The sequence below is a fragment of the Leguminivora glycinivorella genome, chromosome 24 (assembly GCF_023078275.1).
Source record: "Leguminivora glycinivorella isolate SPB_JAAS2020 chromosome 24, LegGlyc_1.1, whole genome shotgun sequence".
NCBI lineage: Eukaryota > Metazoa > Arthropoda > Insecta > Lepidoptera > Tortricidae > Leguminivora > Leguminivora glycinivorella.
Genome location: NC_062994.1, coordinates 8,748,466 through 8,820,554, shown reverse-complemented (window position 1 = coordinate 8,820,554; position 72,089 = coordinate 8,748,466). Strand labels below are relative to the sequence as shown.

General features: G+C 38.8%; 5 protein-coding genes and 1 non-coding gene across 6 annotated transcripts in view; 1 reads left to right on the top strand and 5 right to left on the bottom strand.

Annotated features, from left to right (window-relative positions):
- Window positions 1-1,846, bottom strand: part of LOC125238517 — a 7,140-nt gene extending 5,294 nt beyond the window's left edge. The window contains exons 1-2 of the mRNA XM_048145850.1: window positions 1,682-1,846; window positions 604-750 (exon numbers count right to left, since the gene is read on the bottom strand). Of these exons, the coding sequence (XP_048001807.1) occupies window positions 604-750; window positions 1,682-1,846 (312 nt within the window). The remainder of the gene's footprint in view (window positions 1-603; window positions 751-1,681) is intronic.
- A 5,102-nt stretch (window positions 1,847-6,948) lies between these two features.
- LOC125238681 (androgen-dependent TFPI-regulating protein-like) lies at window positions 6,949-17,376 on the bottom strand. Its single transcript, XM_048146077.1, has 5 exons — window positions 17,277-17,376; window positions 11,515-11,683; window positions 10,599-10,745; window positions 7,791-8,011; window positions 6,949-7,323 (listed from the first exon to the last, which is right to left on the bottom strand). Exons 2-5 carry the CDS (start codon window positions 11,677-11,679, stop codon window positions 7,140-7,142), a joined length of 717 nt encoding a protein of 238 aa, XP_048002034.1. The 5' UTR covers window positions 11,680-11,683; window positions 17,277-17,376; the 3' UTR covers window positions 6,949-7,139.
- Window positions 17,377-31,742: 14,366 nt separating this feature from the next.
- Window positions 31,743-36,903, top strand: LOC125238755 (all trans-polyprenyl-diphosphate synthase PDSS2-like). Its single transcript, XM_048146182.1, has 2 exons — window positions 31,743-32,034; window positions 35,463-36,903. The coding sequence occupies exons 1-2, from the start codon at window positions 31,795-31,797 to the stop codon at window positions 36,426-36,428; spliced, it is 1,206 nt and encodes a 401-aa protein (XP_048002139.1). The 5' UTR covers window positions 31,743-31,794; the 3' UTR covers window positions 36,429-36,903.
- A 1,100-nt stretch (window positions 36,904-38,003) lies between these two features.
- On the bottom strand, window positions 38,004-47,797 carry LOC125238702. Its single transcript, XM_048146104.1, has 6 exons — window positions 47,591-47,797; window positions 46,272-46,349; window positions 42,638-43,242; window positions 41,895-42,039; window positions 40,129-40,601; window positions 38,004-39,656 (listed from the first exon to the last, which is right to left on the bottom strand). Exons 1-5 carry the CDS (start codon window positions 47,688-47,690, stop codon window positions 40,537-40,539), a joined length of 993 nt encoding a protein of 330 aa, XP_048002061.1. The 5' UTR covers window positions 47,691-47,797; the 3' UTR covers window positions 38,004-39,656; window positions 40,129-40,536.
- A 5,728-nt stretch (window positions 47,798-53,525) lies between these two features.
- Window positions 53,526-67,496, bottom strand: LOC125238516 (UBX domain-containing protein 4-like). Its single transcript, XM_048145849.1, has 7 exons — window positions 67,230-67,496; window positions 65,278-65,394; window positions 61,245-61,386; window positions 58,429-58,556; window positions 56,434-56,524; window positions 55,553-55,730; window positions 53,526-53,577 (listed from the first exon to the last, which is right to left on the bottom strand). Exons 1-7 carry the CDS (start codon window positions 67,494-67,496, stop codon window positions 53,526-53,528), a joined length of 975 nt encoding a protein of 324 aa, XP_048001806.1.
- Window positions 55,284-55,358, bottom strand: Trnas-aga. Its single transcript has one exon. It is a non-coding gene; the product is annotated as a tRNA-Ser (tRNA).
- Window positions 67,497-72,089: the final 4,593 nt, after the last annotated feature.

The window sequence follows — 72,089 nt, the reverse complement described above, 5'->3', positions numbered from 1 at the left end:
ATTTTAAAGCAGTTCATTTGATTTTATTCAAGGTCAAATTACTTTACCCACTAGTGGATAAAATGCGTTTTTACCCGCTGGTATTAAAGAACAAAACACGTGTTTCCGAGCTAGTGAGAGGAAAAAGACTAATTACAACTTTGTTGCTTTTGGCGTCGAGACCTCAGGTCCGTGGGGCCCGGGCGCCCAGATTTTAAACAAGGACTTGGCGAAGCGGCTGACTGATACTACGGGGGACAAAGGAGCTGGCAGCTTCCTCGCTCAACGTATAAGTATTGCGATTCAGCGAGGAAATGCTGCCAGCATCTTGAGTACTATGCCTTATCCATTTTACATTTTACATTATCCATTATACATTATCCGATCCGATATCGGATGTCGGACCGATATCCCATACATTACAGGCGCCATCTTGGATTTTCTCCTTCCGACATCCGATATCGGATTGGATAGCGTGAAAACGGACTTAGACATGCTTAGACTTAGATTTTTAGTTTTCTTTTTTTTAATTGCCTAGTTTTATAATATTTATTGTATTAAATTTCTATTTAAGTGTTATTTATACATAATTTTATTTACTTATAAAAGTCAGAATTTACTTACAAAAGTTGCCGGCCAAATGATACCGGAATACAGGGTGTCCCTCATGTTGGTCAAGAAACTTGGCACTTTGTATTTCTTATTTGAGGAGTTCTTCAATGTCAACCAATCACACGTCAGTCCGATTAGGGCGTACACCATTTGAAATAGCTGAAAAAAAAAAGATTTTTGTTAAGAACATTTTTTTATGTCATAGCTAAATTAAAATTGTGGGCTTTTTCCATCACAAAGAAGCAGATTTGTTTGTTTCAATTATTTTTCTTAAGCCTCATTTAGATTTAAAATATTATATAGATTTTATTGAGTCAATTGAACATCTCAACTGCATAATTACTTCCAAAAACATTCAAAAATTGAATACTTAGTTACTTGTTTTACAAGGGGGCAAAGTATTACCTAGTGCTTTGAAACCCTTGCAACGCTTAAAATCTAACATTTGAACCACTCGCCTAACTCGCTACGCTCCGCATATTGAAATTGTTCGCTTGCTCGGGTATCAATATTGGCACGTGTCCAGTTAAACAAATTTTGCCACAGTGAAACACATAATTGAAACCAAAACGAACAAAATGCTAACTATAAAACATCAAACTACTTAAATCAAATCCATCAAATAAACAATTCGGAATCATCATTTAAGAAATTTAATTACCTAGTATGTACCTACATGAGGTTGAACAAACTTTGCAATCGGGTGAAACACAATTTTTTTCACCACACCAAACCAATGAACATCAAACTATAAATATATATCAAATTTATATATGTAGATGTGGCAATAGGCTAGTTTCCTATACTTCAAACAAAATATGTTATGCAGTTAACGAAATAAAGCACCACATTATATTTAAACATAATTTCTATTTAATAAGTCAAAGAGAAAGATATAAAGTAAATGAATTGACCGTGGCGTCACTCCTCAGTATTTCATAGTAATTCCGTATAAGCAAACCGTTTTGACAGTTCTTAAAAAGAAGCTGATTTGACTAGTAGGAAACTAGCCTATTCTGCTGTCCGTTTTCGAAGAATCAAGACAGCTTTTACCAGTTAGTATGGTGAAAATAACTATTTTCTAACTTACAAAAGTCCACGTAGTGATGTATCTCCACTGGACGCCGACAAAAGTGCGAATCTCCGGGTCCTCCAACAACTCTTTTGTATGGAAACTCCTCATATACAACCCGTTAGTTAGGTGCAGCGCTAGGGTGACCACGTAGCCACACATGCGCAGGTGGATCCGGGACATCGTCCTGAAAAATTACGCAAAACCAACACTCCCGACTAACTCAGCTTTCAAACAAAAAAAAAATCTAAATAGGTTCATCCGTTCGGGAGCTACGATGCCACAGACAGACACACACACAGACAGACAGACAAGCAGGCAGACAGACAGACAGACAGACAGACACGTCAAACTTATAACACCCCGTCGTTTTTGCGTCGGAGGTTAAAAAGTTTTTTTTTTCTTTTCCATACATAATAAATGAATTAATAAGTGTAAGAGGACCTTAATTATAATTTATAACACTAAAGTCAGTGTCAAGTGTCTGACGGCAAATGTCAAAGCAAATAGCATAAGGAAGTGGTAAGGGATGCCACGCACGTGTTCAGTAGTTAAATATTTTTTTTTAATTATTCGGTAACCGTAAGAGTGAGGACGCTAGTTTCTTAGAGAAATTAATTGTATTTGACCTAAAGAGCCACCCATGACTTAAAGTTAACGTAATTCAATAAAAACAGGGTGTATATTTAGAAGTATAGAAATATTTATACACACTGAAAGGCGTACCAACTTAACATAACTAACACTTACATGAAATTAAAAATCGAAATAAGATGTCATATATTAAAGAAAAAATGACGAGCACCACCAGTGGTGAAGGCCGGATTCGAACCGGCGTCTTTTAGCAATCCGGGCCAAACGCCATCACCCCTAGGCCACCTCGCCACAGCGGAAGCCGTCGAAATTTCTCTTCTATATGTCATCTTTGTAAGACTAGGCGTCTTAACACTTACATGATTTTGTCTTGATAACACAAATAACACTTTTCCATCCACTAGGTATTTCTCATACCTAAAAACGTATGTCGAGTCTCACTTTGTACGTTTTCTTGCAGTATTTTCCTTATAAGTTAGTAAAAACTTTCTTAACTAAGAGTTTCTACAGGGATAAAAAAAAAGAAATATTTTCGTAACTTCTGCACACACATAGACAAGCTTTATTTACGTATTTTGTTTTTGTGTGTTGTTACTTATTAACACGTTAATTTAACAGTTGACTCAAACAGTTAAAAGAGTGCGCGTGCGCCGGCGGTGTGACAGCGCGCCCAACTGGTTTGCCATTTGTATGGTAAAATATACAGTTACAAATAAATTAAATTCATATAAGTAGGTCGCATATGAATATCGAAGCTCAAATTATGACCGTTTTGGAAATTGACGACCGCCACCAATAGATTTTTTGTAATAGGCAAAGACGTATACTTATACTTTTCCAAAAACATTCATAAATTGAATACTTAGTTACTTGTTTTACAAGGGGGCAAAGTATTACCTAGTGCTTTGAAACCCTTGCATACTTACTGTACAACTCCGTATAAACACAAAAAGTCTAAGAAAAAAACCGTACCTCGGGATTATCAAGAAAAATGTACGGTCGCCTAGATGGTAGTGTATTATTTTGATTGATTTTCGGATTTTTCGGCTAGATGTGGTGCTAATAAATTTTGACAATTTTTTTTAAAGCTGTCCACCCCACTTTTTTAGGGTTCCGTAGTCAACTAGGAACCCTTATAGTTTCGCCATGTCTGTCTGTCCGTCCGTCCGTCCGCGGATAATCTCAGTAACCGTTAACACTAGAAAGCTGAAATTTGGTACCAATATGTATATCAATCACGCCGACAAAGTGTTAAAATAAAAAGTGGAAAAAAATGTTTTGTTAGGGTACCCCCCCTACATGTAAAGTGGGGACTGATTTTTTTTTCATTCCAACGCCAACGTGTGATATATTGTTGGATATGTATTTAAAAATGAATAAGGGTTTACTGAAATCGTTTTTTGATAATATTAATATTTTCGGAAATAATCGCTCCTAAAGGAAAAAAAAGTGCCCCCCCCCCCTCTAACTTTTGAACCATATGTTTAAAAATATGAAAAAAATCACAAAAGTAGAACTTTATAAAGACTTTCTAGGAAAATTGTTTTGAACTTGATGGGTTCAGTAGTTTTTGAGAAAAATACGGAAAACTACACACTGAGCGTGGCCCGACACGCTCTTGGCCGGTTTTTGTAACAATGGGTGTGTTTTACGCGATTCATACTCAGAATTGTCTTTCGATTCTGATAGGAGAAAATTAAATGTCATAAAATTTCCATACATTTTTCAAACCTTCCATTTCGTTACCGCCATACAAAATATATGAAACAATGGTAACGGAATGGGAAAGAAACCTTGGGTTACTTCTCTCTCCTATTAGGATTGAAAGAGCTCGCGTTTCTGAGTGGAAACCACGTAAAAATTTTCAAACGAAAAAAAATGGCGTGGAAAACTTCGAAAAAATGGCCCGAATACGGAGAAAATTGTCAAAAGTGATGACGGCCAAATTTTTTTCGTGATTTTTGCATTGGTCCCATAACAAAAGTTGTTCATTATGACCTCAGAAGTCACTATGTAAAGTTTGAATGGTCCTTTTTATCCCACCCTGTATATATCTCACCAATATTGAACCGCGAGCGTAGCGAGTGGTTCAAAAAGTGGAATCTTTCACTTTCTCGGGTATCACACACACAACGTGAGGTTAAACACACACACAACAAACAATTTACGAACTGTTTTAAGTCTGAGAAGTCGAACGATATGGGTACATAAAATTGCACATAACAGAGGTTTTTTTTTTTTTTTAATACTACGTCGGTGGCAAACAAGTATACGGTCCGCCTGATGTAAAGCGGTCACCGTAACCTATGGACGCCTGCAACTCAAACAGTGTCACATGCGCGTTGCCACCCCATTAGAAACTTGTACACTCCCTTTTGCTGTGTTAAGTACACATCAAAAAGGAGTGTACAAGTTCCAAGGAGGGTTCGGGTTGCCGACGACTCAAAGGACAATAGACGGAACAAGTTAGTTCCGTAAGTCCTCCCGTCATCAGCACACCGCACCCTCGTTGAGCGCTGGTGGCCTAGCGGTAAGAGCGTGCGACTTTCAATCCGGTGGTCGCGGGTTCGAACCCGGCTCGTACCAATGAGTTTTTCTGAACTTATGTGCGAAATGTCATTTGATATTTTCCAGTCGCTTTTCGGTGAAGGAAAACATCGTGAGTAAACCGGACTAATTCCAATAAGGCCTAGTTATCCTTCGGGTTTGAAGGTCAGATGGCAGTCGCTTTCGTAAAAACTAGTGCCTACGCCAAATCTTGGGATTAGTTGTCAAAGCGGACCCCAGGCTCCTATGATTCAGAGAACAGAGGTTTGTAATGTTTACTTTTCCGATATGCACTAATTAGTAGTCTCGTGCGGTAATTACCACATAAAAGTTATTAATGATAATTACAGTTCATTATCCTGACATTCCTGACAATGCAATAATATTTAATAAATAAAATAATTTTATTAGTATTACTTATCTGACGTGCCTGCTTATCTGAAGTGTGACTGGTCCTGGGTTCGAATTCAGGTAAGGGCATTTATTTGTATGATGAACACACAAAGCCCACATAGGCACCTATTTGTTCTTGAGTTATGAATGTTTTCCATGTAAGTATTGAGATATAAATATTTATTTGTACCCACAATATAGGTACTTTAGGTACTTTATAAAGTCCTAAGCTTTTAATATTTTAATTTGAATCTTATGAATTAGTATTTTTAACCCCCGACGCAACGCGACGTGTCTGTCTGTCTGTCTGTGTGTGTGTCTGTCTATGGCATCGTAGCTCCCGAACGGATGAACCGATTTAGGTTTAGTTTTTTTGTCTGAAAGCCGAGTTAGTCGGGAGTGTTCTTAACCATGTTTCATGAAAATCGGTCCACTAAGTCGCGGTCGGGGGTTTTTCTAAATTTTAATTTTGTGGTTAGGTTAGGTTAGTTTATTTAGGAATAAACACAGATGCAGTTTTCGTAAAAAAATCTTTATTAAAATTGCTATACCTCACCCGTAATATTTGTTTTAAATAATTAAACTTATTTATCTATTATTAATAATGTTATCATAGTCATTATTCATCACAGTATGGGGTATGATTTTATCTCACCCCGTTTTATAAGTAAATTAAAAATACTTATTAGGGCTGCTCATTTTGTACAATTTACACATCGATTTAAAATCGAGGAATTTACATTATTAAAAATATCATCATTCGGAGGTGAATAGGGATGGCTGGGGTGAATAGGGATAAAATAACGTAATTTACTTTACTTACAAATACCGACAAAAATGTACATAGGTATCACACAAAAATGTACTATTATTTTCTATCCAATGGTAAATCACATTTTAAAAATAACCTGTGGAATGAACAGTCGCCTGCGGTGTTCCCGGGCCGATATACGACCAAGAAACCTTCAAGACATGACTGTACACCCATCTTAATGGTCGACAATGCACCTCCAGCCCATCTCGTGTTTCGGGTGTCCATGCGAGGCAATGATCGCTTACCATCAGGCGACCTGTCTGCTCGTTTGCCTCCTTTCTCATAAAAATAACTAGGCATCTCTAGTCACCCGTTGACAGTATAAAAAAATCCGGCCATCCCTTTTTTTTTTTTTTACTACGTCGGTGGCAAACAAGTATACGGCCCGCCTGATGTAAAGCGGTCACCGTAACCTATGGACGCCTGCAACTCAAACAGTGTCACATGCGCGTTGCCACCCCATTAGAAACTTGTACATTCCCTTTTGCTGTGTTAAGTACACAGCAAAAAGGAGTGTACAAGTTCTAAGGAGGGTTCGGGTTGCCGACGACTCAAAGGACAATAAACGGAACAAGTTAGTTCCGTAAGTCCTCCCGTAATCAGCACACCGCACCCCCGTTGAGCTCTGGCAGCCTTACTCACCGACAGGAACACAACACTATGAGTAGGGTCTAGTGCTATTAGCCCAACTGGGCTAATATTATATATATAATATAGTGCTATTAATATTATATATATAATATAGTGCTATTAGCCCAACTGGGGTAGTACCTCCGCCTTACAGAAGACCACAGCCAAATGGCTGTGGTCTTCTGTAAGGCGGAGGTACTACCCCAGTTGGGCTCTGCTCTAGATTCGAGCGAGACGATATCCGCTGTGCTGTGCCCTACCACACAAAGCGGAATATCATTCGCTATGCCCTACCTCCTATATCCCTAGTCACCGGTTGACAGTATACAAAGACAGTATAAAAGACGTTATGGAATAATATGTACCCTATTCATATAGGTATCACAAATAAACTATCTAACTTTTTACAAAGTCGCCCCATTTTATCGCTTTCTCAGCACCTCTGCCAGCATCATGTTCAAAGTCACCCCGTTTTTAAGGTCTCAACATCTTATCGCGTTATTTTTTAATTTTCACCTGCGATCCCCATACTATCCTAGTCAAAAACCACTGCATGTGATAATATATGAATAGCATGACGCCTATGGCAGATATGATGAGTGGGAAACAGATGTGTTTGTTGTATGCTAAGCCGAATATGGGGTACATCCAGATGCCTTGCTCAATGTAGGTGTAGTACATTCTGAAAAGAAAAAATACTGTTATTATTAAAGTTATTTACTACAAACAAAACCATACGATAAGTTACTCTAAATATTATCGGCTCATTCTTTAACCAAATAAATTACATTACAAAAAGGGTATGTTTATTAACAACCGGTCTGGCCTAGCGCGTAGTGACCCTGCCTGCTACGTCGCGGGACGGATATTTGTTCCTGAGTAATGAGTTTTTTCTGTGTATTTGTTTATTACGTATGTCGTGGACGTCGTTGTATAAGTGAACCCTCACATCCTACATGAGCTTTGTGGGACTCAGTCAATCTGTGTAAGAATGTCCTATAATATTTATTTATTTATATAGAAATATAAATGACATTCAGTTTTATAATAAACGTCAAACTTCTATGAAATAATTACTTTTAAAACAACACTTTACACTCTGTTTACAAGCTTGACTTATATGTATAACGATATCTCAAAAATACTTACAAAAACAAATACGCAAACATATAAACAGTCAACATGGTCACATTAACCCCATGTTTCTTCGGCACACTTCGTGGTTGGAATATCACCTCCCACACCACCAGTGGTATGACAGCCGTGTGTAGGATATGGTTGGCGGTGCTGCTGAGAATCTTGTCGGCGAAGAGGGGGTAAATTAGACTTCTGTCGTAGTGGTAGAGCGACCAGAATAGACTTGAGACGAGCTAGAACAAAGGAGTAAAAACAGGGTTATTATAAACAAGGGGTTATTAGAGATAAAATTGAAGAGAGGGTAAATTAGACTTCTGTCGTAGTGGTAGACAGACCAGAATAGACTAGAGACGAGCCAGAATAAAAGAATAAAAACGGGGTTACTACAAACAATGATAATAGTGTAATCATTGTTAAAAATATTAAAAACGGGGTTATTTGAGATAAAACTGAAGATGGGTAGATCAGAGTTAGGTCGTAGTGGTAAAGCGACCAGTAGGCCTAGCACATGATGGCCGCGGGAGTATGTCGCCGCGAGATAGATGCCACGTCTTCTTCTAACTGTATTAATGACATAAGGACGGGTAGTCTATCTCGCGGCGATATACTCCCGCGGCCATCATGTGCTAGGCCTACTGAATAACATTGAGACTAGCTGGAATAAAGGAGTAAAAACGGGGTGACTAGAGACAAGGTTTACCGTGGCTAATTATTGTTCGATAACTAGAAAGCCCTATTAAAGGGGGTATTTTAGACTGCGGTCATAGTACTAGAGCGATCAGAATAAAGTGGAGCTACAGCAAAAGGGGGTTTAAAATGGGGTTATTGGATATAAGTGAGCAACGCCTTTGTTATACGCTATTTTTGCGTTTCAAAGAAAACTACGCACTATGAATTAATAAAATACGACGTAGACAAAATTTCAAATTTTCACGTTCCGTAACGTATTAGTTATCTTTCTCTCTCTCTCTCTGTCTCTCTCTCTCTCTGCCGCTCTTCCGTATTAGTGCGAAAAAGAGAGAGCACTATAATACGCCACAAAGCGTAAACTATTGGTACGTTGGCTATGCGCTTATGTCGTACATAACATAGCTGTCATTTCCCTTGTGTCTCTAATTATAGCTAGTTACGTAAATTATCTAACTACTATGTCTGTGTATAATTTGCTACTGCTAAGTCTTAATTGTCATGCACGTCAATATCTTTTTTTTAATACTGCGTCGGTGGCAAACAAGCATACGGTCCGCCTGATGGAAAGAGGTCACCGTAACCTATGGACGCCCTCAACTCAAGAAGTGTCACATGCGCGTTACCAAACCATTATAAACTTATACACTCCCCTACTATCTTTTAAATTTTTCTGCCCTCTAGCCTGCTATTATAAAATGTTAAAAATTGTGTGTGTGCACGGGAAAACGTCCCACTTTGTCGATTGCTATAAAGCCGCTTTGTCAGTTTATTCATATAAAGATACAAGTCAATCTCGCCTTAATGCTAACCGACAAAGTGGGACGTTTTACTAAACGCACTCACAATTAATGGCTGAGGCTCAAACTAGAGTGCTATGTTATAATCCTACTTGTATTTTCAATGAAATTTGTAAATCTAATCTACCAATGTATTCAAACACAACTGACATTGTTTTATAAATAAATATCTATCTATATCTATCTATCTATATGTATACGCGTAAAATACATACATACATACATATAATCACGCCTGTATCCCATAAAGGGGTAAGCAGAGCACATAAACTACTAAGTTTCAGTGCCACTTTTGGCAAAAAGGGGTTGAAAGGAATCCAAATTATGACATTGCAGTGACAGGTTGCCAGCCTCTCGCCTACGCCACAATTTAACTCATATCCCACAGTCGGCTTCTACGACACCCACGGGAAGAAAGGTGGTGGTGAAATTCTTAACCCGTCACCACACGTAAAACACATCAAAGATATATCGAATAATTGGTAAACCTTTTAGTGTGAGGCCTAAGTGGACGCTTGGTCGGCTCGGCTTGACTTAAAGCGGGATGAGTTTGCCCACGTGCACGCTATGCAGCGTCGACTCAAGCTCCGTAGCCAACGAAACGCCACCGAAACGCCGCAGAAACGTAATCTGAAACGTAGTCGCGCCAATACGCAAGAGCGATAGAGATAGATAGCTACGAAAGAGATATTATTACGAAAGAGATATAGGAGGTAGGGCATAGCGAATGATATTCCGCTTTGTGTGGTAGGGCACAGCACAGCGGATATCGTCTCGCTCGAATCTAGAGCAGAGCCCAACTGGGGTAGTACCTCCGCCTTACAGAAGACCGCAGCCAAATAGCACTAGATCCTACTCATAGTGTTGTGTTCCTGTCGGTGAGTAAGGCTGGATTACGGGACTGGATTAAGGAAGATTACGGAACTAACTTGTTCCGTCTATTGTTCTTTGAGTCGTCGGCAACCCGAACCCTCCTTAGAGCTTGTACACTCCTTTTTGCTGTGTACTTAACACAGCAAAAGGGAATGTACAAGTTTCTAATGGAGTGGCAACGCGCATGTGACACTGTTTGAGTTGCAGGCGTCCATAGGTTACGGTGACCGCTTTACATCAGGCGGGCCGTATGCTTGTTTGCCACCGACGTAGTATAAAAAATAATATATATATCGTTAGCATTTCGTGAGCGTTTGTGCATTTGGCTACGCGCACTGGATAATTGTATGAGCTTCAACTGTTTCCACACGCCGCGCACCCCGCTTCGCTGCACGCACAATATGAGCTTGCAGTCAGACTGCAACCTTACACGCAAAGCGAATACATTAAAATAACTTACAAAAACCGTAGGCCACAGGACAGCAGCGAAGATACGATTTTTGACGCTTCTCATAACGCCCAACCATTGCGGTTCCTTCTTGTTCCTATACTTCAGTGTGTAGTAGTCGGTCGTAAGACCGAGCGATGCCACAAAGAGTTGCAGGAACTGGAATGAAGTATAAACGGGGTGAGTTAGAACACGGGGTGAGACTGACCAATAAAAACTTGCCTTAAAAATCTATATTATTTGTGGTCATGGTTCGTTAATATTTCTTGTATGTGGGTAGCTTTTGCACATTGTAATTTTTTCTCAGTCACCCGTTGACCACGAACGCTGTAAAGAGTTCGAAACGTCGATGAATTTTAAATTAATTATACGCGATTTAATCCGTTTCCATAGTTTTATTTCAATAAAAACTGTTAAAATTAAGTTTTTCTCTAACTCTTCAGTCATTTCCTTTCGTTTGTTAATCAGTTAGTTAGAAATGTAGTGTTTTGCGGTGTGTAAGTCGAGTTGCGTGTTGTAGTTTGTTGGGAGTAGTTTATTTTATCATAGATGTATGATGGTTATCTGTTTTTTTACTGGAAACATTAACCATAGTCCACATAGTGTAGAATCTCTTATACATCGCTGTATCTTAGTATGGTGTCTGCATGGGGTTACTATAAAATATTAAATAATAAAGGGGACCCCTTATATAGATCAACCTATCCCCAAACTAAGCAAAGCTTGTACTATGGGTGCTTGGCGACGATATACATACTTATATAGATAAATACATACTTATATACATAGAAAAACCGGGGCTATTGTAAACTACTGAATACACCATTGTCCTTGCAATGAAGAACCGCATATACATCGCTGTATCTTAGTATAGTGTGTAACATGGGGTGAGTGTGAAGGCGGGGTTATTGTAAACTACTGCACTTACCATGGTCCACACAGTGAAGAACCGCTTATACATCGCGCTGAAGGTCCTGATATTAGGGTCCTCCATCACAGGGCCCTGGAGCAAGCTGTTCATCACCAGCATGTTGCCTCCATGCATTGCTAAGGTGACTAAGTAGCCTAGCATTCGCATGTGGATGGCCGCCATTCTGCTGAAATTTAAAAAAAATGATGGTTAATAGGTTATTAATTATTTTACTGTATATTATGAATATAATTCACTAACACCTCCCGTGAGTGTCGTAGAAGTCGACTGTGGGGTTTCATTGTGGTGTTAAATCATTTATTCATTTGCAAGAATGTAGTACATAAAACAAGTTCTTACAACTTGTTCGAAACTACTTATTCGAAAATCCATACTTAACATTATAAATGGGAAAATGTGTCTGTTTGTTGATACCTCTTTCACGGCTAAACGGAGCTACGAATTGTCGTGATTTTTTAATTGTGAAAGGATGGAGAGTGACATAGGCTACTTTTTGTCTCTTTCTAACCCCCCACTTCACTTTTCGAATTTAATGCTAGCGAAGCCGCGGGCAATAGCTAGTTGTCAATAAAGACTCCACGAGTAGAGTTGTGCCTGCTCGTTCACTGAAAAGATCGCTCCCAACTAGTACGATCTCCGAAGTGTACTAGTTCGTTCTTTTAGGACATTTAGGACAGTAGTACACCGAGAGAGCGAAAGACAAATTGTGCATATGACGTACAGTAACGCTCGCTCGTACTAGCCGAGAGCTGATCGGCCGTTTTCGCGCGCTCTCGGTCGGATCGCACGGATCGCTTTGCTGTCATTGTCACTCCTCGGCTCTTCGCTCCTTTCGCTCCCATTCTGTTGCGCGTGTGTGAGTGTACTAAATGTACTAGAGAGCAGAATCATTTGGGAGTAGTTCGGTCTAGTACAGTGCAGGGAATCGTGTCTTTTGTACTATTAGTACATGTCCTACACAAGCCTATCCACGAGTATCTTTTACTCGGTTAAACACAGTTGCATGCAATAATTTTGCTACGACCATTCACTTACTTTTTTAATAGTTTTTAACCCCCGACGCAAAAACGAAGGGGTGTTATAAGTTTGACGTGTCTGTCTGTCTATCTATTCGTCTGTATGTCTGTTTGTCTGTCTGTCTGTGTGTGTGTCTGTCTGTGGCATCGTAGCTCCCGAACGGATAAACCGATTTAGACTTAGTTTTCTTGTCTGAAAGCTGAGTTAGTCGGGAGTGTTCTTAGCCATGTTTCATGAAAATCGGTCTACTATGTCGCAATCGGGGGTTTTTTCAACATTTTAATTTTGTGGTTAAGTAGGTTATCTAGAATAACTTCCGTGAAATACACACTGTTTTCTGGATTTTGACGCAAAGGCCATCCCTCTTTTCCTCCACTCAACCCTGTCGCTTGCACTTTCCCAATCGCCCATAACACGGTGTATATGAAAATACAAATCTGTTTAGTGCTTCTTCAAACATCGAAAGGTCATTTCAATGTTTCATAAACACTTGTAATTTTTATCAATATAATACCGTGTTGAATGTTAATGAAAGAATATTAGATGTAGTGCTCACGGGTAGGGAGTTGAGAAGTGCGGTGTTTGTGCGTTCCGCTAGCTCACACGAGGTGCTATCAAAAATTGACCCTCACCATCCTCCTATCATAGTCGAATTAAACTATATCTTTGCATCCGATAAGGTTGTTATAGAACCCTCTAACATCGGAAGCTACAAAGATTGGAATTTTGGCAAGGGAGATTACTTAATGCTGTATTGTGAAATCAGGGATAAGAACTGGGATTCGCTGTATGAAATTTCTCATACCGATAATGCAGTAGAATACTTCAATGATAGACTCTATGAGATTTTTAACAAGTGTTTTCCACAAAAATGTAGAAAGCGAGTAAGTAGTAGAGCGTATCCAGTATTTTTCACTAGGGCCATAATCCGCGACATCGAATTAAAATCGCAACTCCACCGTCAGTGGAAGCAATCTGGAGACCGGTTAGTGTACGAACGTTTCAGTCTTCTCCGTACCAAAATTAAAACGAGCATAACCGAGGCGCATACCAACTATATGAGACAGATATCTAAGGAGATATCCTGTAAACCATCTCAATTTTGGTCATACGTGAACTCTCTCCGTTCCAAAGGTGGCGTAGAGCCAAAAGTAACTCGTGAAGATATAGAGTACTCAGGTCCTGCTGCTGCGACTGCTTTTGCAGATCACTTCAGTTCTGTTTTTTTGCCAGATACTCCAGCTCTAGATCCCCATGTGGCCAGCGCCAGCTTGCCAGCTGATGCTAGGCTCGTGGACGTTAAATGTCTTACTTCCTCTGATATAAGAAACGCCGTAAAAAAGTTAAAGTCTAGTGCCGCACCTGGGCCTGACGCGATACCGGCGTTTCTAGTCAAGGCTTGCATTGAGGACTTAGTCACTCCGATTAAGTTTATCTTTAAGCTTATCTTAGATTCAGGAGTCTATCCAGAAGTATGGAAGAGGTCTAGGGTAACACCCATTCCTAAGGCTGGCTCTAAAATAAAAGTAGAAAACTATCGTCCTATTGCCATCTTAAGTGTCTTAGCCAAAATTTTCGAGTCAGCTATTCAAGCAAGGCTGCTTCCTCAATGTATTGCTCATATCACCGATGCACAACACGCGTTCCTGCCCAAAAGATCTGTGGCAACTAATCTGCTAACCCTAACCCAGATCTTGTCACGTGAGTTAGATAGGAAGGCTCAAGTCGATGTCATCTACCTAGACTTCCAAAAAGCCTTCGACCGCGTGGACAACGACATTCTTCTTCGAAAGTTAGGAGAAATGGGATTTACTCCGAGACTCCTTAAGTTGTTCGCGAGCTATCTCTCCAGGAGGACGCAGTATGTCAAATACGGCCCCTATGTATCTGGTGATTATGGGACGCGTTCCGGTATTAGTCAGGGGTCTAATTTGGGCCCGTTCCTTTTTGTACTGCTCATAAACGACTTGCCGCTACGAGTACATCACTCTACACTATTGCTGTTTGCTGACGACGTAAAGATAATTAGATCTGTCGAAAGTCAGAAGGATTGTCAGGAGTTACAGATGGATGTAGATGCGGTCTATCGTTGGAGCCTCGAAAACAAATTATATTTTAATTCGAGTAAGTGTGAGGTGATGACTTTTTCACGATCGCTTAGTCCAGTTGAGTACGGGTATGCCATTGGCGATGTATGTATGACGCGGTCAACTCGCGTCCGCGATCTGGGTGTGCTCTTCGACGCTGCACTCACATTTAATGACCATATTCAGGCGGTGTCTGATGCGGCGTACAAGAGGCTAGGATTCGTTTTGCGTAATTCTGGGTCCTTGAGCGTGTGCGCCACTCGCGTGCTCTATGTTGCACTAGTCCGCAGTTTATTGGAGACGAATTCGGTAGTATGGGGTCCGCATGAACATAAATATAATTTAATGTTAGAGCAGGTCCAGAAAATGTACCTCAGGGCTTTGTACAAGAAAATGTATGTATTTTATCCCTATATGTATCCCACCTTATTTTTGCAGGGTCAACTCGGGTATGACTCTCTGCAATTACGAAGGTCGCTCTCTTTAGCCAAATTCGTTTTACAAATATTTAGAAATAAAATTGATAGCATAAAACTTGTTGAAGTCTGTGTGCGCTTGTTTGTACCTAATCAGTACACCCGCGCGCGACGGCACCCGCTGCTGGCGTGGGGCGCGGCGCGCACGCGCAGGCGCCCATCGCGCGCGCGCTCACGCTGCTCAACTCCGTGCTCGAGGCACAGCCCCAGTGCGATCTCTTTGATAGTGCGATGGGGCAAGTTATAACAGAATGCAAGAAGATGTTAGAAAGAGAGATGCCTCAGAGTACCATCCCATAGTTTTTTTTTTTTACCTGTGTGTTTTCTTGTTTTTTATCAGTGTATTGTTTTATAAATTATAATGTAACGTTGTAATGTATTCCAATTTGTGCCGCTTTGGCTTTAGCTGTAAGGTGCATTTTGTTATTTGAATAAATAAATTGAAATTAAATTGAAATTGAAATTGTATACTCCTATTAGTAGTATTTTTTTTGTCAAATTAGTTATTTTTCATACGTCATGTTTAACATAACGGCAAGGTTACATGACAATTTTCTTGTAGTAAATTAACATATTAAGTACACTTAACAATTAAAACTAACACAAAAAACGTGACTGTGTCAAAGGTATGTTTTTTGAATAATTTTAAAATAGGTACACATATTTAAACTACTCGTATTAGGAAAAAAACCGAACCTACCAACTTATTTTAGACTACTCTAGGCGACAGGTATTTGTGTAGTTTTAACTGTAAGCATAGATAACAAAATCATACCATCCAATACATTAAAATGCGACCGCCTAAGTGCGTTTTCACATTATCCGATCCGATATCCCATACATTACAGGCGCCATCTTGGATTTTTTCCATTGAAATCCTTCCGACATCCGATATCGGATCGGATAATGTGAAAACGGCCTAAGACCGCGCTTACACTCCACCACGCATAGATGGCGCCACAACAAAAATGTCTTGTACCTTTCGATAATACTTGTAGATGGTTTTAAGTGTCACTTTTGACATAGATTTACGGCTCGGAATTGACACTTAATGCAAATCTACAAATAATCGGTAGCAACAAGGCATTTTTTGTGGCGCCATCTATGTGTGGTGGAGTGTAAGCGCGTTCGTAGGCGGTCGCATTTTAATGTATGGGATGGTATGATCTTGTTATATTTAATTTATGCTGTAAGTACGATAAATATGTAATATTAAGGACGATATACGTACCGGGACTGGCAAAGCCCAAACAAAAAAGTGTACCCCTAAAATGTATGAGCCTTTTACGGATAATACTAATTGGCGTTGTTTCGCAGCCTGGAAGTGGCAAAAACCATCTATCTATCTATCTATACTATAGCAACCTTTTAAAGCGCCCGTCTTCGGACACAGGCTTTCTCTCCATTTTGAAAAAAAAAAATTGTAGGCATCATCAGTGTAGGATCACAGTATAATAAAGAGTACTATCGTACAGTATGGCCACTCCCTCTCCCCGCTGAAAGTGCCGCCCACCCCCTCTCGGTTACCTCACAGTTACCGCCTGTCAAAAACGCGAACAGTCGACCTGTCATATTTCACTCATACAAGCATAGTACGCGTTCACCTACACGAGCTTAGATTGTGTGCGAGGAACGCGCCACTTTCATATATTTGATCGCCAGTGTCCGAGGTGTGGTAGGATGTAAGAAGCAATAGTTATTTGTTTTACAAGGGGGCAAAGTTATTGTTTAACCGCACGTGCCAATATTGAAGCCCGAGCAAGCGAAAGATTCCAATATTGAACTGCGAGCGTAGCGAGTGGTTCAAAATGTGGAATCTTGAGCGTTGCGAGGGTTTCAAGGCACGAAGTTTTAACAAACTTTGCCGCCGAGTGAAACACAAAATTTTTCACCACACCAACACGAACAGAATACTGACTATACAACATCAAATTAAATCAAATCTATCAATTTGTTCAATATTTATAATTCAAAATCATCATTTATAGGTAATTTCTACCAGCCAGCTCAAGATATCAAGTTAAAATTTGTATGAAATTACTTTGCACTCTTGTGGATAAAATGATATTTTGTTATCTGTTTACGAATAGCAAAGTAAGCCTTTATCAGTTGGTGTGATGAAAAGGCACTTGCGCTGCGATTATGAATTGTTACGAGTATAAAGTATTTTGTTACTTACCTGTTACTAAAATACTTCGTATTTATACCCTTTCCACGATACTAAGTAAAAGTAACAGCGACGTCCATGCCGTTGGTGTAACGGTGAGCAACTGAGCCACTCACGCGCATCGTACGGTAAACAATAACCTGTATTGACGTTTTCGGTAAAAAGGCGCCATACCTACTCTCGGTTGTTAATAAGGCTGATTTTTAAATTGTAATTTTATGGATAATGGCGCAGACAATAAGTAATCTTTTAATTAAAAACGTCATATGTACACCGTGTTTCACTTAACACTAAAAACCTGAAAACTGTTTGTTCAGAATCGAGAGTAGAATCGATAGAGCTATATCTTGATGGGGGTAATATTTTTATTTAAATTGGTATGATTAGTTATTTTTTACGTGCCTATTCTATTGTATTCGTAATACAACATTGTGTATATCGCATTGCTAGAGGTTGTATACCTTTTTCCGTATTTAGGGGTATTAATACTGGCTGGTTACTTGGGCGATTATTTTTTCCGCTACGAGTTTGACGTTGTTTGTCAGTTAAATCTTAATGTTTATCATAAGTCATAACAAATTGAACTCGTACCTAATTACAACCTTGTCATTCTGAATATTGGGTTTAAATTTGCTTACTGCGATTACCTGTCCAATTTGAAGTTTACTGTGACAAAGCTTTAAAGTGTTTTACAATGACATCTTATTAGCCGTCTATTGGTAAACCTTATGTCGTTGCAGTAACGTACACAAATAAATAGTTTTATGGTTTATTATGGTAGTTAGCAATTATTTTATTGAGTGTAGAGCTAAAAGTCAAGTAGAGCTGTACAGAAATCTAAAAATTCAATTTAAAAAAAGTAACCATCAGATTAAAAGATGAATACTCTAGATGAATTTAAAAAAATAAAAATCTGTTGGGGTGTCTGAGGTTTTGAGTGATACCGGAAACACGTTCTATAATTCATGTGGTCAGCTGTACCTTCTTCTTATTTTTAAATTAAAGGAAAAATGGAAATATTCACACCTTGGGCAGAACTCGAACCTGCTACCCACGATTTTGCCTGGACGTATGCGAATTTATCCATGCCTTCCCTCATTTTTTAAACGCCTCAAGGTGGAGTGTAGCGACATCTACTGGAGTCTCAATTTACATTTATAAGTTTGACGTGTCTGTCCGTTTGTCTGTCTGTCTGTCTGTTTGTCTATCTGTCTGTGTTTGTGTCTGTCTGTGGCATCGTAGCTCCCGAACGGATGAACCGATTTAGATTTAGTTTTTTTGTCTGAAAGCTGAGTTAGTCGGGAGTGTTCTTAGTCATGTTTATTTATTTATTTATTTATTTATTTAATCTTTATTGCACAAAAGAAAATCTTGTAGTACAAAAGGCGGACTTAATGCTTTAAGGCATTCTCTACCAGTCAACCTCAAGGCTAAGCAGAGAGACTGTGAGCGGTGCTACAATTTCAACAGTAGAATCAAAACAAAGGAAATAAAAGAAAGCATACTAAATAAACTAAACATAAGTACACATATAATTTACAAATACATATACATACATATAACTATACATACCAAATAAATATATATATATATATATATATACGAAACATGTGAAACTAAGAGTTTTTCATTCTGCTAGCAAAGAATTTTTTGTAAGGATTTTTCTCGTAAGGATTTTTTGAAAGCGAACTTAGTTGGGGCGCTTTTAATTTTATAAGGAAGTACGTTCCAGAGACGAGCCGCTTGCACGGTGAACGAATGTGACATGAACCCAGTATGGTGAGGAGGGATGGACAGAGACATGTTGCCAGTAGAGCGAAGTTGACGGTCGCGAGAAACTCCATAATATTGGAAAAAGGATTTGAGGTAGACCGGAGAATGTGGGTCGTTGAGCACAGAATAAAGAGTGGAAAGCAAGCGACTATTGCGTCGTTGTCGAATGGGAAGCCAGCCAAGCTGAGAACGAAAAGAGGAAACGTGATCATATTTGCGGAGGCAAAATATGAAGCGGATGCAGTTGTTAAGCAGGCGATCCAACTTATCGAGAAGTTCCCCATTTAAATCCGGATAACACACATCACCATAATCAATAATGGGCAGTATGAGAGAGTTAATTAATGCAATTTTCGTTTTGATTGGTAGGAAGTGCTTCAGTTTATTAAGAGAATGGAGTGATCCCATGACCTTACGGCTGATTTCAGTAACCTCTGTGCCCTCCAACTCAAGGTATTATCTAGAAGAACACCAAGGTCTTTAACATTTTCGTTAAATGGTATAGGGGATCCATTAAAGTTTACAGGAACAAGTGTGTTCAAGTCTAATTTAGCAAGCTGTTTGGAACTACCTATAACTATTGCCTGGCACTTTAACGGATTTACAAAGAGGCCAAACCTCTCAGACCACTGCTGGATATGTAGAAGGTCCAGATTAAGTTTAGCAATGCAAGCTGGAAGGTCAGACACTAGACACTGGTCGTAGAGTTGCAGGTCATCAGCATACAGATGGTACGAACAGCCAAGGTCAGGAGTGATGAAATTTATAAAAGTCGAGAAAAGAAGAGGCGATAATATGCCTCCTTGAGGCACGCCAGTCTCTAGATCACACCAATCAGATAAAGACCGCTCAACTCGGACTGCCTGTTGACGGCCCCGCAAGTAGGCAGCAAACCAGTTCAGCGCTATCTCAGAAACACTAACATGTTTCAGCAAGGCAAGGAGAATGTCATGGTCAACGGTGTTAAACGCGTTAGAGAAATCAATTAGGATAAGAACCGTGACCATTTGACTCTCCATCCCCCGCCTGACATCCTCAGTGACCTTTAGAAGAGCAGTGCTGGTGCTATGGCTTGGGCGAAAACCGGACTGCAAAGGGCTTAAAAGGTTATGCGAGTAAACGAAAACCGAAAGTTGTTTGTGAACAACCGCTTCCGCGATTTTCGAAAGAAAAGGGAGAATTGAAATGGGCCTAAAGTTACTGAGAGCAGTGGGATTACTAATTTTGGGCAGCGGTATCACATATGCTTTACGCCAGAGAGAGGGGAATTCACCGTTGGCCAGTGAGGAGTTGATAATGTCAGTTATCACAGGAAGCACGCAGTCAAGGACAGACACGATCATGTGACGACTGACATCATCACAACCTACGGCTTTCGACTTGATGGCTTTAATTACGACCTTAATGTCAAATTCGGAGACAGGGCTGAAAGAGAATGAGTCAGTGATAGGGGAAGGCAAAGAAGAGATGTTAGAAATAGTAGTGGCCTTGATAGTGGTATCAATAGAAGGAGCAGAGGAAAAATGCCCGTTAAGATCGTTGAGAGAGAATGTGCTACTATTAAAACTGTTGGAGGGCTTTCCCAGGCCGATTGACCTCAGAAATTTCCAGACGTCGGCCATAGACGAAGAAGAAACATTGCGATGAATAAATCGTCGCTTGGCTGTACGTACCATCTGGTTGCAACGATTTCGAGCTGCTTTAAAAGCACTCCAGTTTACATCTGTGCGGTCACGCTTAAAGAGCCCGAAAGCTCTGTTCCTCTTCCGCATTGCCATTCGGACATCCTCAGTGATCCAAGGGGCGGGAGGACGCCTTACTCTAACTGTGTGAACAGGCGCATGCTTATCAAAAAGCCCCAAAATAGCATCGTTAAAAAGAGAAACCTTAACGTCAGTTAAAGAAGTGGAGAGCACAGGAGACCAATCGATAGCAGCGGCGTCTTTTAAAAGAGTCTCAGTATTGATCTTGGCGAAGCTACGCATATGAATTAGAGCTGGCTTACGTTTGGGAGCCTTGATTTTGTAGGAAGCATATATAAGGTCATGATGAGAGAAACCCGGCGCCATGAACTGACCATGCTTGGTGACAAGATTTGGCGATGAAGTGATAATGACATCGAGCCATGTGTCTGTTGATGCCGTGTGATGAGTCGGACCTAAGGGGATAAGAGAAAAACTGACCGATTGTAGTAGCGTCTTAAGTTTACGAGAGTGTGTCGAGTCTTTCATGAGATCGGTATTTAAATCCCCCATGATTAAGTGATGTGTGTAGTCAGAACTTAGGGATTCCAGAATACGTTCAAGATGAGAAAAGTAGTCAACGGTAGGAGGACTATAAACTACACCCAGCAATGCCTTGACCCCTTTGACGTTCACCTCGATAAATAGCCACTCCGCTGAACCAGAGTAGAGAGATGGAGTGGAATTTAACAATTTGTAAGGAATGGTACTCCGAAGGTAAATAGCTACGCCGCCACCACCCTTGCCAACACGGTCATGTTTCATGAAAATTGGTAAACTATATCGCGGTCGGGGGTTTTTTCAAAATTTTAATTTTGTGGTTAGGTTATTATTAGACTCACAGATGTCATATAAACCATAGATCAAGCAAACGTATCTACTTAGCGTGTCAAATGAACTCAGTGAAATCCACTGAGTTGTCCGTCTTTAATCGCAGCTTGCAGCTTTCGGGCGTCAATTTTTGTAAGTTGAAGTCAACAAAAACATTAAAAATGCCTCGTTACATGATATTTAATTGCAACAACATAAAACTTATCAACACTCAAGGGCCTGAGACATATTTAAAATCACAGGCAAGTAACAACTTCAGTACAAAATCTGACACGCTCGGCCGCCATACAAATAAATGAACTCGTTTCTTCTATCTAATTCTGTGATTAGACTTATATAGACCGTGATTACATTTTTAATTTATGTCGAGCTCCCGAAATATCGGGACTCTGCGTCGAAATATCGGGAGCTCGACAAAAATCAAAAAGGTAATCACGGTCTCTATATAACTCTAAAGATATAAATGACCTCAACAAATGGATACACGTGCGTGAGTTGCAAAATAAGTCTTCCAACACTCCCGACTAACTCAGCTTTCAGACAAAAAAAACTAAATCTAAATCGGTTCATCCGTTCGGGAGCTACGATGCCACAGACAGACACACACACAGACAGACAAACAGACAGACAGACAGACAGACGGACAGACAGACAGACAGATACGTCAAACTTATAACACCCCTTCGTTTTTGCGTCGGGGGTTAAAAATAGTACATTATTAACAACTAGCTTTTGCCCGCGGTTTCGCTCGCGTTAAATTCGAAAATTGCGGAATGCTCCATACAAACTCCCACCCCCCATTTTAGGGAAGTGGGGGGTTAGAAAGAGACAAAAAGTAGCCTATGTCACTCTCCATCCCTTCAACTATCTCCACTTAAAAAGTCACGTCAATTCATCGCTCGGTTTTGCCGTGAAAGACGGACAAACAAACAAACACACACACTTTCCCATTTATAATATTAGTATAGGAAATTCGGATATTACAAATTCACTCCTGGGGGCCGATTTTTGAGTCTCACTGCCACTAAAATACCGGTTGAAAACGGTGACGGGTGAATTGCCTATTATTTTCAGTGACAATTTTCTGAATTCGAACGCCGTGAGACTCAAAAATCGGCCCCCTGGCACATGTATCGTACGGAAATCGGAATTCGTAATTCCAGTCAATTTAAAACATTCCCTTCGGTCATGTTTTAATATATCTCTCCTCGCTTCGAATTACCACTTTCCCGCACTTGTATCGTAATGCACTTAATATTTTTCTGGTTTGAACTTATTTTTAAGTTATTAGATAGACTTTGTTCGACAAGAGAAAAGTCGTGAAATGTATGGGTCGTATTTTTAACCCCCGACGCAAAAACGACGGGGTGTTATAAGTTTGACGTGTCTGTCTGTTTGTCTGTGTGTGTGTCTGTCTGTGGCATCATAGCTCCTGAACTAATGAACCCATTTCGATTTAGATTTTTTTTGTTTGAAAGCTAAGTTAGTCTGGAGTGGCCTTAGCCATGTTTCATGAAAATCGGGGGTTTTTCAAAATTTTAATTTTTTGGTTAGGTTCGTTTTTATCTTATAAACTAAAACGCCTTCAATTGTTTAGTGAGCAATTTTGATATTCTACGCATGTCTGAGTAATTCACAAAATGACTTTTCTCAAACTTGCAATGAAATTTTGTCATTACGTACTTCAAATTAGGTCTGGGGGCCGATTTTTGAGTCTCACTTTCACTAAAATACCGGTTGAAAACGGTGAATTGCCTATTATTTTCAGTGACAATTTTCTGAATTCGAACGCCGTGAGACTCAAAAATCGGCCCCCAGGAAGTACTACGTATCTGGTTCGTTGGGTGAGGATGATATGTAATGGAATTTCATAGTAATTTCCTCACCTAGCAATGTTAGAGTCATTTGTTTTTAAACGTCAAATTCTGACACAATGCCACAGAATAAATAATACTTAGGACAACGTCATCATCAGAAAAAAAAACATGCACAGTACAGTCAGCTGCAGAGAAAAGTAGAACCCCCCGCATACAAATTTGTATGCAAGGGGGTCTACTTTTCTCTGCAGCTGACTTTACCTACTTAATAGCAGTCCTCATTGTCGAAATAATATATACTCTGTCAAACAAGTCTGTCAGTAAATAAGAACAAAGACTATAGATATCCTTTTCTCCTAAAGAAAAGGATGCATATAGTTTTCTTTGTTCTTATTTACTGACAGACTTGTTTGACAGAGATTACCGGATCCGGTCACTTAGGGCCAGTTTCATTTTTAGGCCAAGTTTTATGAACGGCCACTTCCCCGATAGGCCACTTCCTTTAAGGGCTACTTAGTGACAACGTTCCCCGAAGGGCCACATTTATCTAAAGGCCACTTCTTCTTATGGCCAATTCCTTTAACGGCCTGTTCCTCTTATGGCCACTTCCTCTCATGGCCTTTTCCTATGACGGCTACTTCCTCAAACGGCCTGTTACTCTAATGGCCACTTCCTCTCATGGCCTTTTCCTCTGATGGCCACTTCCTCAAACGGCCTGTTCCTCTTATGCCCACTTTCTCTAATAAGGACTGTATCGATAAGTATAAGGACAAAACAAACCTCGTCTAAATGTTGACATGTGCATAATTTTATATTATTATGTTCCGAGAGTATGATCTGAAGGTATTGGTAAGCACTATTTGATATAAGAAGGTCTAATTTTTTTTTATTTTAGAGACTTTATGGTACTTTCATTAAGGTCTAGCAAATAAATTTCGGACAACCCCTATCTGGCTTAATTTGAGAATATTTCAATGACTGTTTGTACGATTTCAACAAACAAAGGTGCTGCCAAAATATATTCTTTAAGAGTCCTCTTCATGGTTTTTCAATTGGGTACTTGCAGAATAAATGCGGTGAATTTATATAATTAAAAAAAACGCTATTTTGAGCAACGTTCCGGATTGTCGTAAATTTTTGATGCAAGCAGGATGAGAGAAACAGATAAAAAAATTAGCCATAGGCCAAAGTCTAACTGACATTCACGGTGTTTGAACAGTGCCTAAACCAAATCGATATAAACAGTGTATGATAGTTAAATTCGACATCAAAGTCGGAGTTAGAGGATGCACCATGCCACATTCTCTAAATGGCCGCCATACACAGATCCTGAACTTTATTTCTTAAAAATAACTATGGCTAGACTATGTCCAGATATTCTGCTTTGTGGATCATATGTCGTTGAGGTTCACACAGTACAATTTTTTTTCGCAATCGTATCGTTTTTTACGCACTTTGTGAATTTTCTAGTAGCATTTGTCCGGAATCGTAATTGTTACTCGGGAGGATTAAGTCAATACTGTCTAAACCACTTGCTTCACGTCGAGTTTCTAGGACAAAATGTGAACCTTATTATGTGCCTTATCATGCCTATGTCTTGTTTTAAGAAAAAAATATAATAGCAAATAAATACGGCTACTCAAAGTTGTCCTCATACTTAACGATACAGTCTTTAGGAACTTATGTATCTGACAACCTTCCTCGTAAACGCATTCTCAACAGGGTTTTTAATGACCACCACCACTAAAAACTCTTTATCATAAAAAAAATAAAACTGCCTTCCTGCCCATGGTTATCTGCATATGGTTGGGTGGGGCAAACAGGCAATAGCAAGGCGAGGAACAGGGCTAGTACCGACTACAAAAATAATTGATTTCTTTACAATTTGGATGTTTAGATTATTGCAATCGGATAAGAGTTCCGTTCTGACCATCATCAGCAGTTCCACTGCACCAAATGTCACTGTTCCGTACGTAAATGCATGCTGTTCCAAAACACAAAAATCACAATATGTTTTGTTTTAATGTTTATTTGGGCACAAACGGTACATGTTTCTTATAGCTAAAGTAAATACATAATTTATGAACCAATACAGTTGCCACCACTTAATATATCATTAAAGACTAACTAATACGGTATAACTAAATTTAAAATTAACAACAACAGTCAAATTAGGTCAATGGCTTCATTAATGAGAAAAAAAAAAAAAAGATAAGTAACTATTTCTACACACTACTTAATTACACAATAAAAGTTATAAAGGGGTTACAGCTCAAATTATAAAGGTGCAATCTTAAAATTATAATCTTATTTTATTTGTTCATTTAAAACCAAAAGCACATGATGTTTAAATTTAGTCAAGGAGTCGTTAAATACATCTATGTTTGAGAAAATATCATTATTAAATTTACATGTTCTTATTAAAAAGGAGTTCGATCTATATTTATTTTTGCTGAAGGGAATATGAAATAATTTATCTTTACGTCGTGTGTTCAGGCGGGGAGTTTTAAAGCTAAGTCTACTTAACAAATAAGGGGAGTCGATTAAACTTCTTAAAATTTTATACAAAAATATTTGATCTTTTAATGTGCGCCGGCTTTCGAGCGATACCAGATCCTTCAGGTTTATCGATTGAGTTGACCCAATGTTTTTGTATGTTAAATGTTTTATAAGTTTCTTTTGAATTTTTTCAATACTGTTAATATAACACTTGTAATTAGGGTTCCATACAGATGAACCATATTCCAGAATTGGTCGGACTAGCGAGTTGAAGAGTGTCAGCAATGTGACTGGTTCTTTGAAAGCTTTACAAGTTCTCAAGATGAACCCAAGTAAACCAAAGGCTCTATTTACTATGCTCGTAATATGGCTGCTGAACAATAGTTTGCTGTCCAGATGAATACCCAAGTCTTTAATAGTAGAGACTCTACATAATGGCGTGTTATTTATATGGTAGTCGTAGTAAATAACTTGTTTTTTTCTGGTGAATGTAATTATATTACATTTGTTAATATTTAAGTGCAAGTGATTTAATTGGCAGTATGTATGCAGTCGAGTTAAGTCTTCCTGTAACGCATGACAATCAGTTATACTCTTAACTAGTTTTAGTATCTTTTTGTCGTCGGCGTATAAAAGGCAAGTTGAAGATACCAGATGGGATGTCACATCATTTATAAAGACATTGAAAAATAGAGGCCCCAAATGCGATCCCTGAGGGACGCCTGAACTGACAGGGACAAAACTAGAACAGAAACCTTTGATAGCTACAGCCTGACAACGGTCCCGCAGATACGAAGTAACCCATCGCAAGAGATTGCCATGAATTCCGACTGACTCTAGCTTTTGTAAAAGTATAGAATGAGATATTTTGTCAAAGGCTTTAGAGTAATCGGTGTACACAACATCGATCTGGTAACCATCATTCATGCCCGACAAGATTCTATCGACATATTCGCAAAGATTAGTTTCTGTAGATTTTTTATCGATAAATCCATGTTGCTCTTGAACTAACAGTGGTCTGAGAATAGGGAATATTTGATCATAAATTATTTTTTCGAACAATTTAGGTATTGTGTTAAGTTTAGAAATAGGCCTATAGTTCTGTACGTCATGTTTATTTCCGGATTTAAAAACAGGGGTCACAAATGACCGCTTCCACAGTTTAGGCATAACACCTGAATGCAAGGACATGTTGAAAAGCGCAGCTATGGGCGCAGATAGCTGGCTCCGACAGAGTCGCCAAAAGATTGGAGGGATTCCATCAGGACCCGCTCCTTTCCTAGTATCGAGTTTCCTCAGGTACTTACAAACTACATCATGGGTTATGTCAACATTACTTAAATTTACCACGCTGTTATCGACAGAGGAGGTTGACTGAGAGTTAACTAATGGTGAAGTAGGGGGTTCGAAGACCGATTGAAAGTATTGATTGAATAGATTACAAATACTATTCCCCGTGGTAGCAGCTGAACATCCAGTTCCAAGTTGCATTGTGTTTGGTATACTCGAGTGGTTCGTCTTTGATTTAACAAAGCGCCAAAAATATTTACTGTCAATTTTAATTTTTGATTCTGCCAATTTTAAATATTTCTCATAACACGACTGCTGTACTACTTTTTGTCTGTTACGAAGCATCGAGAACGTATCGTAATCATCCAGACGACCATAGATTTTCCATCTTTTATGGAATTTTAATTTTTCAGAAATAAGTTTTATTAAAGCTTTAGAATACCAAACCGGATATTTATTATTATAGTATACAGCTTTCAAAGGAACGTGATTAGATATGATACTTTCTACAATATCGTAAAACTTTTGTACACATTGGTCAATGTCATCCGAATCAAGGCAGCTGTTCCAATTGATTTCTGCCAGCGCAGAATTAACAGCTTCATAATCGGCAGCTTGGAAGAGGCGTACCTTCCGTGGAGGTGGCTTTAGTTCGGAAAAGCTTACGTTTTTAATTATTACTTGAAGGGCCGGATGGTGCTTATCTTCAGGAACCAAAGGTGACAAACATCGAGTAGTTTCACAAGTCATGTTCGCCATAACTAGGTCCAATACTTTACCATTTTCATTCAATATGCCATTGAACTGATGTATATCATTAAACGACAGAAAGGCACTAAGCATTTCAACAAGCGCGGTTACTTTGCCAGTGGGGCCGGTTACCAGTTTCATGTGAGGTTCATTGGCAGAGACGTTCATTGTCCAAAACGCTTGACTGACATTAAAGTCACCCACAATAAAAAAAGCGTCATCGGCATTTTCAATCATATAATCGGACACTGATTCAAAAAACTCCGCTTGTGAGTCTAACAAATCCGAACAGGGTGGAAAATAGCAACAATAAATATGACATCGAGCTTTCCGCATTCCTATGGTTGTAGAAACTGATAGCCTTAATAGATCGGCTGAAAAGTTGCGCGACGGCAGATATGTTATATTTTCAATCAATAAACCACCACGAACTGCTATGAGAACTCCTCCCCCCATGGTGTCACCTCTAGCCGAGTAATCCCGATCTTTTCTATATACAATATATCGTGGGTCAAAAAGCTCAGAGTCTAGAATACTAGGCAGTAACCAGGTCTCAGTTAGACAAATTATATCGGAATTAATATTAAATAAATTACTGAAGAAAACGTTCGTTTTTGTACGAAGCCCGCGCACATTTTGATAGTAAACTGTTAAGTTAATATTTTTCACTTTGTCTACAAAAAACTATACTATATATAAATAATACTTTAGTTAAATAAACTCCCATAATAAATTCATTGAAAAAATAAATACATATTAGTTGACTCAACCTGAACTCTACACGACTGAAAAATATGTAGCCCCTGGAAATAATATTTTGACTCTCCCTTAATCCACATAAGAGTAAAACAGTGACAGAACCAATGTTGTAAAAGTCCAGGTACACGACTCTTATTTGATCTTTTTTAAATCTTCATTACTTAAGATATTTATTACAGCACTAGTGTCATTTCGTCGCACCATGATACTGCAGTGTCTCACCCAAACCCACTTGTAACCGTTGTCATGAGCGGTCCTCTTAGCATCCTTCAGTAGTAGCTTATAAACCTTTGTGAGGTGGTCGTTAAAATAAATCGGTGAGTTATTTCCTGCAAATCCAACATCGCACGCCTTGAGGTCTCTAAGCTTTCTCAAGCGATTTAGACAATCGTCTTTTTTGTATCGTGCTAGAAATCGCACCACGATGGATTTAGGTTTTTTTGTATCCGAGGCCATGGGAGCTACACGAGTAATAAAATCAATATCGGAGTCAATGTTAATGGGGAAGCCTGCCGTCCCTGTTAGATTACTAAAGATGTCAAGAAGATTTTCATTTTTAACCTCAGGTATGCCCTGGATTTCAATATTAGAGCGCCTAGCCCATTGCTCTTTGGAGTTCAAATCCCAGTCAATTTTAGCAATTGTTGACTTGACTTCTTTTAAATCCGTTTTGGAAGATCCTAGATCGGCCAGCTTTTTCTCCAAGTCGTCCACCCTCTTGCTCAAGCTGTCACATTTAGCATCGACAAAGTCAATCGAACCTTTGACCTGTTCAACTTCCGCTCTAAGTGGGGCGAGTTCCATTTGAATCATGGCTGCGAAGTCTGCTCTCATCTTGTTTAACTCTGACTGAAAAAGCTCTTTGACGTCCTCAAGTGTAAAAGATGGGACACCCCCCTGGCTGCTGCAATCAGAGGCCTCGCTGGAGTTGCTTGCTACAGATTGAGGCTCCGCGGCGACCGTCTTGTTTTCAGAGGATGACTTTTGGTTTTTCCCCACGGGAGTATTTGTATTATCCCCGCCTTTAGGACGCGCTGCGACGCACGCCGGGCAGGTCCATTTGTTTCGCGCTGCCGGAGAGTCGTTACATTTCACGCATTCAAGATGATAAATATAAGTACAACCGCCGTTACAGCACTTGATGCGCTTTTGCGTGACAAGTACTGCCTCTTTGCAGCAGAAACAGTTCGCCATTGTTTCTTATTCCGCGATTGTATGCCTTTCAGATTTGAGGAGTTCCCTCGATTTCTCCAGGATCCCATCATGAGAACTGGGTCCTGAGAAAAATGGGACCAATCTGTATGCATATACATTCAATCAAAATTTTTTTTAAATCGGTCCAATAACGACGGAGATATCGTACAACAAACATTTAAAAAAAAACATAAAAAAAAACATACAGACGAATTGAGAACCGTCCTTCCTTGAGAGATTTGAGGCGGCGGTTAAAAAGTAGCCAATCGGGGAATAGGACAAACTAATAAATGTTGTAGTGGCCGATCGAGGAATTAGACAAACTGGTAATTTTAACGATGGTCGTTCCGGAAATGGGTGGCCCCACAAAGAATTTTCACAGTGGCTATTCGGAGAACTGGACGTAGAAAGAATTTCAACAGTGGTCTATCGGGGAAATGGTCGGACAAGGAAACGGCCGAACCAAGAAATGGCCCATATAGGAATTTGCATGGTGGTCGTTCGGGGAATGGGGCCAACAAAGAATTTTCACAGTGGCCGTTCGAAGAACTGGACGTAGAAAGAATTCCAACAGTGGTCTATCGGGGAAATGGTCGGACAAGGAAACGGCCGAACTAAGAAATGGCCCATATATGAATTTGCATGGTGGTCGTTCGGGGAAGTGGCCGTAGGTGACCGGATCCAGATTACCTACATAGGATACATATAAAAATATAATATGTTTCACTAGTAGCATAGATATTCCAAGTATTTTTTTTAATTCCGTGTTTTGACAAAAACAAGAATAAGTGGACGGAAACTAGCGCAACGACCCCGCTATAAAATGTCTAATCTACGTATAATATCCCCAAACTCGATTATTGACCTACCCATAAAACTGGTCTGTAGTGAAATGGTATCGCATCTTTAAAAAAAAGTAACTTTCGAAAAAGGAATCCGTTTGAATCACCACTACAAGATGACCTGTAACTCAAACGATTCTTTTTAAAAATGGAAGATCTTTCAAACTGGACAGTTGTACAAATTTTATGCGTTCGATTAAATATATGTTAAATCTTAACAGTATTGAATTAGAGTCGCGTTTTGAATTTTTTTGGTAAGTGGTAGGTGTATGTTTAAAATTGTTTTCTCTACAGTGCATCGGTCTGTCCACTAACGGCCTACTTTACACGGTCAAGCGCAGCTGTGTTGCCAGTGGAATGATGATTTACTGATATTATAGGACTTTTCAAATGTATTTAGACTTGTTTTCTATTCTAAAATTAAAAAGTAAAAGACGTGTATAGGTACTACATACTTACTTACATATTTCTCGACATCGATATTTAAAAATAGGTAGTACCTACAACTACCCTGGGGTACAAATATTTTAAAGTAAGTGACCAAAAAAGAAGTTACGATTATTATTTAGCAATACTAGTACAATATGTAAACACTAATAAATCGCAAAGAATGAAGCTGTGAAACATAACTAGAACACTTAAATTGTCCTATACTAACAGCAATTTTCTGAGGTATTTGTGACTTCAACTTAGTTTATGTCGCAAAATATAATTGGTACATAGACCACAGTAATAAATAATAACTACTTACAAATACTTAATACAAATGTACTAGCTACTGCACACAACATAAATATAATTAGGTAATTTTACACAATTTACACCAACCAAGTTGACAAAACCCTAATTGCTAAAACAATACAAACACCTATTGTTTATATAACCAACCTTGTCACAAATTATTATGTTCCACACAGTAACTTTTCAGGTCATCGATTTCAAGATGCTGGCAACCCAGCGTCTCACGCACATCACTTACCTGTCTGCCGCGGCGCGAAATCGTCGTCTCGAATTAAAAAGTAAAAATTCGAAAATGGCGCGCGTTTTCCGCGCTTTCCGCCGGCCGCCGTTCTTTTTTCAAAAAAGATATGAATCGACTATGGCGTCGTTGACCAAGGACGAGATTTTGATACTTTTACGCCCGCCTTTTACAAATTGGAGCAATATTATAAGAGATGCGGAGAAAGTTGTGGGGTATCCGACGTCGTTTATGAATCTGAGGTGCCTGTTGAGTGACGAGTTCGCCAATATGGCGCTGTATCTGAGGAAATTGGTGAGTTTTTATATTTTTCAGCTTCTAATTACGTCATTTGTGTTAGTGTCCCTCCAGCTCTAGTTTTTGTCCATTTGACGGTATTCAAACGTTATTTGCGAACATCGATATAGATTGTTTAGACAGATTACAAATAAGTGTAAATAAACCTTCATTGTCGTACTTTTTAGGGTTCCGTAGTCAACTAGGAACCCTTATAGTTTCGCCATGTCTGTCTGTCCGTCCGTCCGTCCGCGGATAATCTCAGTAACCGTTAGCACTAGAAAGCTGAAATTTGGTACAAATATGTATATCAATCACGCCGACAAAGTGCAAAAATAAAAAATGGAAAAAAATGTTTTATTAGGGTACCCCCCCTACATGTAAAGTGGGGACTGATATTTTTTTTATTCCAACCCCAACGTGTGATATATTGTTGGATAGGTATTTAAAAATTAATAAGGGTTTACTAAAATCGTTTTTTGATAATATTAACATTTTCGGAAATAATCGCTCCTAAAGGAAAAAAAAAGTGTGTCCCCCCCTCTAACTTTTGAACCATACAGTACCGGTCAAAAGTTTGAGTTCACCCTTTGATTTCGGTACAAATGAGTACTTTTGTACGATAATTATCTTCGGTTTGGTAGTCGAAATATGTTTTCAACTTATATTTATTGTTTTGTGGAGATTTGTTTTATTAGTTAGACACAATTCACGTACCTTTCTTTCACTAAAATCTAATAAACATGACGGCAAAATGCTAGTTATATTTATGGCCTTGCCTTTGCCACTAATTGAGACACATCTTTACACGAAACACAGTTTTAGCCAGATAATATAGGCCAAATAATTATTTAGCCTATAAGATTTGAGGGAAACAGATGTTAAAAAAATATAAATTGTTTACGAAACAAATTTTGACGTCTGAACTACAAAAAACTATCTCTCTAAAGCAGTCAATTGTACTGAAAACAAGGAGTGAACTTAAATTTTTGACCGGTACTGTATGTTTAAAAAATATGAAAAAAATTACAAAAGTAGAACTTTATAAAGACTTTCTAGGAAAATTGTTTTGAACTTGATAGGTTCAATAGTTTTTGAGAAAAATACAGAAAACTACGGAACCCTACACTGAGCGTGGCCCGACACGCTCTTGGCCGGTTTTTTATTTATATTTCGTCAAATCAGCACAAACTAGGGATTGATAGAAACTAGCACACTCACTAACCACTAATGTTATATCACAGACAAGAATCAGCTAGATTTCAAGCCTTCAAAAACTCCTATACATAGACAACTTCATCGAAATCGTTAAAGCCCTTATCGAGATCTATTTATTATATTCTAATACTGATTACACAATGGTAAAATGGTAATTCACAATTTGCAAGTACATTTTACCTCTTTGTATGCTAATTTAATAATTACTTAACAAGTTAGATAACTTCAAAGAAAAAATATGTTCTATTTTCTATTTACTTAGAAAAATATTGTTATTCTTGATTACGTAAGAGTCTTCAAAACAAAGATTTCTCGAGAAAAAATCAAAGGATTACGCTTCAATAACTTAAGTATTGATTAAATAAAATAAAAAAATGAAAACAAGTCATAAGTATAGCCAAAAAAATTGTTGAAAAGAATATTACTGGGATTAGTTCTCTAAGCGGACCCCAGGCTCCCATGAGCCATGGCAGATACCGATGCCGGGCTAACGCAAGGAGGATGATGATGATTTGTTAGAGTAGACTATGTAGGTGGACGAAATGTTAAATTTAAGCTTAAAGTAAACAATTAAGATAGTAAATATCTTCAGGCATTAAGTCCGCCTTTTGCACTGTATTTGTTATATTTTGCAATAAAGTTTAATGAAATAAATAAAAATAAAAATTTAATTCTTTAACGCAAAACATAAAAATACAAGGTGCTCGCGAGGAACCTAAATAACTTTAACAGCGTATTCTTGGTCACATTTTAAGACTAAAATGTCATATAAACTTTTCTAGATTTCGTCTAGTTTCAGAGGTACTTATTGCCAATTAAAAAAAAAAACATTTCCGTATTGTTACTCACTACAAAAGGTCTTCTTAACGGCGCTGATGTGCATTTGTGGAGCATAGTCTCACAGTCGTCATTGATAGATGTCAAAATGTGATAAGAAAAACTTCAAAAAAATTTGGTTTTTAGAAAAAGAAATTAAGAAACTCATTTTAATTGCCAATTTTATGGATAAAATTTATTTTTTATGTGAAAATACGTCCAAAAGAGTAAAAAAAACTAAATCTAAATCGGTTCATCCGTTCGGGAGCTACAACGCCACAGACAGACACACACACAGACAGATAGACAAACAGACAGACAGACATACAGGCAAACAGACAGACAGACACGTCAAACTTATATATAACACACCGTCGTTTTTGCGTCAGGGTTTAAAAACAAAAATTTTTTTTGGCGAAATTTTTTCAAATACATATAACATTTTTTCTTTCTTTTGGCCTCAAAAACGCGTGTTCCTCGTGAGCACCTTGTATACGTGAAGTTAAGTAAAGGCGTACGATAATATCGTCCAACTGATTAAGACTACTTTCACGATATGACAGCAGCAAGTAGGCGGTCGAGAAAGCGGTTTCCGCATAGGAACTGTTTACACGCTTATTAATAAGTAGTTTCGTTTTTTACGGGCTATTAATAGACATATTTATTGTATTCACGTATACAGAGTGGGGCCTGTAACAAAGGCGAAGAATTGAACTCTAGGCTATTCTCCTTATACTGATCAACATTTGTTCGGCGACTTTTAAAAATAACTTGTATTTTGATTTTTATCACCCTTGAAAGTTTTTTCTTTGACAACAATAATGGCGTACATTGAAGCTAATATTTATTTTGTATGAAAAATTAAAAATTTAAAGACTTCATAATTTTTAAAAGTCACTGAACAAATGTTGATCAGTATAAGGAGAATAGCCTACAGTTCAATTCTTCGCCTTTGTTACAGGCCCCACTCTGTATATTTGAGTATGACAATAAATACTGCTAACGTATAGACGGTCAAAGAAATCTTGGCGAAATTGTTCTAAGAATTAAATCACCACCAATCCACATTTTCAATCAATTTTTAAGTGTTATGTCTCGTCGATTTAGACAGGCACGCGTAAAGACTATTGGCCGGTAAGCCCTACATTTTTCAAATTTTGCCGCATTCTCTTAGTGCCAAGTTTCTTTTGACATCGTCTATAGATACACTACAAACATAAAACTATGACGCGCCATATTTAAAATAACTGTAACTTTTTAATGTTTCACTTAAGTACAAATTACCCGTCTAATTATATTAAAATATTTAAGTAACAAATGACTGCCTTAACCGACCCGCTTCGACTTAAATATGTAACCTGTAAAGCAGACATTTTAAATAACTCTCTAACTTTCTAATTTTCCCATTCCAGCTTGGCAGCAACCACCTCGTGATGCAAACAGCCAAGAACGTCCTCTACGGAGACTCCAAGAACCTCCAACCCTGGGGGCTGATCATCCTCCTCCTCTCCAAGTCTGTCAAACCCTCCACACACTCCATACAGTCCAAGCAAATAGAGGAGAAGCAACGACTTCTAGCGGAACTCACAGAAATGATGAGAACCGGTCATCTTATCCATAAAGGCATAGTCAATGTACCTTTTGCAAAACGCTCAAAGAACACAGAATCAGCTATATTTGGCAACAAAATAGCATTACTCCTTGGAGATTACATCTTAGTTACAGCTAATGACATGCTCGCTAAGCTAAGGAATTCTGAAGTTTCTTACATAATTTCTTCAGCGTTAAGAGATTTATCTGAAGGAGAATTTTTCGGTGAACGCGATGAGCAGAATCAACCGATACCAGGGAAACCTAAAGCTGTTGTTGATGATTTAGATATCACGTTTGATACAACTTCTATATCAGTTAATGATGTTCTGGGGAGACCTAGGAAAGAATGGACCATCAGGTCTGTTTACAATGGCGCCTCCTTACTTGGAAGAGGATGCCAGTCTGCAATGGTCTTAGGACAGCAGAGTAGAGAAACTATAAGCTATGCGTATCATTTTGGATGCCACGTTGGTTTAGCTTGGCAAGCTGCTGCCGAAAACCAGACACTAACATCGAATAGTAAAGATCAGTTCTGTTTAGCTAGTGCCCCTGTTTTGTTTGCTTTAGAAGAAAATCCAGGCTTATACCAGATAATAGATCAAGCGAAAGGTGATTTGAAAGACGTGGATTATGAAGATCTTAAATTTAATATTTTGAAGACTGACGCTATTAATAAAACTCAGAAATTGTATGAAGACCATGCGAAAAAAGCTACAGCTTATATTGAAACTATTGGACAGAACGAATCAGTTGAGATGATTAAGAAATTGATAAATACTTTTTAAGGACGTTATGAATTCAAAGTTATGCCTTTTGGTTTCACGAATGTATCTCTTAGACTTGAAAGACTTTATTTATTACTTAATTTGCTTATGAAATATTAGATACTAGCTTTTTCCCGCGGCTTCGCTCGCGTTAGAAAGAGACAAAAAGTAGCCTATGTCACTCTCCATCCCTTCAACTATCTCCACTTAAAAAATCACGTCAATTCGTCGCTCCATTTTGCCGTGAAAGACGGACAAACAAACAGACACACACACTTTCCCATTTATAATATTAGTATGGATATTGAAGACGGATCTTGCCAAAATTAAAGTGTATAAAAACAGGGACTTATTGACTTCAAAGTAATAGGGGACTTGACTGTACATAGTTAAAATAAAGCATCAGATAATTATAAGAAAAACATGGACAGAAGTAATTTTTAAATCCAATTTCTATTTATTAAGTCAAGTAGAAATATATAAACAAAGAGGATCGAGTATTATAGAGAGTTACTGTTGAAGTAAAAAGTGTAATCACAGTGCATAGACTGCCATCTCTCGACACAGGCGTAAAACTTTTGAACCTGAGTTTTGACAATTTGGCCCATATTCTTAGCTTGATAATGTGTTAAAATGTCAGATATTACGCCGTCTAGCTGAGCGTACCCCAAAGGTGTAATGCCATCTAGGCCACCGTACCTTTTTCTGTATGGTACTGAGGTACGTTTTTTTCTTAGACTTTATCTGTTATATGTATATGTCTTTGATATAAAGTAACTGAGTTATCCGTGACGTCACTCAATTCGATTTCATATAAATTCCAGCAAGTCGTGCAAAATCGCTTTGACAATTCTTAAAAAAAGCTGATTTGACTAGGAGGAAAGTAGCCTATTATTATAGTGTCGTCCCTTTCAAATCAATATGCGTGAGAAAACGGGACGACACTACCACTACTATGTTGCCACTTTTCAGTTTCTACTCTTTTTTGCAAAGCTGTAAGTTTTTTATAATAGAATGTCCTTTTCCTTAATAACGAAACACTATTAAATCTGATTTAGAGAAATAATATATTTCTTAAATAATTTTTTTTTTATTTTTTTTAAATACCTATGTTTTAATTTTGTGTGCTCAATTTATTAAGTTATTTACTTACATTATATTATAATTCGTACTTGTTAATAATAAAGAACTTATTTAAAACCGGTTTTATTTTATTTCCTGGTAAAGAAGGTATACGGCTGTTCAGTTAATACAGGGTGAATATTTCACATGCAAATATTTTCGATGTGAACATAAAGTTTTAATTTATTTATTTATTACAAGTTTACATCTGTAACTTACAGCTAACATGACAAAGCGTTACAAATATTAATTATACATATACTCATATTAACAAACTATTAAATTTAATTTTTGTACCAACAAGTTACAAAGAGAACCCTTATGGCGCGACTCTGCCCGTCTGTCTGTTTGTCTGACACATTTTTGAATATCTCAATCTCTATCGCTTTTTTTATGAAACCAGTCCCAAAATAGCAAAACAAAAAATATTTCTCGCGTAGAAAATATAAAAAAGGACATCTCACTTGGCCATGATGAATCAGTTATTTCTTTTATTATCCGAAAGTACATATTTAGATATAGGACCATATTTTCTAATGAATTGTTATATATTCGATCAACTCACACACTGCCGTCAAAAAGTTTAAGACCAAAGACAAAAGAATATTTGAAAAGATTACTTTATTGGTTCCTCTTTTGTATGTAAAAGTAGATGAGTTCTTAAATTTTGCTGCCGTGTAAAACCCTTTCCACACACTTTACAACCATAAGGCCTGTCACCATGCATCCGCTTGTGTACGTTTAAATAAGCAGAAGAAATAAACGCTTTTTTACATATTTCGCACGAGAACGATTTTTTCCCCGTATGAGTATATAGATGTGATTTCAAGTGATCCGATAGTAAGAATCGCTTGTCACATATTTCACAGAGATGTGCTCTAACACCAATGTGGATAAGTTTATGTTTATTCAAAGTACTTGAATGCATGAATGCTTTTGAGCAAATATCACAAGTATAACGCTTTATACCCTCGTGTATGCGTCTATGTAAGTATACACATGACATCCGAGTAAATCTCTTTTTACATATTTCACACGAATATGGCTTTTGTCCCGTGTGAGTTCTTTCATGAATTTTTACAGCATGTAAGAGTGAAAAATTTTTTTTACAGATTTTACAGGCGTAAGGTTTGTCACCTGTGTGAACTACACGGTGCCTGGTTAACGAGGCCTGTAGCGTGAATTTCTTTTTACATACTTCACATTGGTGTTTACGCTCCCCTGTATGAATTAGTTTATGTTTCTTTAAAATGTTGAAACCTAATAACTGCTTTCCGCAAATTTCGCACGAATAATATTTTCTGTCTGTGTGAATTAAGTATTTATGTTTTCTTAAAGCATGTGAATGCTTGAACTTTTTTTGGCATATATCGCAGGATTTCTCATCATTATGGTGTACCGTTCGTATATGAAGCTGTATGTAGTCAGCTCTAGAGAACGATTTTTTACATATATTACAAGAGTATGGTTTCAATCCCTTGTGTATTAATTCGTGTCTGTATATAGAACGTTTAGATTTTAAGACTTTGTTGCAATATTTGCATACATATTGCGATTTACTGTTACTTACATTTATTTTTGATTGGTTTGTCATGTGAAGTTTTCGTATATGTACCTTACTATGACTATTTAGGCCATTTTCGTTTAGAAATGATTCACTACATATTTCACAGGTGAATATGTTTGTTTCCGATAGCTGGACGGAGTCAGAGAGCATTTCCTGTTGTGGTAGATGTTTCTCTAGTGGTACATTTTGTTGTGGTACATGTTTCTTTGATGATACATTTTGTTGTGGTACATATTTCTTTGGTAATACATTTTGTTGTGATACATGTTTCTTTGGTGATACATTTTGTTGTGGTACATGTTTCTTTGATACATCTTGTCGTGGTACATGTTTCTTTGGTGATACATTTTGTTTTGGTATATATTTCTTTCGTGATACATTTTGTTTTAGTACATGTTTCTCTCGTGATACAGTGTGTCGTGGCACATGTTTCTGTGGCGAATAATCTTGAATTGTTGTTGTATGTTTAATCGATTCGTTCGTGGTTTCGAGCTCGCCATGTTTCGTGGCACAGCGCTCGAGTTTCACCCAGCAATCGCGCATTGAAGACTTCAATTTATCTGTGAATATAAAAAGACTATTTGAATGATATACGGGCATATTTTATTTAGTTGTCTATTTTTTTTTCAAACGTAAAATATTTTTTTTTGTTTGTATATATTCCAAAATCTATCAAAATGGTTGTCTAATGCGCGTTGCTGACCCATTAGCAACTTGTACACTCCTTTTCTGAAGATCCCCGTACTGTATTCATCGAAAATATCTCGGCAGGGAGCTCATTCCACAGCCGGAGCGTCCGCGGGAGAAATTCCTCTGAAACCGCACGGTACGCGACCATTTAGGTTGCAAGGTGTGTAAATGAGCGTCCTGTCGATGGCGATACAACGGGTTCTAATTTCAAAAACAAAAACATTGCTTCCAGGACACAGGAGGATAGAATAGATATAACATAGGCACAGATTGACAGACCGATTATAATGTAACATTCCGTTTTCGTTATTTTGGCTAGGAAAACTTAAAAAAAAGTCTTACCACATTCCGAAACGATGTTTCTTTCTTCCTCTTCCTTAGAAATATGTACTCGTATGTGTCTCATGACATGTTTCATCAAATCTGCTTTCAGAACAAAGACCTCCCCACACAGACTGCATATAGATTCTCTTTTGCCTGTCTCTTTTCTTTCAAGCGTAGGGTTTTCTTTAAAGTCTCGAATCGTGCTGCTGCATAATATAGACTCTCTTTTGATTCTTCCTTTGTTTTCTTTGTCTTTACTCTGAGTCTTTTTGTTATAAGAGTTTTTGGTTCTTCTGTGGTCGTTGGTTCTGTGATTTTTTCTACCATTTCTCTCAGTAGTAAGGTTTCTCACCTTTTGAGTCTTGCCGGTATTAGAGACTTTGGTTTGCCGGTTGTCGGTGATCGTTAAGCGGAGATGCTCGAGCTTCACGAAACACTTTTTGTATGTTTTAAGCTCCCAGATGATGAAGAATCACTCATTAGCGCCCAACCTAAATATAATAACTATTATAATAAGATAATTATCATCATTTTTAGGATTCCGTAGTCAACTAGGAACCCTTATAGTTTCGCCATGTCTGTCTGTCCGTCCGACCGTCCGTCCGTCCGCGGATAATCTCAGTAACCGTAAGCACTAGAAAGCTGAAATTTGGTACCAATATGTATATCAATCACGGCAACAAAGTGCAAAAATAAAAAAATTGAAAAAAATGTTTTATTAGGGTACCCCCCCCCCTACATGTAAAGTGGGGGCTGATATATTTTTTCATTCTAACCCCAACGTGTGATATACTGTTGGATAGGTATTTAAAAATGAATAAGGGTTTACTAAGATCGTTTTTTGATAATATTAATATTTTCGGAAATAATCGCTCTTAAAGGAAAAAAAATTGCGTCCCCCTCTAACTTTTTAACCATATGTTTAAAAAATATGAAAAAAATCACAATCACACTCTTTGAGTTGCAGGCGTCCATAGGTTACGGTGACCGCTTTCCATCAGGCGGGCCGTACGCTTGTTTGCCACCGACGTAGTAAAAAAAAAAAAAAAAAAGTAGAACTTTATAAAGACTTTCTAGGAAAATTGTTTTGAACTTGATAGGTTTAGTAGTTTTTGAGAAAAATACGGAAAACTACGGAACCCTACACTGAGCGTGGCCCGACACGCTCTTGGCCGGTTTTTAACATTTTAACTCTACTGTGTAATCTCAAAGTTTCATCCTTGAAAAATGTGGAAGGTCTGGCGGCTCTAGGCTTAGTCCAGTAAAAGACGAATAAAGTCGAAGAAAAAAACGTATCTCGGAACGATAAAGTCACAATTATTCTGATTCAGATGGCGCCACACCTTTGGTTGATTCTCGGATAGATGGCGCTATTAATAGTATTTCACAATTTTAACACATGAAATAACCAATATGAGTGATGTACTTACTTTTGCTGACAAGGGGGATAGGGAAATTGTAATAAATCTGCTTACATAATACTTGAACAGGCCCTTACATATCTTTTAACCTTTAAATGCATAGTGATGTATATATGCATCATGCATTCTTGACTCCATTGACAGCATGTCAAAATTCAAATTTGAATAAATCTTTGTCAAGGTCATGCATTTCAGGGTTAAACTTCTATGAGAAGGCGAACTAAAGCTTATTAAGTTCGCTTATTGTACATTGTGTTTCTTTGTTCAATAAAGATTAAATAAATAGGTTTAAGATCATTTAATCTCATAAAAAATTACATACAATTCACTTAACGAGAATAAATAAATAAATAAACTACTTACTGCGAATAGCCATTACTGCATCAGGCCTATGTGGGTTCTCAGGGCCAACCACAATCTCATCCTTCACCGTATGGTCATTGTATAAGCCTTCGGTCATAGCTGCTTCACTCACTCCTCTGCTATCCAAGGGTTCCGTAGCCATAACCTATAAAAAAAACCAAGAAAAATTAATTTAAATTAATTTTGGGTTAAATTGTGGCGTAGGCGAGAGGCTGGCAACCTGTCACTGCAATGTCACAGTTTCGTTTTCTTACAACCCCTTATTTGCCAAGAGTGGCACTGAAGCTTTAGTAGTTTCATGTGTTCTGCCTACCCCTTTATGGGATACAGGCGTGATTGTATGTATGTATGTATGTATTTCCAAGAAAATTCAATCATGGATACAATTAAACGACCACACTAGGCAGATGCCTGTCCCGTGGAGGAGATGTTTCAGACTTAGGTATCAATTAAAATAATATCATAACTTCTTACATATATAACCACAAAATTAAAATTTTGAAAAAACCTCCGCCCGCGCCACAGTATACCAATTTTCATAAAATATGGCTAAGAACACTCCCCACTAATTCAGCTTTCCAATAAATAAAAAAAAATGGAAATCGGTTCATCCGTTCGGGAGCTAGGATGCCACAGACAGACACACACACAGACAGACAGACACTTCGAACTTATAACACCCCGTCGTTTTTGCGTCGGGAGTTATTAAACGTAAAAATTACTAAGTTAATTACTATTATTACCTCATTTTTAACTTCATACAAAGTCTGTATGGTTTTTCCGCTTACTTTGTGCTTAGTGTCTAAACTTGACTCCAAAGACAGTATCTCATCTTTGATATCAGTCCCCAAACATAAGACAGTATGTGAAGGTAGAAATACCATCGGAGCCTCATTTTTAATTTCTTTGTTTTTAACTGCCTCGCTCGCTCCACTTGCAAATAAGTTTGACATGTCTGTCATTTCATTGTACTGTCCGGTCATTGTCTCGTTTTTGTCCGACTCTGTACTTTTTTGTGGACGAACTGTCCCTAACATCTCTTCTTCAGTTTGATTGTATAAACCAGACGCTTCCACACCCAATTCTGTTTTTAAACTCAACTTCTGTGGGGAAACTGTTTCTAACTCATTCTCATCTTTCACTTCATTTAAGCCGGATGAAACTGCTTTATTTACTACACTTAAAACACTGTCTGATGCAAGCTTATTTATCTCATTTTCTTCGTGTGTAGTGTTTTTATTCATTTCATTTATATTATGGGCAAACTCTTTATCAGTTAAGTCTTCTTCCTTTATATGGACAGCTTCTAAACAGCCCAAATACTGTAGCTCTGTGTTTTGGGAGTTCACTGTGAACAGAGATAATAGATCAAATATTTTGGGCAAGTAAAAAAGGGTTATTAATAATGTGTCAGCAGTTCAGTCACATTAAAAGTATATTACGCGTAAATATACAAAAAAAAGGGTTATTAATAATGTGTCAAGTTTCAGATTAAAAGACATTACTCTTTTGACATTCTCTACACGCTTTTACTTATTCATTGCATACCCAGCCATTTTTAGGGTTCCGTACCTAAAAAAGGAAAAACGCTTCCAAGAGAAAGATAAACCCACTTTTTTGTTTTTTTGACCTATATTTGTGACGTGTATAAGAAAAATATGCAGATTACGAGTATCTTTGACCTAGTGTAGCAACCGTAGTGATAAACTAAACGATTTAGAAGATAGATGGTTGTAAAGGACACGTCAAAATGCTGTTAACGTCCTTTACACCCATGATTTGATAGGGTCGTAAATTACGGTCTTAGATGATTTTTATACAAAGTCGGGGCGTAATTGTAACCGAAATGGTACAAATGTTGTGCTAAGTTTACAATTAAAAACTGGAAAAATGTATCAAAACATACTTAATATGGCATAGAATAGATACATTAGTTTTATGCAGTGTATTATTTATCTAAGCTATCTTAGCAACAAAAAAGAACAAGACTATTTTATATCCAGTTTTGTAATAAAGAAACAATATTTGCTTAAAAACTATCTAATACTTTGGCAACAAATTCAAAGTTATTTTTTTAGTATTCGCCGCTGTCTGAATAGTCAGTAGGTTACGCATTCAGCCTTTAATTCTAGCAGGGAAACGCTTTCATAGTATTATTATACTGCGGCGAGATGTAGGTAATTAAAAAAAAAAACACTATGGTAATCAGGGTACGTACCCAAATGCAGAAACGATCACGATAATCTTAGAACAAATTAAATTATTCTCATTTGAAAATATTTTAATTTGTATTTTTAAGTAGTAACACTATTATTATACTATAAACATTAAATAAATGTCATATACAAAGAAAAAGTGAGCAAGGCCTCCAAGTGTTCCGAGCAGGAATCGAACCAGCGTACTCCGTTAACCGGACGGATGCCTGTAAAACCACTCGGCCATCGGATCACGAAAGCAAGGGTCGAAATTTCCAAGTCCACTTGGAGGCCTTGGTCACTTTTTCTTTGTATATGACATTTATTTAATGCTCACGATAATATCTATTTCGTAGCTATATATCTTTATCGCTCTTGCGTATTGCACCAGACTGCATTTTTGTCGGCGTCTGGCGTCGACGATTGCCATTCAGCTACGCCGGCAGTAAACTTTAACAGTAGACTATACTAACATTTAGTGCGACAATAACAGGTGCGGTTCGCTAGCGAATGAGCGTTAGCGTTTGGTGACTTGGCTATGTACCCAGGTACTTAAAGCATTGACTATAATATTTCTAGGATTGAACTCATAATTAAGATTATTCTTATTTAACAGGTTTAAGACTAAATAACAATCTTCTGTTTTAAAATTATCAAAAATATGAATCAACATAGTAGATAGTCTTGACTACAGTTACTATTATTTATTAGTTGTCACAGTTTGTATACGCGTCCTACCTTGCGTTTATAAATAGTTACTTAACTCTTAGTTATTTTTAGAACTTCTTTCTACTTTAGACTTAAAATTACTGTCGTATTAATATAGTCTACTGTTCACAGTTGCTGATTAAAGTTTACGTGATTACCATTAGTGTTTTTATATTTACTTAAACTACGAAAGCGTTTCCTTGCTAGAATTAAATACTGAATGCGTAACTTATTGACACAACGGCGAGTACTAAAATAATAACTTTAAAATATTAGATAGTTTTTAAACAAATGTTTCTTTATTGCAAAACGGGATATAAAATAGTCTTGTTCTTTGTCTTTGCTAAATATTTAGATAAATACTGTAACACTATTGTGGCTATTCTATGCCATATTAACTACGTTTTGATACAATTTTCAAGTTTCTTAATTGTAAAGTAAGCTAAAAACAGTTGCCATTTGTACCATTCCGGTTACATTTACGCCCCGAATTTGTATAAAAATCATCTAAGACCGTCATTTACGACCCTATCAACTCTAATTGTTCAAAAAAATCGTGGGTGTAAAGGACGTTCATAGCATTTTGACGTGTCCTTTACAACCATCTAACTTCTAAACCGTTTAGTTTATCACTACGGTTGCTACACTAGGTTAAGGATACTAAAAATCTACATATTTTTCTATATACGTCACAAATATAGGTCAAAAAACAAAAAAGATATAAACATTTTTCTAAAAAAAAAGTTGTTTTTTGCTTCTCCTGAAAACCTGCATTTTGTCCTTTACGCCAATTGAACCCAAAGGTATCGATATGTATTTTGTAGACAGTAACTGCAGCGACCGTGACTCATTCTCAGTCTCATCATCATCATTCCCTTGCCCTTTTCCCATTATTTGGGGTCGGCGCAGCAGATCATCCTCCTCCATTTCTCTCTATCAGCCATCATTTCCATACTAATACCTTTCACTCTCATATCGTTGTTCACACATTCCATCCATCTTTTCTTAGGCCTTCCACTACCATTGTATCCATCCACTTTCATATTTACCACTCGTTTTATAACATTGCTTTCATCCCTCCGCATTACATGCCCATACCATGCTAATCTACTTCCTCTCAATTTCTCTGTCACTGGCGCTACTTTCAGGCTTCCTCTTATATACTCATTCCGAATCCTATCCAGTCAACGTAATTGTGTCGCTTAACTTCAAAACTGGGTAAATCCATTCTGCTGTAAGGTTTATTATCTTTCTGATCATATTATATTTTTTATATATTCAACCTTAAAGCAGAATGGATTTACCCAGGTTTGAAGTTAAGCGACACAATTGCTTGGCTGAGCGCACTGAATATTGACATTTAGTTTAATTGTAATTTCAATTGTATTCTCTGACATTCATATAACTGTCTGTTTTTGTGTATGCCATAATTAAATAAATAAATATGTATTTTGTATGAAAATATTCAACAAACCTGCTGTTGAAGGCTCTGTCCTGGCATATGTGTGATCTCCGAGGTAAACATTCAAGTGGTTGATTGCACATGCTGATTCTGTAAAAAAAATAAACCCGTCTGGCATAGAACGTAGTAACCCTGCCTGCTGAACCTGAGTACCTAAGTTCGAATCCTGGTAAGGGCATTTGTTTGTGTGATGAGCACCTGACATACTGGCCAGCGACAGCCAACCATGGCGGTGAAGGTGGTTTAGCGATAAGTGGGCACATCAACCCCGATAGCTGGAAACCTGGGTTCAATTCCTGATGGTTCTTTGGAAACCAAGATTAACCTCTATCAATGCTCAGAAGTAATACATACATACATACATACATAAAATCACTCCTGTTTCTCAGAGGGGTAGGCAGAGATCACGGATTTCCATTTACAACGATCCTGACAAACCACTTTCGCTTCACACATGTAATATAAGGAGAAATCGCGAAACAAATTCCTTTTTTTCCAACACTGTTTCAAAGTTTACCGCCATTGTTTTTTACATGGTGCTTGAGTTTAACTAACAGATACGGTCAACCAAATAAAAAGAGGCGCAAAACAAAGAGAGAGGAGCAAAGAGGAGGGGTTGATTATTTATTTAACCTTCTTCTTCTTCTTCTCGTGTCGATGGTCTCAGACTGTGCGGGCCCAAAAGGTAGCGACATTTATCGCCCTGTCTGTCGCATCACGGAGGTCCTTTAACCTTTATTGCACAACATAAAGTACAAATAGCGAACTTAATGTCTTAAGGCATTCTCTACCAGTCAACCATTGGACCAAACAGAAACTAAGATCAGGTTGATCTGTGTAAGGTGTCCCCAATATTTATTTATTTAATTTAAAACTCAAATGTTCTATATGAAAAGAAAAGAAAAGGAATTAAAGCTCTGCCCCTACATTGTCATTAATTTTTTAAGTGATATGAATGTTTGATGCTTCCGCCAAAGCCAATGTTTAGGAAGGCACGCGTTTTATAAAGAACTAGCCTTTGCCCTTGGCTTCGCTCACGTTAAATTCGAAAATAGCGCAATGCTCTATACAAACTTCCACCCGCCATTTTAGAAAAGTAAGATGTTAGAAAGAGACAAAAAGTAGCCTATGTCACTCTCCATCCCTTCAGTTATCTCCCTTTAGAAAATCACGACAATCCATCCTCCGTTTTGCCGTGAAAGACGGACAAACAAACACACACTTTCCCATTTTATAATATTAGTATGAATTGGCCGATGAGCCCTATTTTTTTTTTAAATTTACCGACTTTTTTAGTACCAAGATTTGGTTGACCGTCTATAGTAACTCACCCAGAAGTGCGCTCGCTTCTTCAGACGTGGGAAGGTTTTCTGAATCATTCTCAGTTTCTTCTTTTACGTGAACTTTCTGAGATTGTCCAAAACACTCCATTGCGTTCGCGAAATTTTATTGCACCAATATTGAAGATTTTAGGAGAATGATATCACATGGCTGAGTTAATTTGTTACAATAATAATGATATTTTAAAATGATAAATTAGTAAATTACACAACATAACCCCGCCAAAACAAATACGAATCAATAATCATGGCAATGACAGAATTGACAGAGACAGTGACGTGACACTGACAGTCTGTACTTTTTTTACAAACGGACACAGTACCATAGACTTAGTTTAGTTTTCTAGCTAACAGATGATCGATCGCACCGTACCGCGATCTTAAAACTCTCATGTGAAAAGTTTTTCTGTCACTTACGGGACAACACGTGGATGTCTGGATGACCTTGATGAGCGGTCGTATATTATAAATGTATAGATGATCAGAATCATCTATAGTGACTTAATTTATAAAACATAATATATGGCACCCTGATAGGGCCAAAGAGCATTGAATCACTACGTTTTAAGAGTCGGCACTCTCGAACAACCCTCGAACCAACTCATGCAAGCGTTTTTTCGACGGTCGTGACGTCATGTCACTGCTACCAACACAAAGAAAAAAAATAGCTAGGGCTCGACCAACCCAGTCCCTAATATTTATCGATATCGATAAATGTGCGATATTTTACAGTACGGTGACTTAACAGTAAATTGAAAATAGGATATGGCATTGACAATGAATCTTATATTAGTACATACACAAGTACTATTATATATTCGTCGTAACTATAGTGTGTATTTGGACTTTAAGTAATAACTTTGTTAATTTTTTATAGTCAAACACCAATCAGCGCCTTTTCTTTCAACCGCTTCACTCGCAATTTACACAATTTCAATTCTTCGTAAACATTCTGCCTCAACAGCTGCACATCAAAGACAAGCACTGGTGGCGTCTTTACCGCCAGTCTGACGTCACACATCCGGTCAAGCGACTTACTAACATCAGCTTCCGTTTGGAAAGATTCGTACGCAGGATCTGACATGAATTCATCAGAGGCAGCAACTAATCTACATGTAACTTTCACTTTGTAAACTTGCCCAGGACATTCGAAATCCAATTCGTTAGAAATATCGCTGAATTGCCAAATTTTTGTTGTGTTAGAAATTATCACTGCTGGCTGCATATATGTAAATCTGTACTCAATGAAGTAGGTTACTTCTAATGGAATGATTGGCAGATCACCAAAGGGTACACTCCAGGTTAAAATGACACTATTATTTCTATGGATAATACTTATGATTTGCGGACGAGATAGCTTAGTTATCACTCGAAGATCCAATATTCCAGAATGGTTGACGCACTTAAAGGCATTGCATAGTTGTAGACACAAATCAGCCTTTAATCTGTAATGTAGTGAACTTTTCTCGATATGTTTTAAGTCCTTAATACACCAATATTTGTGTCTCATATAATCAATCCGTCCGTGACATATTGGTATTGAGATATAACCAGAAGTAACCGTCAGGTTATAAGTGTTGTCGCCTGAATGTGTACTCCATGTGCAGTTTAAAGTTTCAAAATTTGTAGAATAACAAGCAAACGAATCTATTTTGGGGTCTGTAACTTCTTGTATCCACACATAGTCTTCACAATCCGTGATTTTACAAGATAACACTGTGGAAACTCTATCAGACTCAACTGTAGTGGTAACAGTCGTCTCATTGACTACACGCGTGTATAGTTCTTGAGATGCTTCAAACTTTAATTTATTGGAATCTCCGAAATCGGTAGAACAGAATGCTTGAATGTGTCCTTTCTGTACATAATAAGCGGAACGGTAAATATTTTCAATGCGTATGGCGTCTGGGAGCGATATTTTCGGTTTAGTGCAGATAGTTGAGAGTACGACACCGAGCGAAGCGAGGAGTAGTGTTACGGAACACGTCATGTCGACTCGGGACATTGAAAGCGAATAATTACATTTGACAAATTGAAAACCTATGAAGCAGGAGATTTTGAGTTCTATTCCGGAGTCTTTTTTAATCATTTGAACTTTTTTTGGATTTATTAAGTTTTTTTTTATATTTTTTAATAGAATAAATATTGTATTAAAAAAGACTCTTACTATAATTCTTTCCTATTTTTTATTTTCATACAAAAATACAATACAATCTTTATTATGCCTTTGTTGATAAAATAAAATATTACACGTCAGGTCAGGTACATAGGTCATAGTACAGGCACTGTATGGGCGAATGTGTGCCGAGAGTGTCTGAGGTTTTGTGAGAAGATGGACGATAGGATTCCCAGCACTTGCATGTAAATTGTCTGAGGTTTTATTTATTACTTAGTTTAATACATATTCTGTAATTATAGTTGTAATTAGTTTAATTATTCGGTGTATTGGCTTAAGCTGTGATGCCGTGTAAATTATTTGAAATAAATGTTTAATAGTGTGGGCATAGTATTAGTAATGTGCTGACTTCCTTACATTAAATTTACTGAGCTAGTTGACCTATGTTATTGTTGTGTGAATGTTTTTCTTCAACAACTAAATAGTTATATATATGAATATGTATGTAGGTATTGTAGGTATGTGGGTAGCTTTTGCACATTGTAATTTTTCCTCAGTCACCCGTTGAGCTCAGAGACCACGAACGCTGTAGTGTTCGAAACGTCGGGATGAATCGTAAATTCATTATACACGATTTAATCCATTTTAACTATCGTGGTAACTAAAGACAATATTAACTAAATGGTTACAAATAATAATTATCATCAAATTATCACCATATCATAATCTGGTCCAGGCAGGCAATTATGGTCGCGCGATAAATGATAAAACATCTGGCCGTCCCTATAATCGCACTTACTAATAGTGCGACAGGGACGGCCTGATATTTTATCGTCTATCGCGCGACCATGCTACCCGTGCTGTACTAGCTTTTGCCCGCGGCTTCGCTTGCGTTAGAAAGAGACAAAAGTAGCATTTGTCACTTATACAATGAAACATATTTAGGCACTTTGTCCACATCTATGTTTTTTTATACTACGTCGGTGGCAAACAAGCATACGGTAAGCCTGATGGAAAGCGATCAACGTAACCTATGGACGCCTGCGACTCAAGGAGTGTCACATGCGCGTTGCCAACCCATTAGAAACTTGTACACTCCCTTTGTATTTTTTTTTTTTTTTTTTTTTATGGGATAGGAGGCAAACGAGCAGACAGGTTCCAAATAACCATATTTTATTATTATTATTCATAAATTACAACGTGAAACAGTAAAATTGTTTATAATTATACTAGAAAACTGCAATTCCGTGATAAAATAACCAATAAGTGCATGCCCTAGGTAAAAGTAAAATAAATTATATAATAATATTTATATGCATACTTGACACTCAAAGATAAAATCATTATTCCATCGCATCATTCCATTTTTTTATATTCATTTCAATCACTACGCTGTTAATATTATTGATATAGAAGAAAATTGTCTTTCTATATAAACATGGTCCTGATTTTCCCCAAAAGTCCCCTTTTCCTCTTTAAATATTCCTGTCAACATACCTACAGCCAATAACTTTAATTTAACTAAATAAAATAAAATAAAACTTGTTTTTATATTTAAAGTCACACACAGGTCGAACGCGATTAATTAACATTATTTTTACCTTTTTTCCCAACGTTTCGGCCAGGTTGCACTGGCCGTGGTCGCGGAAGACTGACGTCCCAGCAAAGTGTCAATGTAAACAACACAAAACTACCCGATATTAATTTATATAAATGTTCGGGGTAGATTTATATAAATTAATATCGGGTAGTTTTGTGTTGTTTACATTGACACTTTGCTGGGACGTCAGTCTTCCGCGACCACGGCCAGTGCAACCTGGCCGAAACGTTGGGAAAAAAGGTAAAAATAATGTTAATTAATCGCGTTCGACCTGTGTGTGACTTTAAATATGTGTACAAAGCGCGAGAACTTAAAGTGTTATAAAACTTGTTTTTATTTTTTTGTCGTACATTTACCTCCTTTTAAAGATGTAGTAGTGCGAAAAGATTTGCGTTCGTATTGTTACGGAAACGTACGAACGTGTCATGCTATTTCAGTCAGTCTCAGTACAAGATGTACTGACATTGACTGAACTAGCATGACAAATACGAACGTTTCCAGATAAATACGAAGGAAACCCTTTTCGCACTAAATCTGTACTATTTCTATCGCGTGTAATTGTATGACTTTTTTGCCAATAGGTCCACACAGGTGACATTTTTTTCAAAGTTGTCCACCCCACTTTTTTTGTAACATGGGTATTTTTACGCGGTTCATACTCAGAATCGCGAGGTTTTCGATCCTGAATGTCCCAAGATTTCCATACATTTTTCAAACCCTCCATTCCGTTACCGCCATACAAAATGTATGAAAAACTGGTAACAGAATGGGAAAAAAACCTTGGGACACTTTTTTTCTCATATTAGGATTGACCCCCGTGTGGTGACGGGTTAAGAATTTCACCACCCCCTTTCTTCCCGTGGGTGTCGTAGAAGTCGACTTCTGGGATATGGGTTAAATTGTGGCGTAGGCGAGAGGCTGGCAACCTACCACTGCAATGTCACAGTTTTTGGATTTCTTTCAACCCCTTTTTGCCAAGAGTGGCACTGAAACTTGAGTAGTTCATGTGCTCTGCCTAACCTTTATGGGATACAGGCGTGATTATATGTATGTATGTATGTATGTAGGATTGAAAGTGCTCGCGATTCTGAATGGAAACCACATAAACATTTCCAAATACAAAAAAAGTGGGGTGGACAACTTTGAAAAAAAAAAAAAAAAGGCAAACAGAGGCCAGTTTGCCTCGGCCGAGGCACATTGCTCAGCCGAGCAAAACACGAATAGGGAACTAGACTGTACTTAAAATAAAATATTATATACCATGCACGAAATAAATCATCAGATAATTATAAGAAAAACATGGACAGAAGTTATTTTTAAATCCAATTTCTATGTAATAACTCAGGTAGAAATATATAAAGTAACTGAGTTGACCGTGACGTAACTCAACTCGATTTCATATTAGCTAGTCGTTCAAATTCGTTTTGACAGTTCTTCAAAAGAAGCTGATTTGACTAGGAGGCAAGTAGCCTATTGCCTCGGCCGCGTTTTTGCCGCGCGAGGTTATTGCCTCGCGACGCACCTTGCTCTATGTGGACCCTGCTATAGTCGCGGCCAATGACACTGAGCGAGCGGGACAGCAATATAACTACATACGAGCGATAGAGATAGCAAGAGGCGGGTCAATGTACTAAATTACTCGTATTAAGTGTCCTTTCTTTAACCGATATTATCACTCACATAAACTATTTCTTCAAAAAAGGAAAATATTTTTTTCATCACACTCGCACAGTACATGCCGGGAGTTATAGAAAAATTGTTCTCCCAAGGGAGTTAAAAAAAATCAAGTACATTTTGTATCATAAATTCATAATTAACAATTTTTTATCGTTTTTCATACTTTTTGTTTCAAGTGTGATGAAAAACATTATGTGTAACTCGGGGCGTAAGAATATTACAAACTCGAGTCTTTAAATAGCTCTGGCAAGCCGTCGCGATTTAACTTGCTCTCGTTTGCAATATAACTTCCGCCCCACGTTGCGCAATGTAGTATAAATGTGATTTTTCCAAAATATCTTGTATTTGTTTTAAACACAGCTTTCAATACTTTTCAGCCAAATATTGTGACGTTTGGTGATGTTATAGTACATTAAATACCTAAACCAGTAAAGAAACTTCTTCCTTTATTTACTGCTTGACGAAGCCGAAAAGTTTTTCAGCGCAGTGGGCCGAAAGTTGACACTTTCAGCCCGGAGGGTAGAAAAAGTTTTCTACATCTGCTGTGTCGAGTTCCCGTTCCATGTATTGTTGTCATCATCGGGCCTGAAAAGAAAAGTTCTTTTTTTATTATTTAAAAACAGATAAAGTTCAAACGGGGACGTATTGCTGAAAGGCATTCTCTACCAGTCAACTATGTATTATCATTTTTCGTAACTTTGTATTATATCTATTATATTCATAAAGTTTGTATTATAATAAAAAAAATTAAAATAGTTATGAAGTTATAAACTTTCGACGGTCTGGCCTAGTGATTAGTGGCCCTGCATGCTAAGCCGATAGTCGTGGGTTCGAGTCCCGGTAAGTTACAGAACTACAAGTATCTAAAGGCGAAGGCCGCACTCCACGACTTCAGGACTAAAGACCTGAAGCGTTTACATCAGTAGTCAAACACAGAACGAAAGGAGTGTCTAAAGTCGAAGATTGATGGCTGAGCTCCGCGTAGGACCAAAGGACCGTAGCATCCAAATTCATCTGTCAGTAATGCTGTAATATGCTGATGATTACCTATTACCAAAGACATATGTAACTCCGTATAGACGGATAAAATCTAAGAAAAAAACGTACCTCAAAGCCCTAGAGAAAGGTACGGTGACCTAGATAGCGTTACACCTTTGGGGAACGCTCGGCTAGATTGCGCTAAAATTAATATTTGACATTTTATCACATATCAAGCTAACAATATGGGCCAAATTGTCAAAATTTAGGTTCAAAAATTTCAAAGCTTGCGTCGAGAGATGGCAGTCTATGCACTGTGATTACACATACTTTGACAGTAACTCTCTATAATACTCGATCCTCTTTGCCTATTACTCTTCCCCTTCAACCTATGCACATTGCCCCTCCTAGGGAGGGGGGATACGAGAGATACTAGCTAGGAGTATGGTCATCTAGACAGTTAGGAGATCATCGTCGATAGTTATATCACAGTTGTGTAAGACTATAAAAACGAAGGGCGAGCTTAATGATGTGCAAGTTGCGGAAACTTTCCAAAAAAATCTTAAATTTCTTGAAACATTAATGAAAAATAAAGGGAATTTAAATTTATGAAATGGAAAGTTTCGTCGGCACATCAGTAGCCGAGCTCCGCTTAAGCACAGTATAATAAAGAGTATTATTATACAGTATGGCCACTCCCGCTCCCCGCTGAAAGTGCCGCCCACCCCCTCTCGGTTACCTCACAGTTACCGTCAGTCAAAAACGCGAACAGTCGACCTGTCATATGTCACTCATACAAGCATAGTACGCGTTCACGTACACGAGCTTAGACGGTGTGCTAGGAACGCGCCTCTTTCATATATTTAATCGCCAGTGTCCGAGATGTGGCTTAAGAGAAAAGTTTCGGAGCGTTAAGAATGCTGTAAGAATGTTTTCATCACACTCGCACTTCAAACGTGCTATTGCACGCAGGTTGAGCGTGAGTTATAGAAAAATCGTTCTCCCAAGGGAATAATGAAATTTCTTGTACCGTATTTTACTTTTTTACATCTATTTACATTGCGAGTGTGATGAAAAACATCCGATCCGATATCGGAAGGATTTCAATAGAAAAAATCCAGTATGGTGCCTGTAATGTATGGGATATCGATCCGACATCGGATCGGATAATGTGAAAACGCACTAACTCGGGGAGTATGAATATTACCAACTCGAGTCTTTAAATCGCTCCAGCAAGCCGTCGCGATTTAACTTACTCTCGTTAGTAATGATCAACTTTTTTTTTATATTAAAGGAAAAAATGGAAAAATTTACGCTTCCGGCGGGACTTGAACCCGCATCCTTTTTGCAATCTGTGCAATGCTCTTAACCAATTGAGCTACGGAAGCCACGCCGGACTTCGCAAATCTTTCCATGCCTTTTTCCTTTTGTACACACGTCTTGGGGTGACGTCTAGTCCCGCCGGAAGAGTAAATTTTTCAATTTTTCCTTTAATATAAAAATGTTTAGAATCGTTAGCAGACGTTTCTGCTTAATAAAAAAAAAATATATATTCAACTTGTTGCACAATGTACTATATTACCTTTCCCCCCTCAGCCGGTGCACGTTCCCCCTCCTCGCGGCGGCGGGCGCGGTCGCGGGCGCGCGCGGGGGCGGGGGGGGAGCGCGCGCCCCCGCGGGCGCGGCCAGCGACACGAGCCAAGTGTATAGTCTGGTAGACGGCTCGAAGATCATTGTCGATAGAAGTTGCGTCACCAAGGCTGGAACAAAAATGAAATTTAGTACAATGAAATAAGTAATCGGCGATGAAAATTACATGAAAGATATATTTAGTTAATTAGTTTTTTAAAAATAAATGGCTTTGTCACCATAATGTCGCTATTATGTCGATGCTGTGTCATTTCTACGTCGCTAGGTCTGGCCGGCACAGTAACCCGTGGCAACACGAGCAAAGCCGCAGACGGAGCTAGTTCGAGTCACCTGTGTCGCTACTATGTGTACATATTAGAGTATGTTTGTTTACGAGTTATTATAGACTTACCTATAATGTAAGCAACGGAGCTACTTCGCCACCACCACTACTACTACCAGAATGTCACAACTATGTCGATAAAGTGTCGTTTCTACATCGCTTATGTGTCGACTTTACTATAATCTTCCCAAAAGTGCTAGGTCTGGGCGGTACAGTGCCGCGTGGCAACACGAGCAAAGCCGCGGACGGAGCTAGTTTGTGTCGCCTCAATGTTGCTACTGTGTATACATATTAGGGTATGTTTATATAGACTGTAGAGATGTAAGTAACGGAGCTACTTCGCCACCACTACTTTGTCACCAGAATGTCGCTACTATGTCGATGACGTGTCGCTTCTACGTCGCTCATGTGTCGACTTACCTATAATGTTCCCGAAAGTGCTAGGTCTGGCCGGCACAGTAACCCGTGGCAACACGAGCAAAGCCGCAGACGGGCTAGTTCGAGTCGCCTCAGTGTCGCTTCCGTGTCGGTCAGCTCTCGGCGAGGGAACGCCAGCCATAATGAGAATTGGGCGGTGGGTAACTGTAAAAAAGAGTTTGTTAAAGTACGATGTTATATCAAAGTAGTATAGATATTTTAATTAGCCTTATTTTTAACCGACTTCTTTACTGAAAATAAAGGAGGTTAAAAAAAAAAAAAGTTGCCGTCCAAAGCAAACTTGGCGACGGACTATTATTGCAGAGGCTAAGGCTATTGGAAAGACTTGGAGCGAATTGAAGCACAAAGCTCAAGACCGATCGAGGTGGCGGCGCACTGTGGACGCCCTCTGCCCCACTTAGGGGATATAGGACTTTAAGTCAAAAGTAAGTCACTACTTTTTAAAAAAACTTGTATCTTCGTCTGTCAATGAAAAGAAAGTTGTAGTAAGTATGTATGGAATGCATATAGACTTACTGCGTTTTAACTTTGAGGAGCAGCGTGAGATACGAGATTTTTTTGAAAGGAGCTACCTCCAAGGTGGTCCCATATTAATCTGGAGCAGTTCTGATGATGGGATCCATGAAGAGTTGAGGGAACTACTCAATTTATAAAGGCACATGTATGGTGATTTCGGTGTTTTCTTAAGTAACTCGAGTAGTTTCTCTCGAAAACTAGAGTCTGGCTAATGAAAGTTGAACCCAGTATTTTTTTAAAACAGCAACTCTGGATGTCATATCATCGATTGTCATCTGTCAGTGTGACTGTCACTTTAACGAATTTTGGTAAAAGTTAATAGCGAAATCTATAAATAATAATGAATAACACCATAAAAATTAGTAAAGTAAGTGCTGTAAATAAATTAGAAATAATAAAAAAGAAACCATGTTATCAATGTGTTGCCGGCTCCAATTTTTTTGAAATTGCCACGTTTTTTCGGGATCAACTTTCATTAGCCAGACTCTAGCACTTTCATAAAGTGAACGTCATGATGATGATTGTTCTTTTTGAAGTCAGTTGTATTTTTTTGTAAAAAGTTTTTATTCTTATAATGTGTCGTAGCGGCACTTTGAAAATTTGGGGACCTTTAAAACGTACAGTACATGACATGTTAATATAAATAAATATAAATATTATAGGACATTCTTACACAGATTGACTGAGTCCCACGGTAAGCTCAAGAAGGCTTGTGTTGTGGGTACTCAGACAACGATATACAGAATATACAAACACTTATACACCGTGTTTCCGGTAACACTCAAAGCCTCAGACACCCCAACTGATTTTTATTTTTTTAAACTCATCTAGAGTATTCATATTTTAATCTGATGGTTACTTTTTTTTAAATTGAATTTTTAATTTTTTGTACAGCTCTACTTGACTTTTAGCTCTACACTCAATAAAATAATTGCTAACTTCCACCTTAAACCACAAAACTATTTATTTGTGTACGTTACTGCAACGACATAAGGTTTACCAATAGACAGCTAAGATGTCACTGTAAAACACTTTAAAGCTTTGTCACAGTAAACTTCAAATTGGACAGGTAATCAAATTTAAACCCAATGTTTAAAATGACAAGGTTGTAATTAGGTACGAGTTCAATTTGTTATGACTTATGATAAACATTAAGATTAAACTGACAAACAACGTCAAACTCGTAGCGAAAAAATAATCGTCCAAGTAACCAGCCAGTATTAATACCCCTAAATACTGAAAAAGGTAAACAACCTCTAGCAATGCGATATAAACAATGTTGTCTTACGGGTACAATAGAATAGGCACGTAAAAAATAACTAATAATACAAATTTAAATAAAAATATTACCCCCATCAAGATATAGCTGAATCGATTCTACTCTCGATTCTGAACAAACTGTTTTTAGGTTTTTAGTGTTAAGTGAAACACGGTGTATAATAACTTGACTACGGAACCCTAAAAAGTCATGGCACCCTAAGTATCTCTATTCACCCCAGGTATCCCTACTCGCCCCGGTTAACTATACTTACGTCGAGGTTGTCGGCGACATATTGGTGCACTTCGGCCAGTCGCGCCTCCGCGGGGAAGTGATTTGTATGGGTGGTGCCGTCTGGCAACTTGAATTGTACGCGAGCTTGGAGGGCACCGTCGCCTGATGCTGTAAAAAAAAACAAGTGTATTTAACAGAAAGGCATCAATAACAGACGGACGATCCGGTACGAGGTATTTCCGATGAACTACAGTATGGATGGGCACACCTCGGACACTGGCGATCAAATATATGAAAAAGGTGCGTTCCTAGCACACAGTCTAAGCTCGTGTAGGTGAACGCGTACTATGCTTGTATGAGTGAAATATGACAGGCCGACTATGACAGGCCACTCTCGCTCCCCGCTGAAAGTGCCGCCCACCCCCTCTCGGTTACCTCGCAGTTACCGCCTGTCAAAAACACGAACCGTCGACCTGTCATATCTCACTCATACAAGCATAGTACACGTTCACCTACACGAGCTTCGACTGTGTGCTAGGAACGCGCCGATTCATGTATTTGATCGCCAGTGTGAGTGTCCGAGGTGTGTCATCGTCACGCAGCAGACGACTATGGAACTTCCCATACAATAAAATTTAACGAACGCTTTAACGGTGACAGATGGTTTGATGCAACGGGCCCTAAGAGTCCGATGGTAGAATGGGGACGGTGGAATAAGCTCGTGTAGCTTTCGAGCACACTCCCCGAAGCTGTTTCTTGTGCTTCTGTCTACCCCGTTTGGAAATACAGGCGTGAGTTTATGCACGTGTACTTACTAGCTGGTGCGGTAGTCTCTCTGCGCTGGCACTTTTCTGGCGCTTTGCCCCAAAATGTATGTCTGTGTTATATATGTCAGTTCTTACTAATCTCCGTGTCTGGGTTAAGACTTTCCCCACCTTTCCTCCCGTGGGTATCGTAGAAGTCGACTGCTGGTTTGGGTTAGCAACCTGTCACTGCGATACACTGATTTAAACTTTCACGATTATTACACATAATTATTTAAAAAAGGAAAGTACTCTATAAAGACGGTGTACACGCCATTATCCAAAGTTGCAGGAAGCCTAAGATCACCTAAGGACGTTATACCGTTTCAATCATCTGGCGTTTATAAAATTGATTGCAGTTGTGGTAGCTCCTACATTGGAGAAACTAAGCGCACCATAGAAGAAAGGGTAAAGTAGCACATCGCGGCTGTGAAAAATCGTCAGGTCAACAAGTCTGCCGTGGCTGAACATTTGTTAGAGTCAGGGCCAAACCACTGGATCGAACTACATGACCCTAAAGTCCTTTCCACGGAACGCCATTTCTACAGTAGAAAAGTGCGTGAAGCCATTGAAATCAAAAAACATCGCAATTTCAATCGGGACGAAGGTTTTAGGATCTCATCCACATGGAATCCTGTCATTAATAAGTGTAAGCCGAAAATAATATCGACAGTCGTTAAATCGAATATCGTCAGTGTTGTATGTCGACAGAGTAACATCCCTAGTGCGCAAACAGTTCAAGTTGATAATCAAAACCAAGTGCGGGTAGTTCGAAAAACTCGCGCGGCTGTCAGAAGGTGTTGATGTCATTTCAACCCAGTCTTCTCCGAGACCACGGGGACAACGCCGTCCTTGAAACGTTGGAGGTCAGTTTAATATGTAGTTATACGCGATTAAGTCCCGGTTTTTTAAAAATAATTATGTCACTGCGATGTCACGATTTTTCTTTCAACCCCTTAATTTCTAAGAATTCCACTGAAACTTGAGTTGTTTCATGTTCTCTGCCTACCCCCTTTGGGTTTAATGTGCTCTGCCTATCCCTTTAGGGTTCCATGTGATCTGTCTACCCCTCTTGGTACTATAAGCGTGAGTTTATGCACGTGTACTCACTAGCTGGTGCGGTAGTCTCTCTGCGCTGGCACTCCTGTGGCGGGACGTCCCTGGCGCGTCTCTCGGCGCGGTCCTGTGCTCTGCCTACCCCTCCTGGCACGCGTACTTACTTGTTGGTGCGGTAGTCTCTCTGCGCTGGCACTCTTGCGGCGGGAGCTCCCTGGCGCGTCTCTCGGCGCGGTCCTGTGCTCTGCCTACCCCTCCTGGCACGCGTACTTACTAGCTGGTGCGGTAGTCTCCCTGCGCTGGCACTCCTGCGGCGGGACGTCCCTGGCGCGTCTCTCGGCGCGGTCCTGTGTTCTTCCTACCCCTCCTGGCACGTGTACTTACTAGCTGGTGCGGTAGTCTCTCTGCGCTGGCACTCTTGCGGCGGGAGCTCCCTGGCGCGTCTCTCGGCGCGGTCGTGCTCTGCCTACCCCTCCTGGCACGCGTACTTACTAGCTGGTGCGGTAATCTCTCTGCGCTGGCACTCTTGCGGCGGGAGCTCCCTGGCGCGTTAGGTAGTTGGGTTAGCAACCTGTCACTGCGACATCACGATTTTTCTTTCAACCCCTTAATTTCTAAGAATGCCACTGAAACTTGAGTTGTTTCATGTTCTCTGCCTACCCCCTTTGGGTTTAATGTGCTCTGCCTATCCCTTTAGGGTTCCATGTGATCTGTCTACCCCTATTGGTACTATAAGCGTGAGTTTATGCACGTGTACTTACTAGCTGGTGCGGTAGTCTCTCTGCGCTGGAATTCCTGTGGCGGGACGTCCCTGGCGCGGGACGTCCCTGGCGCGTCTCTCGGCGCGGTCCTGTGCTCTGCCTACCCCTCCTTGCTCGTCTACTTACTAGCTGGTGCGGTAGTCTCCCTGCGCTGGCACTCTTGCGGCGGGAGCTCCCTGGCGCGTCTCTCGGCGCGGTCCTGTGCTCTGCCTACCCCTCCCGGCACGTGTACTTACTAGCTGGTGCGGTAGTCTCCCTGCGCTGGCACTCTTGTGGCGGTACGTCCCTGGCGCGTCTCTCGGCGCGGTCTTGAGCAATCTGCTCCAAGATGCGTTGTCTGGCGAGGTTGTTCTCCATCTTTTCGCGTTTGCGATCTTCCTGTTAATACAGACTAGATTACAAATCATTGAAGTGATACTACTAATGAGACTTCCAATTGACAGCGTTAAACATTTAACGTGTTGCCAAATCGAATTTGGAAATACCCAATCTTATTTTCATTTCCACATTTGTTATTTACGAGTACAGGGTGTAACAAAAATGGTAGTGATCCGTTTAAGGGCGTATTCAGTATCGTATTCTCATCAGGAAAAAGTAGGATAAAAAATTTTTTTCGCAAAAAATTTTTTTATCTTTGTATGGAGATTCGACCGATTCGCGCGGCCCGGCTCATACAAAAGTGAAAATTTTTTTAGCGAAAAAAAATTTTCTTCTACTTTTTCCTGATAAGAATACGATACTGAGTACGCCCTTAAACGGATCACCACCATTTTTGTTACACTCTGTATACGAACATACATACATACCATCACGCCTGTTTCCCAGAGGGGTAGGCAGAGATCACGGATTTCCATTTACTACGATCCTGACAAACCTCTTTTGCTTCACACACTTTCATAACGTTTCTCATACACGCTCGCCGGTTTCGAGTACTTTTGACCTGGCCTTTTTGCAATATTTCCCCGATTTGAACAAGAAAAGTTCGCCTAGGTCTTCCACTTCCAACTGACCCTCTTTTTTCATTTACTTTCTTCGTTACTCTCCTCTCATCCATCCTCTCTACATGCCCGAACCACCTTAACATACCCATCTCAATCTTTGTCACCACATCTACATCCACTCGACACTTCATCATTTAAGAGTATGTCTTTTCTAAACCATGTTTATTGTATTTATAGTTTTTAAGCATTATTTAAGAGAATTGTTATTCATGAAATGAACGATGTAAAGTGTTTCGAAACGTCGGGATGAATTATAAATATATAATTATGCGTTATGTATGAGCGTGTATGAGAAACGTTATGAAAGTGTGTGAAGCGAAAGTGATTTGTCAGGATCGTAGTAAATGGAAATCCGTGATTTCTGCCTACCCCTCTGGGATATAGGCGTCATTGTATGTATGTATGTAATTATAATTATACGCGATTTAATCCGTTTCCATTGTTTTATTTCATGAGTAACTCGCGGTAACCGAAGCCAATATTGGGATTGTTATTGTTTTAATTTTAGACATTTTTCTATGAAATAAATTTATTCTTATTCTGTCTTTCCCATCACGGAACGTTCCGGACCTTTGGGAGGCGTGCGCGGGGCCGAAGCCAACGTAGAGGCCCTTTTGACACTGTAATGAAATGTAAGGGGTACACCGAGCGGATGTTTCCCTTGCCCGTATCATGGGACACCCGCCAGGGTGTAAGGACTAAGGACTATTTGAGAGTTAATGGAATCTAAAATGAACTGAGCTATTGGATGAAAGAGATGGACTGAATACTGGGCTATGGATAAAAAACCGGACGCCTGCCTAATAAAACGGTATCCAATTTTATTTCCGGCAGACGGTGAATCTTCCCCAAAAGATGGGCCCCCACAAAAAGCGACATCCAAGATGGCTCAAGGGCAACACCGGTGTGAGAACTCAAGAGTGTCGAGAGGTGTACACCGCTTTCTGCCCAGTGGCCGTTAAGCCACTGTACCAACTCGCGTCTTATGCAAATTTTTCACTTCCACCCCTGGGGCATGTAGCCCTAACGACTCCACTCTGGACGGCCAGCCAAGGCAAGCCAGAGGTAGAGAGTACTGTCCCACCCACCCGCCTTACGGGTAACAGAACTCCCCAGGAGCACTCGGGTACGTGGGGTCGCTGTTCCCCAACAGCTCGCCACAAGCTGTCCTGCGTTGACTGATTGCACTGGTAACACCAGTGGGCGATGGGGTAGTCACATCCCAACATTTTAATTATTATTATGTAAGTAATATGTAAATATTGTTAGTTTATTGCATGCAATGATTGGTGACTTGTGGAGGTGAGACAGCGTACAAAAAGAGGGAGACAGTTACATTACCTGCAATTGTTTGAGTTCCTGCTCCGCCTGCCATTTCTTGAGCTCCGCGACCCCTTGCCCGACGTTGCGACGCTCTTTTTCTTTCTCTTTTCTAACTATATAAAAGAAAGAGAACCAATGAAACTTCACAATCGTTTTTGAGCATGTAATAATACAACAAACACAAAGTCCGATCGTAGTAAAGAAAATGTATTTAGTCTAATGACTGTAAAATTTCTTATGTATTACCTACTGTTCATGATTTCTTTTGTTTGCTTACCTATTAGCTTACATACCTATTTTTGTTGTTAGTATGTTAACAATCTTTATTTTCAGTAATGAACCTCCAGGTCTTTTTTTATCCAAATTACTTAGTACATACATTTTAGTACACCAACTCATTTGTTTATGTGACTGTTTGTGTTCTAAATAAAATAAAAAAATTAAAAAAAAAAAGTTTTGTCAAATAAATAACAAATGCATATTAAATGATTTTAAGGGTTCCATACCCCAAAAAGAAAAAACGGAAACTCTTTTTGTACCACGCCACGTTTCTTTATAATTTTATTTCTTTTTTATTTGTTTAGTTAAGCGGTGTACTCACATTTTTTTCTTTCGCTTGCTCAGGTACCCCGGTTAAACAACTACTTTGCCCCTTGTAAAACAAATAACAAAAACGAAGGGGAGGGTTAAGCGGTGTACTCACATTTTTTTTAACCCCCGACGCAAAAACGAAGGGGAGGGGTGTTATAAGTTTGACGTGTCTGTCTGTCCGTCCGTCCGTCCGTCCGTCCGTCCGTCCGTCCGTCCGTCTGTCTGTCTGTCTGTCTGTGTGTGTGTGTGTCTGTCTGTGGCATCGTAGCTCCCGAACGGATGAACCGATTTGGATTTAGTTATTTTGTCTGAAATCTGAGTTAGTCGGGAGTGTTCTTAGCCACGTTTCATGAAAATCGGTCCACTATGTCGCGGTCGGGGTTTTTTTCAAAATTTTAATTTTGTGATTAGGTTATTTCCTGTTTATTGTAAGCCTTTGTATGTTGTGTTGTGGATACAAATAAAGTTACTTATCTATCTATCTATAGGACTAATCTACTTGTCCATATGTCTGTCTGAACTAATCAGATTTGTTTGAAGGAGGTAGATTATATTATTTACCCTTTTTCAAGACGCTACAGGAGCGAAAATGCTAAAATGGAAAGGAGCCCCCCCCCTTTCAATTTGGGAATTTCAAAATATACTAGTGTTATTAAAACCAGATTTATCGAAAAAAAATGTCCATTAAGAACAACTCAGTTAAAAAATATTGCGTAAAAATCTTTAAAATTGAGGTTCAGCTCTCGACTGTTTCCTCCTTCAAAACTTATTTAATCGGAACGAAATTTGAGAATCTGAATAACAATGAAATGATCTGTGTCGGACCGTTTAGATTTCTAGGCTAATTGTTACCGATCTTGAGTATCACACCTTTTTTTGAGCCATATTGAAAAAGGTCGTTTTTAGAAATTTTTGATGGGCTCTAACGTTTTTTAAATTAAAAATAGCAAAAAAATCAAAACGGTCCGACACAGATAAAAATAATAATAATCTGTATTGAAAAAATCATCGCTCTATCTTCAAAAAGCCAGGGAGGAAATAGTCGAGAGCGTTTGTATGGAGAATTGACCTGTATCGTATCGTCTTAAGGTGTTAGGGCACCAATAGAGTTGTTTGATAGCATTGATAAATTTACCAGACCGATTGTTTGCTGATCGGCCACTCTTGGCAAATAAGGGGTAAAAAGAAAACGAAACTGTGACAGGTTGCCAGCCTCTCGCCTACGCCATAATTCAACCCATATCCCACAGTCGCCTTCTACGGCACCCACGGGAAGAAAGGGGGTGGTGAAATTCTCAACCCGTCACCGCACTGGGCAGTTACACAACCTTTTTTAAATCCTCAAAATTCTTACCTGTTTCTCTTTCTCAGCTTTCTCCTTCCTCTTAGCCTCAATAAGAGCCTTGGCGCGTTCCATCTTCTCTTCTGCGCTTAAAGTGCTCTCTGACGCTGCCAGCTTCTCTTCCGGTTCCTGTAAAAAAAAAGTCCATTGTTGCATATATTTTTGTACTACCATGATATACACCGTGGGGTCAATCCGCTGCAAGAGTAACGTGAGTCACGATTTTATGGCATGTTCCATTTATGTCACATACAGGTCGAACGCGATTAATTAACATTATTTTACCTTTTTTCCCAACGTTTCGGCCAGGTTGCACTGGCCGTGGTCGCGGAAGACTGACGTCCCAGCAAAGTGTCACCGGAGATGTAAACACCACAAAACTACCCGATATTAATTTATATAAATGTTCGGGGTAGACAAATAAATATAATCCTGTATGTGACTTTAAAATGTGTACTAAGCGCGAGAACTTAAAGTGTTGTGTTCCGTTTATTCACGATGCAAGTTCAAATGATATTCTATCTCTAAATAAGTGTTACTTTAGACTTATATTGACCGGGATATAGACCGTGATTACCTTTTTGATTTTTTTCAAAAAGGTAATCACGGTCTATATCCCGGTCAATATAAGTCTAATGAAAATAACCGTGAATCATTCAAAACTCTTAAGTGTTACTTTCCCGATCTAAGCATAGATCCTTTCATTTGCAGCTGTAGTTCAAATAAACACTCAATAAAGTCGTGACTCACGTTACTTTTACGTGGATTCATCCCGTGGGCTTCTTGCTCCTGGAAATAAAGATGACAATAAAGAAAATTAAGTGTTACTTAATGACGACCGGTCTGGCTCCGTCGGTAGTGACCCTGCCTGCTGAGCCGCGGTCCTGGGTTCGAATCCCGGTAAGGGCATTTATTTGTGTGATGAACACAGATATTTGTTCCTGAGTCATGGATGTTTTCTATGTATATGTGTTAACTTTCATAAATACAAGTTGAATAAGCTGCGGGTGTTTTAGAATATATCGGTATAGTTGTACCCACTTATTCTCATGGCTTTATTAATGTAAGGAAGGTCGAAGGTAGATTGGTTTAATTATTTATGGCAATGATACTTTTTAATAATTGGTAAAAATATAAAAGCCTAGAATAATGTGATTCGACGGCCATTACTGTGGAATAATTCAAGGTGTTAACATCTAAACGTTTTGTGAATAAACACGTGTCATAGATTTCTCAGTTTTATTTGGAATTCACCATCGTCGGCTGCCATCCTTTGTCATCGATAGTTAACAGCTTCAGAAGGTGGGATGTGATACTGGCTCACTAGAAAAGGTACATCATTTTTTTTCTTTACTTATTTTATTGTGTCCGTTAAGTGTTCAAAAATCAACGACGGATGGTGTAACGAAAATGTACCGTACTAGTACACGAGTACATTGCTGTTAGTACTTATTATTGTGTTAATATATCAATCGAGTGAAACTCAAAGCAATAAAATTACAAATATACTGTAGCGTAATCAATAAGTGAGAATAATATTGTGTAGCAAGTACGTGTTTACTTGTGTATGCTTGGAAGTCGAAAATATCATATGAATTATGTTTTAATTAAAATATGAAATAGATTTAAAAGTACCTACATATTTAATGATAGAAAAATAAGTCCGAGCAACAAAATAAATCGCATTCTAGATTTTGTTACATTAATTTGCAATTAACTTTCAAATTGAATCTTTGTACTTAACACTTTTGTGTGGCTGTCTTTTGTTTTTAATTAAGAGTTATTATAGTGGTGTGTGCGTAGCCTAAGTGGCGTACTTACCCTGTAGAGTGTATGCAATCACAAGGGAAATGAAACGATACCGATTGATTTATTGATTAAAGTATAAACTAGTTTAAAACGAAAGCGTAATGAGAACATTACATGTCCGATGCAATTATCCGTTTCAGCCATGAACGAGACACCCACTGAGCGACGACTGGCGACGCCAGATGAGGGCGGAGGGCGCCAGCAGAGGCAGAGTCGGCGGCGCAGCCGGCCACCGGACGACCGGCGCAGTCACGGCTCCAGGAGGTCACGCAGCCAGCAGCGGCGCGGCTCCAGGTCACGCAGCCGGCAGCGGCGGGACTCCTACCGAACGTGCAGCCACCGGAGGGACCACGGGAGGTCACGGTGTCGACGCACAGCGGAGCGACCAACACGCAGCCGTTCCAGAGGTACGAGACGTTCATGTAGTCATCGTAGAAGCAGTCGCAGAACGATTAGTGAACATAGGTATTATGCTAGGCTCCGGGGTAGCCGAAGTGGAGGTCGGAGATCTCGTAGTGTGAACCGAAGGACGACCGAAGCTTTGCATAACGGTAGATCTCGTAGTCCACATATGGATGATGAGCGGTACGATAGGGCTAGGGGAGGTAATCGATTGCAACCTCGTATCTCAATGACTAGGTCTCATGCCGGACAAACAAATGCAAATAATAGTAGTTCAAATGAGAACGCGAGTATGATTCTATTGCCTTCTCATTTAAATCGAGTTCAAAATAACGAAATTGTAGATGGCAGCAACAATCAAACGCAGTCTTTCATTTCTGAGCAGCGCGGTGAGCCGCAGGATGTAGCAGACGTATTTAAAGAATTTATTAAAATAATGAAAGCTGAAAATGCTAACTCTAAGTCATCTGTGAGATATCCTGTTGCTACCAGCGCAGTTCCGGAGTTTGATCCAAGCAAAAGTAGTCAAACTATAGATATGTGGCTTAATAAAGTGAACGAGTGTGCTGCTATCTATAATTGGTCTGAACCCGAAGTACTCCACTATGCGTTGCCTAAATTAAGCGGGGTAGCCCAGCGTTGGTACCAGTCCTTACCTAGTATGAAATATACATGGGAAGAGTGGCAGGTTAAATTAAAAACTGCTTTTCCAAGTATTGAAAATTACGGTATTTTATTAACCGAAATGTTAAACTTGCGAGCAAAATTCGGTGATTCACTTGAGAATTATTTTTACGATAAAATGATTTTGTTACATAGATGTAGATTGTCCGGAAAAGACGCCGTAGATTGTATCTTACTGGGTATTGATGATAGGTCCGTACGAACAGGAGCAGAAGCTGCTCAATTTACTGATCCAGATAAATTATTAGTTTATTTGCGGAGTGTAAAATCAATTAAAAGATCTGAGAGACCCTACACTAAACCATCTTCTGCTTCTGATTCGACGGCAAAATCAAAACCGTTCGTGAAAACTAATAAAGATAATAAGGTTTTAAAATGTTATAACTGTGGAGAGGAAGGTCACCCGAGCTTCAAATGCAAGCAACCGCAAAAGAAATGTGAATCGTGCTCAAAACTAGGACACTCGTCCGAATATTGTTACACTAAGAACCCGAACAATAAACCATCGGTAGCCGAACAAAAATCGATTAATTTAATTAGCTGTCCTAATAAGGATGACAAGAAATATTATAAAACTGCTTTAGTAAATGGTAGAGAGTTTGCTTGTTTTATAGATTTCGGCGCGGGATGCACTATGATGCGGATGTCTGATGCAAATAAGTTTTTAAACATAAGTTTTGATGACCTTCCTGTTCTACATGGTTTTGGTAAAGGTATTGTAAAGCCTGTAGGTAAATGTACCGTCGATATATCCATTGAGGGGTGGGTGCTACAGTCCCTCTTTTCATAGTGCCAGACGAGTTTTTATCGGTACCTTTACTTGTAGGACACTCATATACGGAACAGAGTCATATCACTTTCGTAAAGACGCATGAAGCAGTCATTGTTATTGATACCAGTAAAAAAGCGGATAAAATACTACTCTATGCTAACGAAGACACTAAAATTGATGGTGATAGTACGGTAGACGTTTATTCTAAGCCAGTGTTTACTGGCGAGCTTCTAATTGAACAGCAATTGAGACAGGAGCCACGTAAAGAATATGAATTGTGTCGTGATTATTGTCGGATCGACAATGGTAAAGGTCAGATCACTATTTAAGGGTTTCCGTCTAGACAGTTTGTGATGCCGAAAGATACACTGTTAGTTCGTTCTTGCCCAGTGAACGTATTACGAGTAAATTTGATAGAAACATGTAGTGATGATTCCGATAAGGTAGATATTCATTCTAAAGACCTGTTAGTAGATACTGATTTAGATCCAACTCATTTAACGAAATTAACCTCATTATTAAACGAGTATAGAGAATGTTTTGCTTTCAATACTAGTGAGATTGGTTGCACCAATGTTTCTGAAATGGAAATTCGCTTAAAGGATTCAACCCCAGTTGTCTATCGGCCTTACAGACTGTCTCATACGGAAAGAGAAACTGTCAGGCAAATCGTTAGTGATTTAGAGAAGTGCGGTATAGTACGAGAGTCGTGTTCGGAGTTTGCCTCGCCAATAGTCTTAGTCAAGAAAAAAACAGGCGAGACACGTATGTGCGTGGACTTTAGGAAACTTAATAAAAATACAGTCAAGGAACATTATCCAATGCCAAGAATCGAAGACCAAATCGATAATTTAGCTGGATTCAAATACTACACAACACTGGACTTGGCATCTGGTTATTACCAGATCCCAATGTCTGAAAAGTCTAAACCACTAACAGCCTTTGTGACCCCAGACGGCCATTTTGAATTTAATCGTATGCCGTTTGGCCTTGTTAACGCGCCATCTACCTTCCAACGTACCATAAACAAAATACTAGGTAACTCTAGGTTTAAAAACGCGTTCGCCTATATGGACGATATAGTGATTCCGTCTACAGACATTAACACCGGGCTAGACGATTTGCGTCACGTTCTTTCATTGTTCAAAGAAGCCGGATTAACTTTGAAACTTTCAAAATGTCATTTCTTTAGAAAGAATATAGATTATCTAGGTTTTGACATTAGTGCGGATGGGATCAAGCCTGGTAGCCGGAAGATTGATGCGGTTAAGAATTTTCCAAGGCCACAGGATCAGCATAACGTTAGACAGTTTATAGGTCTTGCGAGCTTTTTTAGGCGATTTGTGCAGGGCTTTTCGGTGATTGCTAGACCGCTAACACAATTATTAAAAAAGGATTCAAAGTGGAAATGGGGCGAAACCGAAGAAAGTGCATTCAATACGCTACGTAACGTATTAATCGAACGTCCCGTTTTAGCATTTTATAACCCAACTTTTGAAACGCAAGTACATACGGACGCGAGTAAGAGCGGATTGGGGGGTATATTGTTACAAAGAGAAAATTCAAATAGTCCGTTTAAAGCAGTCGCGTATTATAGTCGCCAAACCTCGCCCGAAGAGCAACATTTTACGTCGTACGATTTGGAAACGTTAGCTGTTGTCTGCTCCTTACAACGTTTTCGGGTTTATCTACTAGGGTTACATTTTAAAATTATCACGGACTGTAACTCACTGAGAGCAACTCTGGAAAAAAGAGATATGATACCCAGAGTGGCTCGTTGGTGGAATATCATGCAAGAATACGATTTTGATATGGAATATAGGCCCGGCACTAGCATGCAGCATGTAGATGCGCTTAGCCGCAATCCTGTTGACCCAGCAGCAGTAGTAGTAGAATATGACGTTAGAATATGCGAAGTTAGAGATACATCTGTCGATTGGATTACAACGGTTCAGCAGAACGATTCTGAAATCAAACGTACTATGGAAATCTTAAATGATTCCTCATTGGATAGTGTCCCTGATATTAAATCTAATTATGTCGTTAAACGCGGTCTGCTTTACCGTAAAACAGAAAGTGGCGAACGCTGGGTGGTGCCAAAAGGGGTTAGGTGGCAGATCTTAAAATCCAACCATGACGATATAGGCCATTTTGGGTATGATAAGACACTACACAAGATAAAAAGTCAATATTGGTGGCCTAAGATGAATCGATTTGTAAAGAAATATGTTCAAAGCTGTTTAGAATGCGCATACTCCAAGAGTCAAGGGGGAAAGAAAGCAGGTGAACTGCATTCTATCCCCAAGGTAGAATCTCCATTTCATTCTTTACATTTCGATCACTTAGGACCATTTGTTAAGAGCAAGCGCGGTAATGTGTATTTGTTTGTTATCATCGACGCGTTCACTAAATTTATCGTATTGGTACCGGTTAAAAACACTAAATCAACTACCTCTATTAAAGCTCTTGAACATTATTTTGACTTGTTCAAAACCCCAACGAGAATAATTTCTGACAGGGGTAGTGGTTTTACTTCAAAGCGATTCAAGTCGTTTGTAGCATCTCTGGGAATAAAGCACGTGCTTAATGCTGTCGCTACACCGCGTGCGAACGGGCAGGTAGAGCGCTACAATAGAACCATACTGGGAGCGCTCACAGCGGCAAATTACGGAAAACCGGAAAATGCTTGGGATGAGACAGTTTCTAAGGTACAATGGGGACTAAATAACACTATCAATCAAGGGACGGGTAAAACTCCATCGGAAGTGTTATTTGGTTTCCAATTAACGGGAAGAAGTGATGCTCTTTTAAATTCGAGTTTAGGTAATGATAATGCAAACACGTCAAACCTTGAAACTGTACGAGAAGAGGTAGCGGAGTATGTCCAGAAAAATCAGCAAAAACAGAAGGAGAGATACGATAAGCATAGAAAGATAGTAAAATTTAATCTAGGAGATTTAGTCCGCGTTGAAAGGGAAATACCTGCGAGTGGCCAAAGTCGAAAGTTGGTACCTCGATTTCAGGGACCCTATCGTATAACACAAGTCCTAGATCACGATCGATATGAGATTCGTGATACCCCGCTGTCTAGGAAAAATAACCGCCCTTTTAAGAGTATAGTTTCCGTGGACAAAATGCTACCCTGGCTGGTATTTAA

Bases quoted from the DNA above. Each gene is read 5' to 3' on its own strand.
- LOC125238755 (XM_048146182.1), top strand. From the start codon at position 31,795: ATGGCGCGCGTTTTCCGCGCTTTCCGCCGGCCGCCGTTCTTTTTTCAA. The intron at 32,035-35,462 runs GTGAGTTTTTAT...TTCCCATTCCAG, and splicing joins CGCTGTATCTGAGGAAATTG to CTTGGCAGCAACCACCTCGT.
- LOC125238516 (XM_048145849.1), bottom strand. From the start codon at position 67,496: ATGAACGTCTCGTACCTCTGGAACGGCTGCGTGTTGGTCGCTCCGCTG. The intron at 55,731-56,433 runs GTCTGCGGCTTT...TTTTTGTTCCAG, and splicing joins GAGGCGACTCGAACTAGCCC to CCTTGGTGACGCAACTTCTA. The intron at 53,578-55,552 runs GTAATATAGTAC...TTTTCTTTTCAG, and splicing joins CACCGGCTGAGGGGGGAAAG to GCCCGATGATGACAACAATA.
- LOC125238702 (XM_048146104.1), bottom strand. From the start codon at position 47,690: ATGGAGTGTTTTGGACAATCTCAGAAAGTTCACGTAAAAGAAGAAACT. The intron at 43,243-46,271 runs GTTTGTTGAATA...CTCTGTTCACAG, and splicing joins GACAGAGCCTTCAACAGCAG to TGAACTCCCAAAACACAGAG. The intron at 42,040-42,637 runs GTAATAATAGTA...TTTTTTTTATAG, and splicing joins TGTATGAAGTTAAAAATGAG to GTTATGGCTACGGAACCCTT.
- LOC125238681 (XM_048146077.1), bottom strand. From the start codon at position 11,679: ATGGCGGCCATCCACATGCGAATGCTAGGCTACTTAGTCACCTTAGCA. The intron at 10,746-11,514 runs GTAAGTGCAGTA...ACTTCATTCCAG, and splicing joins TCTTCACTGTGTGGACCATG to TTCCTGCAACTCTTTGTGGC. The intron at 8,012-10,598 runs GTAAGTTATTTT...CCTTTGTTCTAG, and splicing joins TCCTGTGGCCTACGGTTTTT to CTCGTCTCAAGTCTATTCTG.